The 72089-nt window shown below is 48.2% G+C and overlaps 1 protein-coding gene across 1 annotated transcript; it reads right to left on the minus strand.

Moving 5' to 3' along the window:
* Positions 1–20611: 20611 nt before the first annotated feature.
* LOC309562047 (riboflavin-binding protein-like) lies at positions 20612–56048 on the minus strand. Its single transcript, XM_082266148.1, has 5 exons — positions 55879–56048; positions 54916–55015; positions 42560–42688; positions 42189–42297; positions 20612–21253 (listed from the first exon to the last, which is right to left on the minus strand). Exons 1-5 carry the CDS (start codon positions 56015–56017, stop codon positions 21026–21028), a joined length of 705 nt encoding a protein of 234 aa, XP_082122274.1. The 5' UTR covers positions 56018–56048; the 3' UTR covers positions 20612–21025.
* Between the last annotated feature and the right edge of the window lie 16041 nt (positions 56049–72089).

Raw genomic sequence — 72089 nt, forward strand, 5'->3', positions numbered from 1 at the left:
AACAATGGATTGAAATAAAACAAAATAAAAACTAAATTAAATACTATACTTCCATAAACATACCATCCTATTAAAACACTGCATTGAATAAATAACACCCAATAAACAAATAAAAAAAGATTTTTATTACAAATATTGTATTACTTTCCCTCAATATTAGACCAAAGATTGCTAGACATAAATTAACCTAAAACTAACATAATAAAAATACATTCTACACCTAAAAATCCGGATCATAAGGTTCTGCATCATGAGGCTCACATACAGCTCACCAGTAATACAGATATTGATGTGTGCCCGTTATATAACCACTTCGCAACCGACCGCCCGCCCACCCACCTGCATTGTACTGCCCGTCCACCCGCCGCCTGCCTGCATTGTACTGCCCGTCCTCCCGCCGCCTGCATTGTACTGCCCGTCCACCCGCCGCCTGCCTGCATTGTACTGCCCGTCCACTCGCCACCTGCCTGCATTGTACTGCCCTTCCACCCGCCGCCTACCTGCATTGTACTGCCCGTCCACCCGCTCGCCTGCCTGCATTGTACTGCCCGTCCACCCGCCTGTTTGCATTGTACTGCCCGTCCACCCACCTGCCTGCCTGTATTGTACTGCCCATCCACCCGACCGCCCGCCCACCCACCTGCCTGCATTGTACTGCCCGTCCACCCGCCCGCCTGCCCACCCGCCCGTCTGCCTGCCCACCCTCCCGCCCACTCGCCTGCCTGCATTGTACTGCCCGTCCACCCGCCTGCCTGCCTGCATTGTACTGTGGGCGAACAAGGACACTGTCGGCAAATCGACATCCCTGTATGTCACTGACTACGTCCAGGCTTAAGGCGGGCCCTGGCACCCCCTGTTATTGCACAAAGCTGGAGCCTGTCAGCAAGTCCGGCCGATCATTCACGACCAGGACCTGGTTATATAACCACTTCGCAACCGACCGCCCGCCCACCCACCTGCATTGTACTGCCCGTCCACCCGCCGCCTGCCTGCATTGTACTGCCCGTCCACCCGCCGCCTGCCTGCATTGTACTGCCCGTCCACTCGCCACCTGCCTGCATTGTACTGCCCTTCCTCCCGCCGCCTGCCTGCATTGTACTGCCCGTCCACCCGCCGCCTACCTGCATTGTACTGCCCGTCCACCCGCTCGCCTGCCTGCATTGTACTGCCCGTCCACCCGCCTGTTTGCATTGTACTGCCCGTCCACCCACCTGCCTGCCTGTATTGTACTGCCCCTCCACCCGACCGCCCGCCCACCTGCCTGCCTGCATTGTACTGCCCGTCCACCCGCCCGCCCACCCACCTGCCTGCCTGCATTGTACTGCCCGTCCACCCGCCCGCCTGCCCACCCTCCCGTCTGCCTGCCCACCCTCCCGCCCACTCGCCTGCCTGCATTGTACTGCCCGTCCACCCGCCTGCCTGCCTGCCTGCATTGTACTGTGGGCGAACAAGGACACTGTCGGCAAATCGACATCCCTGTATGTCACTGACTACGTCCAGGCTTAAGGCGGGCCCTGGCACCCCCTGTTATTGCACAAAGCGGGAGCCTGTCAGCAAGTCCCGGCCGATCATTCACGACCAGGACCTGCTGATCAGATGTGTCCAATCACAGCCCAGAGCTCTGTGTTGACATTCAACACAGATCTCTAGGGTGATTTTTGGGGATGGCTGCAATATAAGCCCTACCCCAAAAATAAGCCCTAAAGTCCTTGTAAAAAAATTTTGTAAAACGATTATATAAAGTGTGCAGTGTGTCTCCTTTTGTACCTTTATTATTGAAAATACCTTAATTACAGCGCTGCGGGGCACTCACGTGACCCGCTGGAGATCTTCTCCTCTCCTCCCGGCTCATGTCAGGGGGCCCTCCTTCTGCAGGACTCAGAGCAGGGCTGACGTCAGTGGGGATCTCGGCCCCTTCCTCTGCAGTGCTCAGAGCGGGGGTGATGTCAGTGGCCCCTCCCTCTGCAGTGTTCGGAGCAGGGCTGAAGTCAGCAGGGATCTCGGCCCCTCCCTCTGCAGTGCTCGAAATGGGGCTGACGTCAGTGGCCCCTCCCTCTGCAGTGCTCAGAGCAGGCCTGAGGTCAGCGGGGATCTTGGCCCTTCCCTCTGCAGTGCTTGGAGCGGGGCTGAAGTCAGCGGGGACCTCGGCCCCTCCCTCTACAGTGCTCAGACCAGGGCTGACATCCGCAGCCCCTCCCTCTGCAGTGCTTGAAGCAGGGCTGACGTTAGAAGGGATCTTGGCCCCCCTCTGCAGCGCTCGTAGCGGGGCTGACGTTAGTGGCCCCTCCCTCGGGGCAGAGCTGACATCAGCAAGGATCTCGGCTCCTTCCCTCTGCAGTGCTCGGAGCAGAGCTGACGTCAGCTAGGATCTTGGCCCCTCCCTCTGCAGTGCTCGGAGTGGGACAGATGTCAGCGGAGATCTCGGCCCCTCCTCTGCAGTGCTTGGAGTGGTGCTGACATCAGCGGGGATCTCAGCCTCTCCCTCTGCAGTGTTTGAGGTGGAGCTGACGTCAGGGGCCCCGTCCTCTGCCATGCTTGGAGAAGGGCTGACATCAGCGGGTATCTGGGCTCCTCCCTCTGCAGTGCTCAGAGCAGGGCTGACATCAATGGGATCTCGGCCCCTCCCTCTGCAGTGCTCAGAGCAGGGCTGATGTCAGTGGGATCTCGGCCCTCCCTCTGCAGTGCTCGGAGTAGGGCTGATGTCAGTGGGATCTCGGCCCTCCCTCTGCAGTGCTCGGAGCAAGGTTGACGACAGCGGGATCTCGGTCCCTCCCTCTGCAGTGCTCAGAGCAGGGCTGATGTCAGTGGGATCTCGGCCCTCCCTCTGCAGTGCTCGGAGTAGGGCTGATGTCAGTGGGATCTCGGCCCTCCCTCTGCAGTGCTCGGAGCAAGGTTGACGACAGCGGGATCTCGGTCCCTCCCTCTGCAGTGCTCGGAGCAGGGCTGATGTCAGTGGGATCTCGGCCCTCCCTCTGCAGTGCTCGGAGTAGGGCTGATGTCAGTGGGATCTCGGCCCTCCCTCTGCAGTGCTCGGAGTAGGGCTGATGTCAGTGGGATCTCGGCCCTCCCTCTGCAGTGCTCGGAGCAGGGCTGATGTCAGTGGGATCTCGGCCCTCCCTCTGCAGTGCTCGGAGCAGGGCTGATGTCAGTGGGATCTCGGCCCTCCCTCTGCAGTGCTCGGAGCAGGGCTGATGTCAGCGGGGAGGACATCAGAAATGTATTCACTGCACCTAAGCAGTGCATTGTGGGGTGGCTTGTGACGTCAGGTCCCTATAAAAGAGCTGTCAAAATCAAAACAGCTCAGAGCGCGGGAGGCGTCCATAGAAGCAGGAGCTTCTTTTTGTTTTGTTTTTTCTATTTTTCAGGCGGGCGACTGATCATCGGGGGACACTATCTTTTTATTTTGTAATAAAGGACTTTTCCAAAACTGGCTGTTGTCTTTATTTTTTTTTTTGTACACTTTTTTGGTGAATGGGTAGGGGTACGATATACCCGATATCCATTCACATAAGAGGGGTGCCAGGATCTGGGGGCCCCCTTGTTAGACCTCCCCCCGGCTGACCCCCACAACCACAGCCCACGGTTGTCGGGATGAGACCCCTGTCCCCATCAACATGGGGGCAAGGTGCTTTGGGGTAGAGGGGGCGGAGCCCCCCCTGCCCCAAAGCACCCACCCCCCCTAATGGCGAGGGCATGTGGCTCAGGGGGGGGGGGGCGCTCGCTCGCCCCCACCCCCATCCTGGTCAGCCAGGCTGTGTGCTCGGATAAGGGTCTGGTATGGATTTTTGGCATTCATTTTGGCACTTTGTTTTCAGTAATACTGACATAAACTGATATAAACTGATATAAACGGAAGTTCCTATATATATATAAAACTTTGTGATTTCAACAAACTGTAAAAAGCAAAAACCTCTCTCCCTGCCAGCAATATATTATTAACTATAGAATTCCACTTATAAATCACTTGCTGGCCAGCGGGATTATTCTATAAGGGGGCATTAGGGCTGAAGCAGGGCTTTAGCGTGGAATGGGGCTCAGGAGAAGGATAGGAAGAGGGAGAGTGGGAGGGGGGGCCGAGTTGCTGCACCATGGGCCTCTGGTTTGCACTTGCCCCCTGGGCCGAAAGTTGCCAGTCTGCCCCTGGCTGGAGATTCTCCTCCCCCGGCCAGCCTCAACCAAGCTGTCCCAGCTCCCCCTAACCGCCCCCTTCTGGTCAAGTTGGGAACCCAGATTCAGCTGGTAAGTAGAGAGTATGTGGAGCAGGGCTTTAGCTTGGAATGGGGGTCAGGAGGAGGACGGGAAAAGGGAGAGTGGGAAAGGGGCTGAATCGCTACATATTAGGCCTCTGGTTTGTACTTGCCCCCTGGGCTGAAAGTTGCCAGTCTGCCCCTGGCTGGAGATTCTCCTCCCCCGGCCAGCCCCAACCAAGCTGTCCCAGCTCCTCCAACTGCCCCCTTCTGGTCAGGTGGGGAACCCAGGTTCAGCCTGTAAGTAGAGAGTACCTGGAGCAGAGCTTTAGCTTGGAATGGGGGTCAGGAGGAGGACAGGAAGAGGTAAAGTGGGAGGGGGGCAGAGTCGCTACACCATGGGCCTCTGGTTTTTACTTGCCCCCTGTGCCGAAAGTTGCCGGTCTGCCCCTGGTTGGAGATACTCCTCCCCCGGCCAGCCCCAACCAAGCTGTCCGAGCTCCCCCCAACCGCCCCCTGCTGGCCAGGCCAGGAACCCAGATTCAGCCGGTAAGTAGAGAGTATGTGGAGCAGGACTTTAGCTTGGAAAGGGGGGTCAGGGGGAGGATGGGAAGAGGTAGAGTGGGAGGGGGGCAGAGTTGCTACACCATGGGCCTCTGGTTTGTATTTGCCCCCCTGGGCCGAAAGTTGCCAGTCTGCCCCTGGCTGGAGACTCTCCTCCCCTGGCCAGCCCCAACCAAGCTGTCTCAGCTCCCCTCTGTGTGTAACACATTTATATAAAATATAGGAATTTACCTTTATGACTTAATTAAATAAATTAAATTTTTGATAATATTCTAATTTTATGAGATGCACCCGTGTAATCCTTTACCCCCCCATCCTCAGGGGTCATGAGTGGTTGGAAGGAACAGACACTTAGAATGAGGCGTCATCCATTAGCAGTTAATGGCCCCCGATGGTCTCCAGCTGGTTGGGTCACTGAACTCAGGATATCCCGCGAATCACACCCAGTAAATGGCAGATTAAGCTCCTGGTTAGCAGCTGCGATTCTCCGGAATGTGGCAGCATAGTGACAAACCTGCTGCAAGGGCCAAACCGGCTTCATGCGGCTTGTTTATCCCTCTCATGTCATGTAAGATGATCCCCACGCATGCTCAGCGCTGGGGTCACACGGGGACTCGAATTATCTCAATCCGAGGATAAAATCATCAGGATATTCCATTTTATTACATTAGGATTTATGGAGAGCCAGACTACATGGAGTGTAATGGGGCAGCTTCCGTCAGGGCCTCACATCACTGACCTTATTGTAGAACCCTTAGTAAATAAATACAGATCTCATTCGTCGCTTCCCTCCCTCCATTCCAATCTTTGCTCTATAACTTACATAGGAAAAGAGAAATAGAGGAAAAGATTGCATTTCCTGGCTTTTATTCTATATAGAATAAGGTTGTCATCTGTCCCCATTCTGGGGGGGGTTTTGTCCCCAACCAACAAACGTCCCCAGAAGGTGTCCCGGGTCCAAACTCTGCAGCCGCCCCAAACTATTCTTCTACATCTGAATGATGCATGTGCTGGCTGCTTTCCCCCCACCTGTCAGACATGTAACACAGAGCCAAGGAAGAGTTTACACACACATTCCGTGGCTCTGTGCTGCTCGTCTGATAGGTGGCGGTAGGCTGCGACAGCAACTGCATCATTCACATAGAGAAGAGGAAATACACAGGAGGTCACTGCTTCTTGACCCCGCCCACCGACCAGCAGAATCGCAGATGGAATGCAATGCCAACGTTCCATGAGTACAATTCCGGAAGGGGGGAGGGAATTTCTGGTGGAGGTAGATTTGATATTGGGGGTGTTAAAGGGATGTATTAGAAAGAGGGGATCATTTTCTATGGGAGGCACTCTGTGCAGTACTTACTTGTTACCCCTAAACTCTGTGCATTATTTACCTCTGACCCCTGCGCTCTGTGCAATATTTACTTCAGACCCCTACACTCTATGCAATATTTACTTCAGACCCCCTACACTCTGTGCATTATTTACCTCTGACCCCTGCGCTCTGTGCAATATTTACTTCAGACGCCTACACTCTGTGCAATATTTACTTCAGACCCCTACACTCTGTGCAATATTTACTTCAGACCCCTACACTCTGTGCAATATTTACTTCAGACCCCTACACTCTGTGCAATATTTACTTCAGACCCCTACACCCTGTGCAATATTTACTTCAGACCCCTACACTTTGTGCAATATTTACTTCAGAACCCTGCGCTCTGTGCAATATTTACTTCAGAACCCTGCGCTCTGTGCAATATTTACTTCAGACCCCCACACTCTGTGCAATATTTACTCCTGACCCCTGCACTCTGTGCAATAATTACTTCAGACCCCTGCGCTCTGTGCAATATTTACCTCTGACCCCTGCATGCTGTGCAGTATTTACTCCAGACCCTTGCGCTCTGTGCAATATTTACTCCTGACCCCTGTGCTCTATGCAATATTTACCTTTGACCCCCTGCACTCTGTACATTACACAATCCTGACCCCTGTGCTCTGTACATTACACAGACTTGACCCTTGCACGCTCTATATTACACACTCCTGACCCCTGCACTCTGTACATTACACACTCCTGACACCCGCACTCTGTACGTTACACTCTCCTGACCCCTGCACTCTGTACATTACACACTCCTGACCCCTGCATACTGTACATTACACACTCCTGACCCCTGCACTCTGTACATTACACACTTCTGACCCCCCACACTCTGTTCATTACACACGCCTGACCCCTGCACTCTGTACATTACACACTCCTGACCCCTGCATACTGTACATTACACACTCCTGACCCCTGTACTCTGTTCATTACACACGCCTGACCCCTGCACTCCGTAAATTACACACTTCTGACCCCCCACACTCTGTACATTACACACTCCTGACCCCTGCACTCTGTAAATTACACACTTCTGACCCCTGCACTCTGTACATTACACACTCCTGACCCCTGCACTCTGTACATTACGCACTCCTGACCCCTGCACTCTGTAAATTACACACTTCTGACCCCTGCACTCTGTACATTACACACTCCTGACCCCTGCACTCTGTACATTACACACTTCTGACCCCTTCACTCTGTACATTACACACTCCTGACCCCTGCACTCTGTACATTGCACACTCCTGACCCCTGCACTCTGTAAATTACACACTTCTGACCCCTGCACTCTGTACATTACGCACTCCTGACCCCTGCACTCTGTACATTACTCACTCCTGACCCCTGCACTCTGTACATTACACACTCCTGACCCCTGCACTCTGTACATTACACACTACTGACCCCTGCACTCTGTACATTACACACTTCTGACCCCTGCACTCTGTACATTACTCACTCCTGACCCCTGCACTCTGTACATTACACACTCCTGACCCCTGCACTCTGTACATTACACACTCCTAAACCCTGCACTCTGTACATTACACACTCCTGTCCCCTTCACTCTGTACATTATTTACCTCTGACCCCTGCGCTCTGTGCAATATTTACTTCAGACCCCTACACTCTGTGCAATATTTACTTCAGACCCCCTACACTCTGTGCATTATTTACCTCTGACCCCTGCGCTCTTTGCAATATTTACTTCAGACCCCTACACTCTGTGCAATATTTACTTCAGACCCCTACACTCTGTGCAATATTTACTTCAGACCCCTACACCCTGTGCAATATTTACTTCAGACCCCTACACTCTGTGCAATATTTACTTCAGAACCCTACACTCTGTGCAATATTTACTTCAGACCCCTACACTTTGTGCAATATTTACTTCAGACCCCCACACTCTGTGCAATATTTACTCCTGACCCCTGCGCTCTGTGCAATAATTACTTCAGAACCCTGCGCTCTGTGCAATATTTACCTCTGACCCCTGCATGCTGTGCAGTATTTACTCCAGACCCTTGCGCTCTGTGCAATATTTACTCCTGACCCCTGTGCTCTATGCAATATCTACCTTTGACCCCCTGCACTCTGTACATTACACAATCCTGACCCCTGTGCTCTGTACATTACACACTCTTGACCCTTGCACGCTCTATATTACACACTCCTGACCCCTGCACTCTGTACATTACACACTCCTGACACCCGCACTCTGTACGTTACACTCTCCTGACCCCTGCACTCTGTACATTACACACTCCTGACCCCTGCATACTGTACATTACACACTCCTGCCCCCTGCACTCTGTACATTACACACTTCTGACCCCCCACACTCTGTTCATTACACACGCCTGACCCCTGCACTCTGTAAATTACACACTTCTGACCCCCCACACTCTGTACATTACACACTCCTGACCCCTGCACTCTGTAAATTACACACTTCTGACCCCTGCACTCTGTACATTACACACTCCTGACCCCTGCACTCTGTACATTACGCACTCCTGACCCCTGCACTCTGTAAATTACACACTTCTGACCCCTGCACTCTGTACATTACACACTCCTGACCCCTGCACTCTGTACATTACACACTTCTGACCCCTGCACTCTGTACATTACACACTCCTGACCCCTGCACTCTGTACATTGCACACTCCTGACCCCTGCACACTGTAAATTACACACTTCTGACCCCTGCACTCTGTACATTACACACTCCTGACCCCTGCAGTCTGTACATTGCACACTCCTGACCCCTGCACTCTGTAAATTACACACTTCTGACCCCTGCACTCTGTATATTACACACTCCTAAACCCGGCACTCAGTACATGTTGGCATTCATGGTTCCCTCAATGAACTGTAGCTCCCCAGTGCCGGCAGCACTCATACAGCCCCAGACCATGACACTCCCACCACCATGCTTGACTGTAAGAAGACACACTTGTCTTTGTACTCCTCACCTGGTTGCCCCCACACACGCCTGACACCATCTGACACCAAATAAGTTTATCTTGGTCTCATCAGAGCACAGGAGATGGTTCCAGTAATCCATGTCCTTAGTCTGCTTGTCTTCAGCAAACTGTTTGCGGGCTTTCTTGTCCATCATCTCTAGAAGAGGCTTCCTTCTGGGACGACAGCCATGCAGACCAATTTGATGCAGTGTGTGGCGTATGGTCTGAGCACTGACAGGCTGACCCCTCCCCCATCCCTTCAACCTCTGCAGCAATGCTGGCAGCACTCATACGTCTATTTCCCAAAGACAACCTCTGGATATGACGCTGAGCACGGCACTCAACTTCTTTGGTCGACCATGGTGAGGCCTGTTCTGAGTGGAACCTGTCCTGTTAAACCACTGTATGGTCTTGGCCACCGTGCTGCAGCTCAGTTTCAGCGTCTTGGCAATCTTCTTATAGCCTAGGCCATCTTTATGTAGAGCAACAATTCTTTTTTTCAGATCCTCAGAGAGTTCTTTGCCATGAGGTGCCATGTTGAACTTCCAGTGACCAGTATGAGAGAGTGAGAGCGATAACACCAAATTTAACACACCTCCCCCCATTCACACCTGAGACCTTGTAACACTAACGAGTCACATGACACCGGGGAGGGAAAATGGCTAATTGGGCCCAATTTGGACATTGTCACTTAGGGGTGTACTGACTTTTTTTGCCAGCGGTTTAGACATTAATGGCTGTGTGTTGAGTTATTTTGAGGGGACAGTAAATTTACACTGTTATACAAGCTGTACACTCACTACTTTACATTGTAGCAAAGTCTCATTTCTTCAGTGTTGTCACATGAAAAGATAGAATAAAATATTTACACAAATGTGAGGGGTGTACTTACTTTTGTGAGATACTGTATGTATGTTCTCATCCTTTGCACAGTTAAATTTATGTCTTTCCATGATATACTGTATAGAACCATATAACATGAGACTGCAATTCTGCCTTGCAGCTGTAACCCTGGCTGGTGGTCCCTTTGGGCCTGGACAACTCTTCCGCACACCACTGGATCTCTCACTCTCAACCCCCACCTCAGCCATTGATGGGCAGAGGACAGGAAGCAGGAGGGGGATGAGCTGAAAAGCTGTGGGGAGCCCAGAGGAAAGATGGGGAGATGGCTCAGCTGGGAGAGCAAAACAGGCTGGGCAGTGAGGAGCTGCTTCATGCTGTGGTTCCGAAGGGAGCTGCTGCATGCTGTGGTGCTAAGGGGAGCTGCTGCATGCTGTGGTGCTAAGGGAAGCTGCTGCATGCTGTGGTGTCGAGGGGAGCTGCTGCATGCTGTGGTGCCGAGAGGAGCTGCTGCATGCTGTGGTGCCATGGGGAGCTGCTGCATGCTGTGGTGCCGAGAGGAGCTGCTGCATGCTGTGGTGCCAAGGGGAGCTGCTGCGTGTTGTGGTGCCAAGGGGAGCTGCTGCGTGGTGTGGTGTTGAGGGGAGCTGCTGCATGCTGTGGTGCCATTGGGGAGCTGCTGCATTCTGTGGTGCCAAGGGGAGCTGTTGCATGCTGTGGTGCCGAGGGGAGCTGTTGCATGCTGTGGTGCTAAAGGGAGCTGCTGTATGCTGTGGTGCTAAGGGGAGCTGCTGCATGCTGTGGTGCGAAGAGGATCTGCTGCATGCTGATGTGCTGAGGGGAGCTGCTGCATGCTGTGGTGCCAAGGGGAGCTGCTGCATACTGTGGTGCTAAGAGGATCTGCTGCATGCTGTGGTGCCGAGGGGAGCTGCTGCATGCTGTGGTGCAGAGAAGAGCTACTGCATGCTGTGGTCCCGAGGGGAGCTGCTGCATGCTGTGGTTCCGAGGGGAGCTGCTGCATACTGTTGTGCCGAGGGGAGCTGCTGCATGCTGTGGTGCCGAGGAGAGCTACTGCATGCTGTGGTGCAGAGGAGAGCTGCTGCATGCTATGGTGCAGAGGAGAGCTGCTGCATGCTATGGTGCCGAGGAGAGCTGCTGCATGCTGTGGTGCCAAAGGGAGCTGCTGCATACTGTTGTGCCGAGAGGAGCTGCTGCATGCTGTGGTGCCGAGGAGAGCTACTGCATGCTGTGGTGCAGAGGAGAGCTGCTGCATGCTGTGGTGCAGAGGACAGCTGCTGCATGCTATGGTGCCGAGGGGAGCTGCTGCATGCTGTGGTGCAGAGGAGAGCTACTGCATGCTGTGGTGCCAAGGGGAGCCACAGAACATGAGCCAGAAAGTGCAGACTATAGGACAGGGGCCTCCAAACATTCTAAGCAAAGGGACAGTTTACTGTCCTTCAGACTTTAGGGGGGCCGAATTGTAGCCAGTAGGAAAACAAAATGTCCTGGCATCAGAAACAATGCCCCATTATTGGTGTCAGTAGGAGGAATAGTGCCCCATCATTGGTGTCAGTGGGAGGAATAGTGCCCCATTATTGGTGTCAGTGGGAGGAATAGTGCCCCATCATTGGTGTCAGTGGGAGGAATAGTGCCCCATTATTGGTGTCAGTGGGAAGAATAGTGCCCCATCATTGGTGTCAGTGGGAGGAATAGTGCCCCATCATTGGTGTCAGTGGGAGGAATAGTGCCCCATCATTGGTGTCAGTGGGAGGAATAGTGCCCCATTATTGGTGTCAGTAGGAGGAATAGTGCCCCATCATTGGTGTCAGTGGGAGGAATAGTGCCCCATCATTGGTGTCAGTGGGAGGAATAGTGCCCCATTATTGGTGTCAGTGGGAGGAATAGTGCCCCATTATTGGTGTCAGTGGGAAGAATAGTGCCCCATCATTGGTGTCAGTGGGAGGAATAGTGCCCCATCATTGGTGTCAGTGGGAGGAATAGTGCCCCATCATTGGTGTCAGTGGGAGGAATAGTGCCCCATCATTGGTGTCAGTGGGAGGAATAGTGCCCCATCATTGGTGTCAGTGGGAGGAATAGTCCCCCATCATTGGTGTCAGTGGGAAGAATAGTGCCCCATCATTGGTGTCAGTGGGAGGAATAGTGCCCCATCATTGGTGTCAGTGGGAGGAATAGTGCCCCATCATTGGTGTCAGTGGGAGGAATAGTCCCCCATCATTGGTGTCAGTGGGAAGAATAGTGCCCCATCATTGGTGTCAGTGGGAGGAATAGTGCCCCATCATTGGTGCCCCATAATGAGAATCAGTTGGGGGAATATTGCCTCAAGGGCTGGATAAAAGCAAGCAAAGGGCCCCATCTGGCCCCCGGGCCACAGTTTGGATCTCACTGCTATAGGGACATTGTACTAAACCACACCCTCTTTTAACTACACCCACAAAGTCATGCCCCCATTTATAGCCACACTCCAAAAACATGCCCCCGTTTTTTACGTGGGTGCACTACTGCACCGGGGACACTGCCAGGGACACGCCCACCCCTCCCATCCACCTGCAGGAACAGCCATTGGAGGTCACACTCGATCTAGGAGGACCTTGCAGGGGTGAGCGGCTTTCTGCCCTTTCTTTCCTGTGGTGACCTCTTTCTGTATTTGCTACCACAGTGCTGCTACTGGTGGCGCTTTATTTAAAGGTGAACACACCATCCTTTCTCTGTCTGTTGTTGGGACACTGTGTGATGGTGTCAGTTACAAATACCTTACCTACGAGGATGAGCGCTCCACCATAGGGTGTAGGTTCACATCTATGAAAGATGCAGTAGATGCGTTTTTTCTGGGGGTTCTGCAGCGTGTTTTCTGTTTTTGAACACTCGTTTTTGAAGTTTTGTGTTTTTTTTGGGGGTTTTTTTTGCCAATAGGAAAATATGACAGTTCTGTTCATGTAGTGCGACTTTGATGTGAATTTACACTCTTTGGTATTCAAGTAGCATCAAAGTCATCTGAAAACCTTTGTGTCCAAAGTCACATGTTAGGGTTAAGGGTTAAAGTGTAGTGTTAAGGGCTAGGGTTAAAAGCTAGGTTTAGGGTTAAGAGTAAGTGTTAAGGGCTAGTGTTAGAGTTAAGGACTAGGCATAAAGGTTAAGGTTAAAGGCTGGGGCTAAGGGTTAGGGATAAGGGCTAGGGTTAAGGGCTAATGTTAGGGTTAAAGGCTAGGGTTAGGGTTAAAGGATAGGGTTAGGATTAAAGGCTAATGTTAGGGTTAAGGGCTAGGGTTAGGGTTAAAGGATAGGGTTAGGATTAAAGGCTAATGTTAGGGTTAAGGGCAAGGGTTAAGGGTTAGGAATAAGGGATAGGGTTAATGGCTTGGGTTAAGGGTTAGGGATAAGGGCTAGGGTTAAGGGCTAATGTTAGGGTTAAGGATTTGGAATAAGGGTTAGGGTTAAAGGCTGGGGTTAGGGTAAAAGGATATGGTTAGAGTTAAAGGCTAATGTTAGGGTTAAGGGTTAGGTTAAAGGCTAGGGTTAGGGTTAAGGGCTAGGGATAAGGATTAGGGTTAAGCGCTAGGGTTAGGGCTAAAGGATAGGGTTAGGGTTGAAGGCTAGTTTTAGGGTTGAAGGCTAGGGTTATGGTTAAAGAATAGGGTTAAAGTGTAGGGTTAAGGGCTAGGATTGGGGTTGAAGGCTAGTTTTAGGGTTAAGGGCTAGGGTTAAGGTTTAGGGTTAAGGGCTTGGGTTAGGGTTTAGGGTTAAGGGCTAGTATTAGGGTTAAGGGTTAGGAATAAGGGTTATGGTTAAAGGCTAGGTTTAGGGTTAAGGGTTAGGGTTAAGGGCTAATGTTGGGGATAAGGATTAGGGTAAAGGGCTAGGGTTAGGGCTAAAGGATAGGGTTAGGGTTAAAGGCTAGTTTTAGGGTTAAGGGCTAGGGTTAGGGTTAAAGGATAGGGTTAAAGTGTAGGGTTAAGGGCTAGGATTGGGGTTGAAGGCTAGTTTTAGTGTTAAGGGCTGGGTTAAGGTTTAGGGTTAAGGTTTAGGGTTAAGGGCTAGGGTTAGGGTTAAAGGCTAATGTTAGGGTTAAGAGTTAGGTTAGGGTTAAGGGCTAGTATTAGGGTTAAGGGTTAGGAATAAGGGTTAGGGTTAAGGGTTAGGGTTAAGGGCTAATGTTAGGGATAAGGATTAGGGTAAAGGGCTAGGTTTAGAGCTAAAGGATAGGGTTAGGGTTAAAGGCTAGTTTTAGGGTTAAGGGCTAGGGTTAGGGTTAAAGGATAGGGTAAAGTGTAGGGTTAAGGGCTAGGATTGGGGCTGAAGGCTAGTTTTAGGGTTAAGGTTTATGGTTAAGGGCTTGGGTTAGGGTTAAGGGCTTGGGTTAGGGTTAAAGGCTGATGTTAGGGTTAAGGGCTAGTATTAGGGTTAAGGGTTAGAAATAAGGGTTGGGGTTAAACGCTAGGGTTAAGGGTTAGGGATAAGGGTTAGGGTTAAGGGCTAATGTTAGGGTTAAAGGCTAGTTTTAGGGTTAAGGGCTAGGGTTAGGGTTAAAGGCTAATGTTAGGGTTAAGAGTTAGGTTAGGGTTAAGGGCTAGTGGTAGGGTTAAGGGTTAGGAATAAGGGTTAGGGTTAAAGGCTAGGGTTAGGGTTAAGGGCTAGGGTTAAGTTTAAAGGACTAGGGTTAGGGCTAAAGGAAAGGGTTAGAGTTAAGGACTAGTGTTAAGTCTAGGGTTAGGGCTAAAGGAAAGGGTTAGGGTTAAAGGCTAGTGTTAGGGTTAAGGGTCAGGGTAAGGGGTCAGGGTAAGGGTTAAGGTCTAAGGTTAGGGTTAAGGGCTAGGATTAGGGTTAAGGGCTAGGGTTAAAGGTTACGGTTTAGGGCTAGGGTTAGGCTTAAAGGTCAGGGTTAAGGGCTAGGGTTAAATATTAGGGTCAGAATAAGGGTTAGCAGTAGTCATTAGTCAGTAACCCTAACCCTAATTTTTAACCCTGACCTTTAACCCTAAGGCCTCTTTCACACTGACAGAGTCCGCCAGCGGATCTGCCTGCTCAGCGCACGATTTCTCCATTGATCCCCACTGAGCAGTCTGATAACAGGTCTGTGCCCGCTTCGCTAATGCAGAGCAGACATGGACGCAGCCTGCTGCCCTCTATGGGCGGTTGCATATAAACAGTCCACTTGTCTGTTTCCATCCATTGGTTATCTGATCCGCCATTCATCTGTTTTTAGCGGATAGGCTTGGATCGGATGTCAGCCGGTGTCAGCAGACACGTCTCCGTTGGCATCTGCCGCTCCATAGAGGGCAATGGATGGTCTGATCGGGTCCGCCTAAAAATCTGACAGACGGACCAGATCGGTACGCCGCGTGAAGGGGGCCGAACTTTGATGCTAAAAAACGCAAAACCATTGAAGTCTATTACACGCAAAATGCAATCTTGCTGTGGGAGTCCCTGACCCTTTCCAAAAAAACGCACGGGCTCAAAACGCTCAGGTGTGAACTAGATCCATGGGAAAGCAATGTAAATGGCCTGTAATGCATTTCTGCAAAACGCACTAAAAAACGCATAGGAATGCACCAAGCATTAGTAAATCAACCCTATTGTATAGATTTACCCACTGGCCAGTGGTTAGTTAGGGTCTAAAAGTGGCTGTCAGACCCCTAGTCAGCGGCACCCCCTTTTATTTTAGTATGAGATTATAGAATGCACTGATTGTTTTTTACTGCTCGCCGCATCCTTCTCCTCCCACCCAGTGCGTCCTGACCAGTGGCGGCCGGTGCATTGGGGTGCAGCGGGGCTGCCCCCCCTATCCATGCGTCCGGCCCCCCAAAGCCGGACGCATGGAGTTCAATGGGTCTTTTTTTTAGCATGTGATTAGAGCCAGAGGCTGTAATAGGCTAAAAAGAAAGGTTGGCTCGTCGGGGAGCAGAGTATGATGCGGTACGTCTGCCGCCCCCCCCCCCCCGGCCCATGGAGCACCAGGTCCTGACCATATAGGAGACTGAACGCAACACTATTCACCTTGCAATGCTACTGTATTTATCAATGACTGAGTTACAGAGGAGAAGGAGGCACTCTTTATGTCTGAAGGAAAAGGTTTAACCTCCACATACAGAAAGGCTTCTTCACAGTAAGAGCGGTGAAAATCTGGAATAGTTTCCCTCATAAATAGTTCTATCCAACTCAGTAGATTGTTTTAAAAAAGAGCTGAATGTATTTCTAAATGTACCAAATATAACTGGATAGCAATATTTATAGGTAATAACACAGGGGTAGTTAATCCAGGGAATGTCTGATTGCCTCCTGGGGGATCAGGAAGGAGAAGATGTATTTCCCTGCTGGACTGAATTTGATCATCAACTTCCATATCTCTTTCCTCAACCTGACTAACTATGTAATTGCATTTATTTCCAGAATGTATAATTTCTCATTCCCCAGCAGGTGGAGCCGGAGAGCCATCGATGTGTCCGCACAGCCGGAGTCTGCCGCAGGGACGCGTGTCGTCTTCAAATCATTTCCGCTTTTTTCTCAATTTTCTTTTTTTGTAAATTACATTTTTTTTTTTTTACGATTTTAGAAAAAGAAAATAAATATTTATATAATTAGTAACAATTTAGAAGGGGAGGAAGGAACCTTGATCGGGCAGGGATGTTACGTTTTTTGGATTCTACACCAGGTCTGGAAAATAATGTTCCTTTGATGAATTTGACAGATGAAATCACTGCAGATGAGGTGATCCAGGCTATTGATAAACTAGCCATCAGGAAAATGCCAGGGCCAGATGGTTTGACAGCTGAATTTTATAAATGTTTTAAGACGATCCTGGCTTCACACCTTGCAGAGGTTTTTAATGGCTGTTTGCATGAGGGTTCTCCTCCCTCCTTCCATGAGGCAATCTGCACTGATTCTTCTGTCAAAGAGTAAAGATCCTTCGATGATTGGGAATTTGCACCCCATTAGCCAGTGGTGGCTGGTTCATTGGGAGCGCAGGCGTGCCGCCCCCCCATCCAATGCGTCCGGCCCCCTAATCTACTTGCAGGGCGCCGGACGCATGGAGTTTAATGGGGCTTTTTTTTTTTAACCATGTGATTAGAGCCAGAGGCTCTAATAGGCTCAAAAAAAGGGTGTTTGGGGGGCGCAAAGCACTGCGCCCAGAGCCCACCCAGTTGTGTGACAATAGCAAATGAATATTCCCTATTGTCACACGGATCCTCCTCCTGGCCAATTAGGAAGCGGGTCCTGAGACCTGTTTCCCAATTGGCTGAAAGGAGAAGCCATGCCATTGGGCATGGAGGAGGAGGGAGGAGATGCAGAAGACAGAGGGCGAAGAAGCCGAAGCCACCGCTGCCGTTTGCTGCTGCTGCTGCACATATCCAGATGTCCAGGCAGGGTGAGTGAGCCGAGAGGGGGGGGGGTCCTGGTGTGGTCCTGGGGGGGGGGTATGGTGTGCGGCCTGGTGTGGTCCGGGGGGTGTATGGTGCGGTCCGTCTTCCCCCCCCCCCCCCGGCCCATGGAGCACCAGCCGCCACTGCCATTAGCCTTCTTAATGTCGATAGAAAGATACTGGCAAAGATTTTTTTCTGGCGATTATCATCAGTGGCAGGCGGTTTGTTATCCCATCACCAGCACTGCTCTGTCCAGGGTAGAAGCACTTTCTCAGCTGTGTTGGCTGTCCGGGAGGCCTTGGAGCATTGTAGGGCTGCTGGTTGGGGTAAATATCTGCTGACATTGGATCAGGCTAAGGCCTTTGATAGGGTCATGAGTACCTATGGCTCCTTCTTGGCAAGTGTGGCCTGGATGGGGGTTTCATTGATTGGCTCAAGATTTTGTACAAATGGGCTGAAAGCTTTCCTCTGGTTAATGGTTGGGTTGGGTAGCCCTTTATGGTTGGCTCAGGTGTGCATCAGGGGTGTCTTTTGAGTTCTCTGCTATATGTGTTTGCAATCCACCCCTTCATTAGAAGGCCAGAAAGTGGAACATTGTGTGGGGTACCTTTGGGCATCGCTGGTGAGCCACCTTTGAAGGTTGTGGCCTATGATGATGACGTTTCTGTTTTTATCTCTGGGACTGGGGAAGCACAGGAGGTGATCTCAGTGATAAAGCAGTATACAGAAGCATCAGTTTCAAAGGTCAACCAGGACAAGTGTGAATCTTTCTGGATGGGTGTGGAAGGTGAGAGCTTTGTTCTCTCGGATGACTTCCCAGAGCCCCAACAAAAAAATTCTAGAGTTCTAGGCATTGAATTTGGCCCAGGTGACTATGGTCATGCAAATCGAGTGAACAGGCTGCAGAAAGCCGATACCAAGGTGGCAAGCTGGAAAGGTTGGCAGGTTTCGTTGAGGGAAAAGGTTGATCTGATTAAAGGTTACCTGATTCCAATTTTTCTGTATGTCAGTTTTGTCTGCATTTTGCCAGTGTCTCTCTATACCAGGATCTATAGTTGTTTCTTCCAGAGAATGGAGTGTGGAGGAGTGGTGGAGTCCATGGATCATTTTCTGCTTCACTCCCCTAGATTTTCAGATCAAATATATTTTTGATAAAAGGCTCCATGCATGGTGACGGTGATGTTCCTTAGTCTGGCTCTCTCGTAGGGTTTATGCTGTGCACAATTTGGTTTATTTATTATGTTCTTGTTTGTTTTTTTGGGTTTTGTATAGTTATATTCAATTATTTTGTAAATATGTTATTTATTTATAATGGTTTTATTGTATATAAGTTGTTGTTTGTAAGATTTTTCAATAAACAAAATTAACCCCTCATAATGGGCACAGCAGGTGTACAGACCCGGGAACTCAGCACAGGGATGGAGGGAACCCCTCATAATGGGCACAGCGGGTGTACAGACCCAGGAACTCAGCGCAGGGATGGTGGGAACTCCTCATAATGGGCACAGCGGGTGTACAGACCCAGGAACTCAGCACAGGGATGGTGGGAACCCCTCATAATGGGCACAGCGGGTGTACAGACCCAGGAACTCAGCGCAGGGATGGTGGGAACTCCTCATAATGGGCACAGCGGGTGTACAGACCCAGGAACTCAGCACAGGGATGGTGGGAACCCCTCATAATGGGCACAGCGGGTGTACAGACCTGGGAACTCAGCACAGGGATGGTGGGAACTCCTCATAATGGGCACAGCAGGTGTACAGACCCGGGAACTCAGCACAGGGATGGAGAGAACCCCTCATAATGGGCACAGCGGGTGTACAGACCTGGGAACTCAGCACAGGGATGGTGGGAACTCCTCATAATGGGCACAGCAGGTGTACAGACCCGGGAACTCAGCACAGGGATGGAGGGAACCCCTAATAATTGGTAAAGCAGGTGTACAGACCTGGGAGTAGGTTAGAGTTTTGTATATTTAGGATATTGCGATTTTGTCCTGCTTCTAACTCCATGGATACACTTTGCACAAAGGAGTAAAAATCACTCGCCATTAGATACAATATCATTATTTCCATTCAGTTGTTGCTGATTCCTGCAGTGGAATGCATTTCCCAGATCATAGATGTGCTTCATCCGGATATATTGGTGGGGTGTCTGCAACATTACATCAAAAATGACCGTCAGTAACAAATATGAATGTAGCACTACTCCCTTGGGAGCTGCTGGTTACGGATTCCCCTGGGTTACCCTTAGCAACAACTTGAAAATAATGTTCAAAGTACCTGGCTCAGTCAGAAAACAGTCCAGAGGTTTTGTTTTTTTGTAGTTTCATTTGAGAACTTGGATAGGAGAAGGAATGAGTGGGAAACTCCAACTTGAATACCTATGCCCAATTTGCTGGGACTGCTGAATAACTGAATGCGGCAAGGCCGCTGCTTCACCTTGATTATTCAGTGAAGAAGAATTTAGATAAGCTGCACTGTACTGTAGAACACTCTTCAGGGCCCTTCCCGGTACCCCCCTTGTCCCTTCTTTAGGGTTCTCTACAGGGCACCCCCTTTACGTTAACTCTCTGTGTAAGCTGGCTCCCTGATCCCTGACTTCGCTGGAGTAGTCCCCCTTCCTGGGCAGACCCTTTGGCAAGTCCCTTAGTACTCACGGACACTGTTTTTCCTGAGAGACTGCCAGCAGCTCCACTTGTCAGCTTCAGTGGATCCTCTGCAGCTCAGCTCCACACCTGGCTCACTAGGCTGACTGCCTAAGACCACCTTCCTCATACACAGCAGGAGGAGAGACAGCCGTCTGCCTCCTCCTAGGACTCTGCTTCCCGCCGAAGACACCCTGTCACATGTCCCCCTGGCTTTTATGAGCAATCTCAGGATGCATTGCAAGAATGCCCTACCACTGGGATTCCCACAAAAGCCAATGTGCCACTGGCTGGGTTTCCTCCACTGTCCAACAAGCTCCCTCATTGGATACAGTGGGGGCGCTCCCTGAGACCCAGTGAATCACACCTGGAAACACGTGACAGGCAACCTAATATATCAGCTCCCCTGATAAGCAGCAGGAACAATAGATGCTTTTACCTAGCACCTACCTACCTAGGAGGGTGCTACATGAATTATTTACAGGTTTTCAGATATAATAATAATTAATAATTGTTACATTATTACCATTCATCCACTGAAACTCAGAGTCTATGGTGGTCTATTAGGGATGTAGATATTACTCCTCCCCCAGTACAGCCCTGAGTATTATAATGATTTATGGAACATACAAGTCTTGTTATACTGAATTATATATATTTTTTTATTAATTTTTTTATTGACAGGTGTCCTATGTGATAGCAGTGACAGGTACTCTTTATGCAGACATGTGACTGATGATCCCTCCTCAGCTTCCAGTGGAGATTGGGGACACAGAGTCCTCAGTCTGCTCTTCTGTGCTCAGAGCTCCTCCAGGTTCATTCAGCCATAGAGGAGGTCGCTGGTGAAGTGCCGTCAGAGGAGCACAGTGAGCCCAAGGACCACCAGGGGGAGCAAGATGTGCAGTGTCAACAACAGCATGTTCATCAATCAGGAGTGTCCAATCATTTCCCCACCACCTGTCACAGTTTGGGTGCACATTGCCAAGCTGGGCGTATCCACATTGACTATCACTAGAAATGGAAATACACCAAAATGGCCTATGATGCACTCAATCATCTTCATCATCCTGGTCGGGCCCGTTTTTGCCAGGAGGGCCCTTTAGGCGGGGCTTACAGGCCTGTTCCTCTCCACTCTCCTCTGAGTGCTCGCCCTCCAGTATGTATGTGATGACCTTGGCATCCGTCTCTGTCATGTCCAGACATCGACATGGAGAAGTACTGACCACGAAGGAGGGCCCCCAGGAGCTTTCACACAAATCCGTCCCGTTCCCGAACATCTGGAGGGAAGAAGAGAGGAAATCACACGGCTGACAACCAGGACCATTACCGTCTCTATATAATATTATTATTTTATCTCCCAGAAAAGTCGTCATCGATATCCCTGTCAAATATCTGTATGTTTGCCCTAACTTAAGGTGGACCTCTACTGTTTATAATAAGTCTAATGTCACATGAATCCTGTGCTCAGTCAGGTGATCTGTGTCGAGGACCGCTGCTGGAAAATCTCGTTGGACCAGCCAGTCAGCATCACTGCTTCTTCTGATGCCCCTCCCCCAAGTTCTTGCTCTGTTCCAGATCACCTGCCGAACCGGGACAAGAGGTGGACCAGAGGCGCGGCTGCCCTGGGCGCAGCAGTTTACTGTATGGATGGGGGCGCCAGTGAGCTCATTCTGAATCTGATACAAGTCATTTTAACAAGTGGATGACTGCTGGGAGTAGCACCCCCTAACCTTGCACGCACATAGTGAAGCAGGGTGTATGACCCTGTCCCAGGTACTGATCACATGACCTATGCCTTGGCAAAGATAAATAATAGACAGGTCATATATTATACTTTTTGTTTTCATTCAACCAGTAGGTTGACTGGGTATACTCTCTACATCAGGGGTCTCCAGACTTTCAAAACATAGGGCCAGTGTACTGCCCCTCAAACTTAGGGGGAGCAGACTGTGGCCTGTGGGACTAGAAAATGCCCCGGCGTCGGTGGGAGGAAACAATGCTATTTGGTGGTCAGTGGGGGTAAAAATTTACATAATTGGTATCAGTGGGAGAATTAGTTCCCCATCTCTGGTTTCAGTGTAAGGAATAGCGTCCCATCATTGGTGTCAGTGGAAGGAATAGCGTCCCATCATTGGTGTCAGTGAGAAGAATAGTGCCCCATCATTGGTGTCAGTGAGAAGAATAGTGCCCCATCATTGGTGTCATTGGGGGAATAGTGTCCCATTATTGGTTTCAGTGGGAGGAATAGTGTCCCATCATTGGTGTCAGTGAGAAGAATAGTGCCCCATCATTGGTGCCAGTGAGAAGAATAGTTCCCCGTCATAGGTGTCATTGGGGGAATAATGTCCCGTTATTGGTGTCAGTGGGAGGAATAGTACCCCATCATTGGTGTCAGTGAGAAGAATAGTGCCCCATCATTGGTGTCAGTGAGAAGAATAGTGTCCCATCATTGGTGTCAGTGGGAGGAATAGTACACCGTCATTGGTGTCAGTGAGAAGAATAGTGCCCCGTCATAGGTGTCATTGGGGGAATAATGTCCCATTATTGGTTTCAGTGGGAGGAATATTGCCCCATCATTGGAATCAGTGGGAGGAATAGTGTCCCATCATTGGTATCAGTGGGAGGAATAGTGCCCCATAATTGGTGTCAGTGGGAGGAATAGTGCCCCATCATTGGTATCAGTGGGAGGAATAGTGCCCCATCATTGGTATCAGTGGGAGGAATAGTGTCCCATCATTGGTATCAGTGGGATGAATAGTGCTCCACCATTCTGTGGTGTCAGTGGGAGGAATAGTGTCCCATCAATGGTGTCGGTGGGAGGAATAGTGTCCCATCATTGGGGTCAGTGGGAGGAATAGTGCCCCATCATTGGTGTCATTGGAGGAATAGTGCCCCATCATTGGTGTCAGTGGGAGGAATAGTGCCCCATCATTGGTGTCATTGGAGGACTATTGTCCCATCATTGGTGTAAGTGGGAGGAATAGTGCCCCATGATTGGTGTCATTGGAGGACTATTGTCCCATCATTGGTATCAGTGGAAGGAATAGTCTTTGCTCAAAATGAATGATATATTTAATGGAATATATCAGCACAGGAGGAGCAACATTATCCGATTGTCCTCTAGACCAGATCCCTTTGGTGAAGTTCTGCAGTCAGTTCCAGATCACTTCCATGTCCCAGTTCTGCCACCACTGAGACCTCATAGAGCAGCCACACAGTCCACAGGCTGCCTCAGGGGCAAACTTTCCTTATTAGGGAAAAACAATCTCCCCAGGGCATTTGACTATTTATCAGCCTCCCAGCCACCATCTGGGCACTCCTCCTTGGGGATTGGCTAGGCCCCGATCAATCCTCAGGCTGGTTATTTGAATTATCCCTCCATAAGAATATACTCCTAGAAGGAGGGGGAAGCAACCAAACTCCCAGCCTGTGAAACCCTGAACAGGCCAGACCAAGCAATCACTACTCCCTTTATTACAGAAGGAGCCATAAACTAAATTTACCAAGCAGCCTACACTAGGGGGCGCTACAAGAGGAACCTAAACAAGTACATTGTTGTTTTATTGCAAGTCAGAGCAAGAAGTCAGGCAGTGGACAGGATGGAAACTATTAGAGTTAAAATGTTTGTTGAGGAATTACACAATTTTTGCACCCCAATATTTCCCTCCACCCTTCTAGAGCAGCATTCTTTCCCCTTATCTCATTCGCAGCACCCTTTGAAAGTATGCAAGTGATGCAATGACTAAAGCTGGCCATACATTATACAATGTCCTTGTACAATTTTCCTTTAGATTTACCAAAACCATATAATATGAGGCCAGTCCCAAATACTTTCAAGTTGTATGCAATCACTACATGGTTGAAGGTAAATCTAAAGAGCCATACACACTATAAGATTTTCTGAAGACTTTTTCCTTCAGACTTACCAAAACCAGATAATATGAGGTCAAACCTAAACACTTTCAATTTGTATGCAATCTGGCCGGCCCTTGCACTACATAGAAAAGGTAAATCTGAAGGAAATCTAACCACAAAAGTTGGATAGTGTGTATCCAGCTTAAAGCTCCCTCGCTGACGCCAACATCTTCGCCCAATCTTCTACCGTGTTTGGCTTCTTCAGCTGTCTTCATTGGCCAGGGTGTCGGCACTCCCGCCCTTCGCAGTGGCTCAGTGTAGAAGAGGAGCTTTCATTGCAGAAGAGTCGTGCCACATAATATGGAGTCTTCCTACCGGCCAGCAGTTTTGGGCAGTAATGCGATTTTTCCACTTTACCAATAAGAAGCCGAGATGGAGTTCCAGTCCTTCCCTGCTCTACAACTATAAAAAAATACTTCTGGCTAGAGACACACTTTAAGCCTCGGGCAGCGCCGTGGCCACCTACAGCAAAGACACGTGGCTGAGGAAGTGACCCCGAACCACAGAGGATAAGAATAAACACAAGAGTGCAAATTAAACTCTAAACCCGGAGCGTGCGTCCTTTATTCCCTGCATCTCCTCACCGCACACCGCCGAGCTGGCCTCCGCACACCGCAGAGCTGGCCTCCGCACACCGCCGAGCTGGCCTCCGCACATCTTATTCTGGGCTCTGAGATCTGCCAAATATCACAAACCGTTTCCTCTCTGTGATATCCACACCCTGCTCCTCGCCTCTCCGTCCTCTTCTATAATATATATCTCCTCTCCATCCTCTCCTATAATATATATCTCCTCTCCATCCTCTCCTATAATATATATCTCCTCTCCGTCCTCTCCTATAATATATATCTCCTCTCCATCCTCTCCTATAATATATATCTCCTCTCCATCCTCTCCTATAATATATATCTCCTCTCCGTCCTCTCCTATAATATATATCTCCTCTCCATCCTCTCCTATAATATATATCTCCTCTCCATCCTCTCCTATAATATATATCTCCTCTCCATCCTCTCCTATAATATATATCTCCTCTCCATCCTCTTCTATAATATATATCTCCTCTCCGTCCTCTCCTATAATATATATCTCCTCTCCATCCTCTCCTATAATATATATCTCCTCTCCGTCCTCTCCTATAATATATATCTCCTCTCCGTCCTCTCCTATAATATATATCTCCTCTCCGTCCTCTCCTATAATATATATCTCCTCTCCATCCTCTCCTATAATATATATCTCCTCTCCATCCTCTCCTATAATATATATCTCCTCTCCATCCTCTCCTATAATATATATCTCCTCTCCATCCTCTCCTATAATATATATCTCCTCTCCATCCTCTTCTATAATATATATCTCCTCTCCATCCTCTTCTATAATATATATCTCCTCTCCGTCCTCTTCTATAATATATATCTCCTCTCCGTCCTCTCCTGTAATATATATCTCCTCTCCATCCTCTCCTATAATATATATCTCCTCTCCATCCTCTCCTATAATATATATCTCCTCTCCATCCTCTCCTATAATATATATCTCCTCTCCATCCTCTTCTATAATATATATCTCCTCTCCATCCTCTCCTATAATATATATCTCCTCTCCGTCCTCTCCTATAATATATATCTCCTCTCCGTCCTCTCCTATAATATATATCTCCTCTCCGTCCTCTCCTATAATATATATCTCCTCTCCGTCCTCTCCTATAATATATATCTCCTCTCCATCCTCTCCTATAATATATATCTCCTCTCCATCCTCTCCTATAATATATATCTCCTCTCCATCCTCTTCTATAATATATATCTCCTCTCCATCCTCTCCTATAATATATATCTCCTCTCCATCCTCTCCTATAATATATATCTCCTCTCCATCCTCTTCTATAATACATATCTCCTCTCCGTCCTCTCCTATAATATATATCTCCTCTCCATCCTCTTCTATAATATATATCTCCTCTCCATCCTCTCCTATAATATATATCTCCTCTCCATCCTCTCCTATAATATATAATCTCCTCTCCATACTCTTCTATAATATATATCTCCTCTCCATCCTCTCCTATAATATATATCTCCTCTCCATCCTCTCCTATAATATATATCTCCTCTCCGTCCTCTCCTATAATATATATCTCCTCTCCATCCTCTTCTATAATATATATCTCCTCTCCATCCTCTCCTATAATATATATCTCCTCTCCATCCTCTCCTATAATATATATCTCCTCTCCGTCCTCTCCCATCATATATCCTCGCCTCTCCGTCCTCTTCTATAATATATATCTCCTCTCCGTCCTCTCCTATAATATATATCTCCTCTCCATCCTCTCCTATAATATATATCTCCTCTCCATCCTCTCCTATAATATATATCTCCTCTCCGTCCTCTCCTATAATATATATCTCCTCTCCGTCCTCTCCTATAATATATATCTCCTCTCCATCCTCTCCTATAATATATATCTCCTCTCCATCCTCTCCTATAATATATATCTCCTCTCCATCCTCTCCTATAATATATATCTCCTCTCCATCCTCTCCTATAATATATATCTCCTCTCCATCCTCTCCTATAATATATATCTCCTCTCCATCCTCTTCTATAATATATATCTCCTCTCCATCCTCTTCTATAATATATATCTCCTCTCCGTCCTCTTCTATAATATATATCTCCTCTCCGTCCTCTCCTGTAATATATATCTCCTCTCCGTCCTCTTCTATAATATATATCTCCTCTCCGTCCTCTCCTATAATATATATCTCCTCTCCGTCCTCTTCTATAATATATATCTCCTCTCCATCCTCTCCTATAATATATATCTCCTCTCCATCCTCTCCTATAATATATATCTCCTCTCCGTCCTCTCCTGTAATATATATCTCCTCTCCGTCCTCTTCTATAATATATATCTCCTCTCTGTCCTCTCCTATAATATATATCTCCTCTCCGTCCTCTTCTATAATATATATCTCCTCTCCATCCTCTCCTATAATATATATCTCCTCTCCGTCCTCTCCTATAATATATATCTCCTCTCCATCCTCTTCTATAATATATATCTCCTCTCCGTCCTCTCCTATAATATATATCTCCTCTCCATCCTCTTCTATAATATATATCTCCTCTCCGTCCTCTTCTATAATATATATCTCCTCTCCATCCTCTCTAATGACATATCCTCGCCTCTCCATCCTCTTCTATAATATATATATCTCCTCTCCATCCTCTTCTATAATATATATCTCCTCTCCATCCTCTCCTATAATATATATCTCCTCTCCATCCTCTCCTATAATATATATCTCCTCTCCATCCTCTTCTATAATACATATCTCCTCTCCGTCCTCTCCTATAATATATATCTCCTCTCCGTCCTCTTCTATAATATATATCTCCTCTCCGTCCTCTTCTATAATATATATCTCCTCTCCATCCTCTCCTATAATATATATCTCCTCTCCATCCTCTTCTATAATATATATCTCCTCTCCGTCCTCTCCTATAATATATATCTCCTCTCCATCCTCTTCTATAATACATATCTCCTCTCCGTCCTCTTCTATAATATATATCTCCTCTCCATCCTCTCCTATAATATATCCTCTCCTCTCCGTCCTCTTCTATAATATATATCTCCTCTCCATCCTCTTCTATAATATATATCTCCTCTCCATCCTCTCCTATAATATATATCTCCTCTCCATCCTCTCCTATAATATATATCTCCTCTCCATCCTCTTCTATAATATATATCTCCTCTCCGTCCTCTCCTATAATATATATCTCCTCTCCATCCTCTCCTCGCCTCTCCATCCTCTCCTATAATATATATCTCCTCTCCGTCCTCTTCTATAATATATATCTCCTCTCCATCCTCTCTAATGACATATCCTCGCCTCTCCATCCTCTTCTATAATATATATCTCCTCTCCATCCTCTTCTATAATATATATCTCCTCTCCATCCTCTCTAATGACATATCCTCGCCTCTCCATCCTCTTCTATAATATATATCTCCTCTCCGTCCTCTCCTATAATATATATCTCCTCTCCATCCTCTCCTATAATATATATCTCCTCTCCGTCCTCTCCTATAATATATATCTCCTCTCCATCCTCTCCTATAATATATATCTCCTCTCCATCCTCTCCTATAATATATATCTCCTCTCCATCCTCTTCTATAATATATATCTCCTCTCCATCCTCTTCTATAATATATATCTCCTCTCCGTCCTCTTCTATAATATATATCTCCTCTCCATCCTCTTCTATAATATATATCTCCTCTCCGTCCTCTCCTATAATATATATCTCCTCTCCATCCTCTCCTATAATATATATCTCCTCTCCGTCCTCTTCTATAATATATATCTCCTCTCCATCCTCTCTAATGACATATCCTCGCCTCTCCATCCTCTTCTATAATATATATCTCCTCTCCATCCTCTTCTATAATACATATCTCCTCTCCATCCTCTTCTATAATATATATCTCCTCTCCGTCCTCTATAATGACATATCCTCGCCTCTCCATCCTCTTCTATAATATATATCTCCTCTCCATCCTCTTCTATAATACATATCTCCTCTCCGTCCTCTCCTATAATATATATCTCCTCTCCATCCTCTTCTATAATATATATCTCCTCTCCGTCCTCTCCTATAATATATATCTCCTCTCCATCCTCTCCTCGCCTCTCCATCCTCTCCTATAATATATATCTCCTCTCCGTCCTCTTCTATAATATATATCTCCTCTCCATCCTCTCTAATGACATATCCTCTCCTCTCCATCCTCTTCTATAATATATATCTCCTCTCCGTCCTCTCCTATAATATATATCTCCTCTCCATCCTCTTCTATAATATATATCTCCTCTCCATCCTCTTCTATAATATATATCTCCTCTCCATCCTCTCCTATAATATATATCTCCTCTCCGTCCTCTCCTATAATATATATCTCCTCTCCATCCTCTCCTATAATATATATCTCCTCTCCATCCTCTCCTATAATATATATCTCCTCTCCATCCTCTCCCATCATTTATCCTCTCCTCTCCGTCCTCTCCCATCATATATCCTCTCCTCTCCATCCTCTCCCATCATATATCCTCTCCTCTCCATCCTCTCCCATCATATATCCTCTCCTCTCCATCCTCTCCCATCATATATCCTCTCCTCTCCGTCCTCTCCTATAATATATATCTCCTCTCCATCCTCTCCTATAATATATATCTCCTCTCCATCCTCTCCTATAATATATATCTCCTCTCCTATAATATATACTCTCCTCTCCATCCTCTCCCATCATATATCCTCTCCTCTCCATCCTCTCCCATCATATATCCTCTCCTCTCCGTCCTCTCCCATCATATATCCTCTCCTCTCCGTCCTCTCCTATAATATATATCTCCTCTCCTATAATATATATCTCCTCTCCATCCTCTCCCATCATTTATCCTCTCCTCTCTGTCCTCTCCCATCATATATCCTCTCCTCTCCATCCTCTCCTATAATATATATCTCCTCTCCATCCTCTCCCATCATTTATCCTCTCCTCTCTGTCCTCTCCCATCATATATCCTCTCCTCTCCATCCTCTCCCATCATATATCCTCTCCTCTCCATCCTCTCCCATCATATATCCTCTCCTCTCCGTCCTCTCCCATCATATATCCTCTCCTCTCCATCCTCTCCTATAATATATATCTCCTCTCCATCCTCTCCCATCATTTATCCTCTCCTCTCCGTCCTCTCCCATCATATATCCTCTCCTCTCCATCCTCTCCCATCATATATCCTCTCCTCTCCATCCTGTGCTGTGGAATGCTCCATTCTCGGGTTGTTTCTGGCTTTCCTGCAGTGCAGATCAGTAAAATGCAGCATACAGAAGAAGTCACAGATTACAATGATTATTATACACCTCATCACTTCTCCCAGGACTCCCTACTTACTAATGATGCTCTATATATTTCTCTGCCAGATGAAAGGTGAAAGTCATGGCGGACACATGCCTATAGTGCAGCCAGATTTCCAGTTGGTTGGATTCCGGTAGTTCTGTTTCCAGCGTCTCTTCTTGCACAGATCTCCGGATCGCTTCCAAAGTAACGAGCGTCGGTGACACGGAATCATTAAATCTCTTAATTAGCAGCTAACACCTGCTTGGCTGCAACTCAGATTTTCACTAAGACTCTAATCATCTCTACAAGTTAATTGAATGAATTTAACACACAGTGCGGATCCGGCAATCCCAGTAATATGTTCTACTGGGTCCCGGAATGTTCCAGCGTTTTCAGCTGTCATCTGGAGAACACGCTGCCAACACCGACCCAGCACAGTCCTAACAGTATCCAGCACCTACCCAGCAAATACCCAATGACTGCCCAGCACCTACCCAGCAAATACCCAATGACTGCCCAGTACCTACCCAGCAATTACCCAATGACTGCCCAGCACCTACCCAGCAAATACCCAATGACTGCCCAGTACCTACCCAGCAATTACTCAATGACTGCCCAGCATCTATCCAACAACTGCCCCGCATCTGCCCAACAACTGCCCAATGACTGCCCAGCATCTACCCAACAACTGCCCAATGACTGCCCAGCACCTACCCAACAACTGCCCAATGACTGCCCAGCACCTACCCAGCAATTACCCAATGACTGCCCAGCATCTATCCAACAACTGCCCAGCCTCTACCCAACAACTGCCCAATGACTGCCCAGCACCTACCCAGCAATTACCCAATGACTGCCCAGCATCTATCCAACAACTGCCCAGCATCTACCCAACAACTGCCCAATGACTGCCCAGCACCTACCCAGCAATTACCCAATGACTGCCCAGCACGTACTCAGCAATTACCCAATGACTGCCCAGCATCTACCCAACAACTGCCCAATGACTGCCCAGCATCTACCTAACAACTGCCCAACACCTACCCAATAACTGCCCAGCACCTACCCAACAACTACCCAATGACTGCCCAGCACCTACCCAGCAATTACCCAATGACTGCCCAGCATCTACCCAACAAATGCCCAACACCTACCCAACAACTGCCCAATAAATGCCCAGCATCTACCCAAAAAGTGCCCAATGACTGTCCAGCACCTACCCAACAAGTGCCCAGCACCTACTCAACAACTGTCCAATAACTACCCAGCATCAACCCAACAACTGCCCAACACCTCCCAACAACTGTCCAATACCTGCCCAACATCAACCCAACAACTGCCCAACACCTACCCAACAACTGCCCAATGACTTCTTAGCATCCCCCCAACACCTACCCAACAACTGCCCAACACCTACCTAACAACTGCCCATCACTTACCTAATGATTGCCCAACACCTATCCAATGACTGCCCAGCATCTACCCAACAACTGCCCAACAACTACCCAATGACTGCCCAGCACCTACCCAACAACTTCCCAGCATCTACCCAATAACGGCAAAATGACTGCCCAGCACCTACCCAACAACTGCAAAGCATCTTCCCAACAAATGCCAAATGACTACCCAGCACCTACCCAACAACTACCCAGCATCTACACAACAACCGCTAATGACTGCCCAGCACCTACTCAACAACTACCCAGCATTTACCCAACAACTGCCCAATGACTGCCCAGCACCTACCCAACAACTGCCCAACACCTACCCAACTATTACACAATGACTGCCAGCACCTACCCAACAACTGCAAAGCATCTTCCCAACAAATGCCAAATGACTACCCAGCACCTACCCAACAACTACCCAGCATCTACACAACAACTGCTAATGACTGCCCAGCACCTACCCAACACCTACCCAACTACTGCCCAATGACTTCTATCCTACCCAACAACTGCAAAGCATCTACTTGACAACTGCCCAGTACCTACCCAACAAATGCCCAACAACTTCCCAACACCTACCCAACAACTGCCCATCATCTACATGACAACTGCCTAGCACCTTCCCAACAACTGCCCAGTGAATACCCAGCACTTACCCAACAACTTTCCAGCACCTACAGAAGAACCGCCCCCAACATCTAATTAACAACTGCCAAATGACTGCCCAGTACCTACCCAACAACTGCCCATTATCAACATAACAATTGCCCAGCACCTACCAACTGTCCAATGAATGCCAAGTACCTACCCAAGAACTGCCCAGCACCCACACATGAACTGCCTAATAACTGGCCGTCACCTACCCAACAACTGCCCACTGAATGCCCAGCACCTATCCAACTGCTGTCCAGCACTTACCAAACAACATCTAAACAAATACCCAGCACCTACCCAACCACTGCCAAGCACTTATCCAACAACTGCCCAATACTATCCAATGCCTACCCTGTCCCTACTAAATATCATACAGATGATGTACAATGATTATTGAGAAATACTCGTTCTCCTGGAGATGAAGAAGGGAGATGGCACAGATAAATGTTCTGCAGATCTTCAGAGAAGTCATTAATAAAATAATATGCAGAATTCACTATATTGCCAAAAATATGTGACCCCCCCCCCCCTCCAAATAACAGAGTTGAGGTGTTTCCAGTAAAGAGTACGGGTAATATTACATCATACAAAGAGATAGTAGACAATTGTGGACAGACCCTGCTGACTTCCTGTAACAGTGACCACATAAAAATTTGTGTATGAATCTCCCCAGTGGGGACACAGAGAGCAATATAAGCCTGACAGAGGTTCTAACCCCTTATCACTCCATTGAAAACTAAAACAAAAGGCATGTGTAAACTATCAGCAGCCACCAACAAGTGATCTCTCCATCCCTTTCTCAGCTCGGACATTTGGCTGAGCCGAACCATTCTGTTTATGGATCAGCCAGCAGCATCCTCACAGGAGAGTAGCAGTGGTGCATAAACCTTCCATTATAGTCCCGGATCCCAGGACACTGACAACCCTGCCCCAATTGCTTGTATTTTCTCTGCCCAATTTGTTGGGTGGTTGCACCCAAATCAGGCCCACTTCATGGGTTTGTTATGCCCAGACTCCGCTCCCACATATCCGGGGACCGCTTACTCATGACCTTGATCCCTGCAATTGACTACATTTTGAGTTACGGTACATGTGTAGTAACATAAGTAACGGGAATGCTGTGATCCCAGGATATGGCCCAGGACACAGCATTGGTGGGACAGAGGACTGTCCTGGCAAATCCGGGACAGTTGGCATGTATAGTGATGTCTCATGAGTCCAAAGCAGCTGCGACTCCTAAGACCAAAGCAGAGGTGCCTCCTGAGGATGAGCAGTGGTGCCTCTTAAGATTGGAGCAGTGGTGCCTCAAGGGCAGAGAAGTGATGCCTCCTGAGGATGGAGCAGTGGTGCCTCTCAAGGAAGAAGCAGTGGTGCCTCTCAAGGAAGAAGCAGTGGTGCCTCTTGAGAGAGAAGCAGTGGTGCCTCTCAAGGGTGGAACAGCGGTGACTCCTGAAGGTGAAACAGTGGTGCCTCCTAAAGGGGAAGCAGTGGTGCCTCCTGAATACGAAGCAGTGGTTCTTCCTGAAGGCGAAGTAGTGGTGCCTCCTGAAGGTAAAGCAGAGGAGCCTTCTGAGGGCAAAGCAGCGGTGCCGCCTGAGGGAAGAACAGTGGTGCCTCCTGAAGGCAAAGCAGTGATGCTTCCTGAGGGCAGAACAGAGGTGCCTCCTGAAGGCGAAGCAGTGGTGCCTCCTGAGGGCGGAACAGCGGTGCCTCCTGATGGCGAAGCAGTGGTGCCTCCTGAGGGCGAAGCAGTGGTGCCTCCTAAGGGGTATGCAGCAGTGCTTCCTGAGGGCGAAGCAGTGGTGCCTCCTAAGGGCAGAGCAGTGGTGCCTCCTGAGGGTGAAGCAGCGGTGCCTCCTGAGGGTGAAGCAGCGGTGCCTCCTGATGGCGAAGCAGTGGTGCCTCCTGAGGGTGGAGCAGTGGTGCCTCCTGAGGGCGGAGCAGCGATGCCTCCTGAGGGCGGAGCAGTGGTGCCTCCTGAGGGTGAAGCATCAGTGCCTCCTGAGGGCGGAGCAGTGGTGCCTCCTAAGGGCTGAGCAGCGGTGCCTCATGAGGGTGAAGCAGCGGTGCCTCCTGATGGCGAAGCAGTGGTGCCTCCTAAGGGGGGAGCAGCGGTGCCTCCTGAGGGTGGAGCATCGTTGCCTCCTGAGGGCGGAGTAGTCATGCCTCCCAAGGGCTGAGCAGCGGTGCCTCCTAAGGGCGGAGCGGTGGTGCCTCCTAAGGGGCGGAGCAGCGGTGCCTCCTGTGGCCGGAGCAGTGGTGCCTCCTAAGGACGGAGCAGTGGTACCTTCAGAAGAAAGAGCAGTGGTGCCTCCTGTAGCAGTACTGAGCCCCTCCTCCCCCACACATAGCAGTGTGTCAGTATGTATGCAGTGATTACACAGCCAGGGACGTGCTCCGCCATGTATAGCAGTACTGAGTCCCCCTCCCCCCACACATAGCAGAGTGTGTCAGTATGTATGCAGTGATCACACAGCCAGGGACGCGCTCCGCCATGTATAGCAGTACTGAGCCCCTGACTCAGGATGACACTCCCATACGCCGTGGCTGAGTCAGGGTTCGGCTATTCCCGGCGTGGACAGAAGATTCCCCATAAGGACGATGTTTATTCCGGAGCCGTCCTCTGTATATGATGAGAAATGCTGAGAACATCTGATGATCTGCGGGCCAAATCTCACAGCTGAGACCAGCCCACCCACCGACCAATCTTCTCCTATGATGTCATCTGATAAATACACTGCTCATAAAAAATGAAATTAACCACAGAGGCACTGGGTGACCAAGAATGAGACGACCTTCAAAATGGTTTTACAGGTGGAGGCCAGTAAAATTATTTTCCCTACTCATTTTGTCTGACTGGTAGTATGAGGCCATTCCTTGACCCTATAGAGAAGATACCTGGACCCTATAGAGGGGGTCAGTGTCCCTACTGGTAGTATGAGGCCATACCTGGACCCTATAGAGGGGGTCAGTGTCACTAATGGTAGCATGAGGCCATACCTGGACCCTATAGAGGGGGTCAGTGTCACTACTTGTAGTATGAGGAGATACCTGTCCTGGACCCTATAGAGGGGGTCAGTGTCACTACTGGTAGTATGAGGGGATACCTGAACCTATAGAGGGGGTCAGTGTCACTACTGGTAGCATGAGGAGATACCTGGACCATATAGAGGGGGTCAGTGTCACTACTGGTAGCATGAGGCCATACCTGGACCCTATAGAGGTTGCACAGGCAGTCCAACCCCTCCAGGATGGCACATCAATACGTCCCACTGGCAGAAGGTTTGCTGTGTCTCCCAGCACAGTCTAAGGAGCATGGAGGAGATTCCAGGAGACAGGCAGTTACTCTAGGAGAGCTGGACAGGGCCGTAGAAGGTCCTTAACCCATCAGCAGGACCGGTATCGGCTCCTTTGTGTAAGGAGGAACAGGATGAGCGCTGCCAGAGCCCTACAAAATGACCTCCAGCAGCCACTGGTGTGAATGTCTCTGACCAAACAATCAGAACAATCACCATCACCGGAGATGAGGAGCAGATACTTAATGGTTTGAATTGCTTCAGGTGGGACAGTAATATTTGTCAGCAATATCTTCATATAGAAATATGAAGATTTAATCCCACTTTACACCGGGAGACTTAGACTGTTATAGACAATTGCCATGAAGTCTGATTCCTAGATAATCGGATTTTTGTAAGAACTTACCGTAAAATCCTTTTCTCTTAGCTCATTGACAGACGTAGTCTTCTTGATTCACAAGAAATGGGTTATGTTGTCTCCGCAGGAGTAGGACTAGGCAGAAAGAAAAAACGTTCTGGCTCCACCCTAGGGGCAGTCCCAGAGGGTATATCCTCCCTCTCTCTGCTACAAGGCATCAGTTCTGTCACAAAGAAGCAACAGAGAATTTAACCCAACCCAACTCAATGATAGAGGGGCGGGTACTACGTCTGTCAATGAGCTAAGAGAAAAGGATTTTACGGTAAGATCTTACAAAAATCAGATTTTCTCTGTCGCTCATTGACAGACGTAGTCTTCTTGATTCACAAGAAATGGGACATCCAGAAGCAGTGCCACAAATGAGGGGTGGGATTGACAGAAATCAAAATCCAATCTAGAAGGCCCAACCGGAGCCAACCAGAAGTATCAAAGGACTCATCTAGTAAACAGATGAGACCTATCCCACAAATCCTCGAGGTAGACCAACAGTCTCCTCAAACAGTGGCCTGCAGGAACCTTGCGGCCAGAAGAGGCATCTGACGATGCCATCACATAAACCTTATACAATCTTGTAAAGGTATGAACCGACGACCAGTCGTCTTGAAAACCTGAACCACTGACGCCTGATGGCGGAAGGTCCAGGAAACTCTAAGCGCCCGAGTAGAATGCGCCTTAACAGGGAACGGGGGATCCCGACCCTTAGATAAAATAAGCCTATACCACCGTCTGTCTGATCCATCTAAAGATGGTCGCGGCAGAAACAGGCAACCCCTTCTTAGGGCCATCCGTGATCACAAACAGTGAATCCGTCTTACAAATTGAATCCGTAGTATTCAAATATATCCTGATCGCCCGAACTACATCCAAGGAATGCCATGCAAATTCTCGAGGATGATTGGGCTAAGGACATAGGAAGGACAATACACTGTCCTCATTCAATGAAACTTTGAAACCACCTTAGGAAGGAAGGATGGGTTCCGATGAAGAACAACCTTATCCCTATGAACCACCAGATCTGGGGAACAACAGGATAATGCAGCCAGTTCTGACACCCTGCGTGCAGAAGTGATAGCCACCAAGAAGGCCACCTTCTGGGATAAAGTAAGCAAGGGAATCTCCCTGATATTTTCAAAGGGAGGTGTCTGAAGAACCGACAGCACCAAATTAAGATCCCAGGATGGTAACGGCGCGTGCACTGGCGGAGCCAGATGTCGCACCCCCTGGATGAAATTCCGCACCAAGGAATGAGTAGACAAAAGCTTCTGAAAGAAGATAGCTAATGCTGAAACCAGACCCTTGATAACACTCAAGGCCAGCTTCTGCTCAACTCCCTGTTGCAGAAAGCCAATATTCGGACTACCGAATAAAGATGTAGATGGAACCCAAGGGATTCACCTCACACAATATAAGACTTCCATGTACGATGATAAATCTTTCTGGAAGTCGCTTTCCTTGTTTTAACTAGAGTAGAAATAACTGAAGCTGACAATCCCTTGTCCTTCAGCACCTGGGTCTCAATAACCAGGCCGTTTAAAACCAGCGATCGTAAAGCAGGATGGAAGATCGGTCCCTGAGACAGTAGATCCTCCCTGAGAGGAAGTCTCCACGGGACGTCCGCCACCAGTCTGACCAAGTCGGCGTACCACGCTCGGCGAGGCCAGTTCGGAGCTACCAGGATTACTGGAATTCCTTCCTCCTCTATCCTGCGAAGAAGTCTTGGCAGTAACCCGAGAGGAGGGAAGGCATACATTAGCTGGTATTGCCCCCATGGGGCGATCAGTGCGTCTGCGGTCTCTGCTAGAGGATCGCGGGAGCGAGCCACGAATCTCTGTACTTTCCTGTTGAATCGTGATGCCAACAGATCCACATCCGGGGTGCCCCCCAGAGATCCCAGCAAGGAACTTAGGTCCTTACTCCTGACTAGACAGAAAAAAACTGATGCCTTGTAGCAGAGAGAAGGAGGATATACCCTCTGGGACTGCCCCTAGGGTGGAGCCAGAACGTTTTTTCTTTCTGCCTAGTCCTACTCCTGCGGAGACAACATAACCCATTTCTTGTGAATCAAGAAGACTACGTCTGTCAATGAGCGACAGAGAAAATGTGTTTATTCCATTTCCCTGCATGCCAGACAGGCTTCCCTATTGTTTGTTTATTGAAATGGAATGTGTATTCTGTTAAAGTTTACCTGTCCCATTGTTAAAATGTTAATGACCTCACATTGTTCTGTCCAGATGGCTAGATAATTAATTTAGTTCCTGTATACACTTTCATCTGCATATGCTTCTGTAATCAGGCAGAGGGGAGGGATTGTGTACACTGTATGGGAGTGTAAAAATCTGTTTTCATTGGATTGTGAATCTCAGGGCCTGTCCTCAACAAGGTCCACCTGGGCGGTAACCTTGTGGGGGAAAACTGTATATAAGTCTGTTTCTTGTTCAATAAAGTTAGAGTTATACTCCACCCTCAATCTAGAGTCCTATCTAAAGATTGGGGGAATTGGCTACAAGGGATTGCTATGTCCACCGTACTTCCTTGGATAATCACTGAGCTCTTGTAAGAGCTTGTTCTGCTGCACTCTCTGGGGAAAGAGGTTCACCCACAGGAACCTGGAACCTTGTCGTAGGTCCAGGGTGGCCAACCAAGCTGCGGCGGTTTGTGGGGTCTGAGGTGGTTATGGTGTCTGGTGGAGTGCTTGGAGCCCTCGGGGAGAACTAGGAGCATCCATCAACGGAGGTGCCCGGTCGGGGTGCCGGTTGATCCGTTACAGCACCATTTTATTACCACAACGCTAGTGCAAGTGTTTTGTTTGTTGCCGTGTGTTGGATGGACAGACAGTACAATTTTCATTTATACCGTACATAACCGAGGTGAACATAGGAGATTTGACTGAAGTTGGCCATACACTATACAATCTGATTGTACAATCTCCTATAGATGAGTGTAATAGGAGGACACACCTAGACAACCTATTTAATATGAATCCAATCAGGAAAGCCCCCACACTACATACTGTAGTTAATGGTAGATCTAAGGATCAGATTGTATAGTGAATGGTCACCTGTAGATTGCTGAAGAACAAAGATCAGATCATTCTCATCACCTAGAAACATCCCAATGAGGAAACTCCCAGCAGAGCTGTACGGGGGGTGGGGTGGGGGGGGGGGGGGGCGATACACCGGCCAGATATATTTACTAAGATGTCTTCATTCACACGTGGGGAGGGGGGTCACTTTGTATTTTAGTCATTCTGGAGTCTCGGGAATGATTCACTACAGCAGAGTGACAACTCCAGATGTGCCGGTCTGAGAGCTGAAGATATGAGGTCACCGATATCTACAGAACAACCCCGAGAATCCCAGAGGATGGCAGAGATCCGACCACCGCTGGGGGAATCCACAACCCAATCCGAGAGGGACACCAATTTATGGGGTCTATCGCATTACCTCCTATGTATAGTGCCAACATATACCACCGCGCTGTACAGAGATCACTGAGCCAATCACATCAGTCTCTGTACCAGAGGAGCTTACACTCTACTGTCCCCTCCCCCACAGTCACATCAGTCTCTGTACAAGAGGAGCTTACACTCTAATGTCCCCCCCCCCACAGTCACATCAGTCTCTGTACCAGAGGAGCTTACACTCTAATGTCCCCTCCCCCACAGTCACATCAGTCTCTGTACCAGAGGAGCTTACACTCTAATGTCCCTTCCCCCACAGTCACATCAGTCTCTGTACCAGAGAAGCTTACACTCTAATGTCCCCTCCCCCCACAGTCACATCCGTCTCTGTACCAGAGGAGCTTACACTCCAATGTCCCCTCCCCCACAGTCACATCAGTCTCTGTACCAAAGGAGCTTACGCTCTAATGTCCCTTCCCCCACAGTCACATCAGTCTCTGTACCAGAGGAGCTTACACTCTAACATCCCCTCCCTTCACATTCACATCAGTCTCTGTACCAGAGGAGCTTACACTCTAATGTCCCCTCCCCCCACAGTCACATCAGTCTCTGTACCAGAGGAGCTTACACTCTAATGTCCCCTCCCCCCACAGTCACATCAGTCTCTGTACCAGAGGAGCTTACACTCTAATATCCCCTCCCTTCACAGTCACATCAGTCTCTGTACCAGAGGAGCTTACACTCTAATGTCCCCTCCCCCACAGTCACATCAGTCTCTGTACCAGAGGAGCTTACACTCTAATGTCCCCTCCCCCACAGTCACATCAGTCTCTGTACCAGAGGAGCTTACACTCTAATGTCCCCTCCCCCCACAGTCACATCAGTCTCTGTACCAGAAGAGCTTACTTTCTAATGTCCCCTCCCCCACAGTCACATCAGTCTCTGTACCAGAGGAGCTTACACTCTAATGTCCCCTCCCCCCACAGTCACATTCGTCTCTGTACCAGAGGAGCTTACACTCTAATGTCCCCCCCACAGTCACATCAGTCTCTGTACCAGAGGAGCTTACACTCTAATGTCCCCTCCCCCCACAGTCACATCCGTCTCTGTACCAGAGGAGCTTACACTCCAATGTCCCCTCCCCCACAGTCACATCAGTCTCTGTACCAGAGGAGCTTACACTCTAATATCCCCTCCCTTCACAGTCACATCAGTCTCTGTACCAGAGGAGCTTACACTCTAATGTCCCCTCCCCCCACAGTCACATCAGTCTCTGTACCATAGGAGCTTACACTCTAATGTCCCCTCCCCCACAGTCACATCAGTCTCTGTACCAGAGGAGCTTACACTCTAATGTCCCCTCCCCCACAGTCACATCAATCTCTGTACCAGAGGAGCTTACACTCTAATGTCCCCTCCCCCCACAGTCACATCAGTCTCTGTACCAGAGGAGCTTACACTCTAATGTTCCCTCCCTCTACAGTCACATCAGTCTATGTACCAGAGGAACTTACACTCTAATATCCCCTCCCTTCACAGTCACATCAGTCTCTGTACCAGAGGAGCTTACACTCTAATGTCCCCTCCGCCCACAGTCACATCAGTCTCTGTACCAGAGGAGCTTACACTCTAATATCCCCTCCCTTCACAGTCACATCAGTCTCTGTACCAGAGGATCTTACACTCTAATATCCCCTCCCCCACAGTCACATCAGTCTCTGTACCAGAGGAGCTTACACTCTAATGTCCCCTCCCCCACAGTCACATCAGTCTCTGTACCAGAGGAGCTTACACTCTAATGTCTCCTCCCCCCACAGTCACATCAGTCTCTGTACCAGAGGAGCTTACACTCTAATGTCCCCTCCCCCACAGTCACATCAGTCTCTGTACCAGAGGAGCTTACACTCTAATGTCCCCTCCCCCACAGTCACATCAGTCTCTGTACCAGAGGAGCTTACACTCTAATGTCTCCTCCCCCCACAGTCACATCAGTCTCTGTACCAGAGGAGCTTACACTCTAATGTCCCCTCCCCCCACAGTCACATCAGTCTCTGTACCAGAGGAGCTTACACTCTAATGTCCCCTCCCCCACAGTCACATCAGTCTCTGTACCAGAGGAGCTTACACTCTAATGTCCCCTCCCCCCACAGTCACATCAGTCTCTGTACCAGAGGAGCTTACATTCTAATGTCCCCTCCCCCACAGTCACATCAGTCTCTGTACCAGAGGATCTTACACTCTAATATCCCCTCCCCCACAGTCACATCAGTCTCTGTACCAGAGGAGCTTACACTCTAATGTCCCCTCCCCCACAGTCACATCAGTCTCTGTACAAGAGGAGCTTACACTCTAATGTCCCCTCCCCCACAGTCACATCAGTCTCTGTACCAGAGGAGCTTACACTCTAATATCCCCTCCCTTCACAGTCACATCAGTCTCTGTACCAGAGGAGCTTACACTCTAATGTCCCCTCCCCCACAGTCACATCAGTCTCTGTACCAGAGGAGCTTACACTCTAATGTCTCCTCCCCCCACAGTCACATCAGTCTCTGTACCAGAGGAGCTTACACTCTAATGTCCCCTCCCCCACAGTCACATCAGTCTCTGTACCAGAGGAGCTTACACTCTAATGTCTCCTCCCCCCACAGTCACATCAGTCTCTGTACAAGAGGAGCTTACACTCTAATGTCCCCTCCCCCACAGTCACATCAGTCTCTGTACCAGAGGAGCTTACACTCTAATATCCCCTCCCCCACAGTCACATCAGTCTCTGTACCAGAGGAGCTTACACTCTAATGTCCCCTCCCCCACAGTCACATCAGTCTCTGTACCAGAGGAGCTTACACTCTAATGTCCCCTCCCCCACAGTCACATCAGTCTCTGTACCAGAGGAGCTTACACTCTAATGTCTCCTCCCCCCACAGTCACATCAGTCTCTGTACAAGAGGAGCTTACACTCTAATGTCCCCTCCCCCACAGTCACATCAGTCTCTGTACCAGAGGAGCTTACACTCTAATATCCCCTCCCCCACAGTCACATCAGTCTCTGTACCAGAGGAGCTTACACTCTAATATCCCCTCCCCCACAGTCACATCAGTCTCTGTACAAGAGGAGCTTACACTCTAATGTCCCCTCCCCCACAGTCACACATTATACATGGTACCTTGCTGTAGGGGACGCAGTCATTCTTGCAATGGTTTCCGCTCTCGTCATACGTCCAATCGGTGAGGAAGTTGCGCACACAGACCAGATCTGACCGGCAAGCTTCAAACCTGAGTGTGAGAAAAGGGAACGCCTCTGTCAGGTTATTTCTCTCTGTGACCCCGGTGAAAAGATTTCCCATTACTTCCTGTCCCTGTGACACCCATCACAAAGTTGGGGGAAGGTTGTCACCAGGATAGGACGTTTTCACCCTTCCCCCCTCACACACTAAACATGTATGGTCCCCATTGGATAGAATTTCTTGAATTTGGTCACCCCCCCCCCCCAGGTTTTGCCCCCTTTGCATTACTCAGGCCCCCGGTTTGCACTCACCATCCGTCACAGAAGGTCTGGCACAGCGGCACGCTCTGGATGGCGAGGGAGATGTTGGGGTGACCCCAGTGTGCGGTCAGTGGGGAGCACTGATAGAAGCATTCGATCTTCTTCATATAATCCTCACAGCTGTAACATGAAAACAAGATGGCGTCACTCATCCCATAGGGGACCCCCAAAATCTGAGATCATTCCATTCTCTATACACAAGCATCTGAATGTAACTTCCACTGCTCGTACAGCAGAGCTCAGACTGGGAGAGTGAGAAGCAGCACAAGTCAGGTGTGCTGCAGAGCTCATGTGCTAACAAGGAGCACGCTGACAGGAGGAGAGAGCAGAGTGAGCTCATCCCTGTGCTGCTTCGCTTTTCACTGTCCAATCACAGACAAGACCTGTAAATGTTTTTAAACGGAAGTCGATTTCAATCAGGTCTTCTCTCCTGCCAGATACGGCTGTGCTGTGTGGCAGAGCAGTGTAAATCTCAGGTGTGGATGGACAGAAATACAAATCCTTTGGCAGAGATTATATATGTATTACTCGAGTCCTCTCGGGCACAGTGGTAGCAATCAGTATTTAATCTGTACTGGTTGTTGCCTATTTTCAGGGTCAGGCATTGCCTGTACAGTCATGGTGGGGCGGTGGGGGGGGGGGGGGGAGGGGGGGTAGTAGGGGGGGGTGCCGTACACATGATCACAATGTCAGCAAAGCTATTATGAATCAATATGAGTCCATACCTGCTTTGCTTCCTTTACTAGTGAGCTGTGATTGGCCTACAGCTATCACATGGTACCTGTGCCAACCACAGATTACCCTGTACCATGTGATAGCTGTAGCCAATCACAGATCACTACTATTCACCGCTGTCATCAACTTAATCCATTCATGACAATTGAAAGCATTGATCTTCATTGTACCAGCAAAGTGAAAAATTCCTGATCACCCACAAAATGAGTACAATGTTACTATGGTAACATTCAAATAATCTGATAAAAGTGATTAAAAAAAAGTAAAAAAAAAAACAAATAATAATAATAAAATAATAAAAAATAAAAAAAATACACAACAGTCATATCATGGCGCTGTACTGCGCTGGTGACAGCATGTAAAAAAAAAAAAAATAAAAATAAATAAAAAATAAATAAAATGTAAAAAAACAAAACAAATTTAATTTATTTTTACTAATTAATTAATTTACTACACAGCATTTTTGTGTCTAAATTTAATTTAACTTCGATCCCGGGCACTTTCACCCCCTTCCTGCCCAGGCCAATTTTTTTAGCTTTCTGCGCTGTCACACTTTGAATGACAATTATGCGGTTATGCAACACTGTACCCATTTAAAATGTTATCATTTCTTTTCACATAAATAAAGTTTTCTTTTGGTGAAAAGTATCCAACTCTGGATTTTTTTTTTTTTTTTTGCTAAATAAACAGGAAAAAACAAAAAAAAAAATCTATTATAAAATATGCATAAATAAAGGTCAAAATGTATTCTGCTACATTTCTTTGGTGAAAATACCCCAAATCAGTGTATATTATTTAGTCTGTAGGAAAGTTACAGAGTTCACAAACTATGGGATATACAGTATCTCACAAAAGTAAGTACACCCCTCCTATTCTATCTTTTCATGTGACAACACTGAAGAAATGAGACTTTGCTACAATGTAAAGTAGTGAGTGTACAGCTTGTATAACAGTGTAAATTTACTGTCCCCTCAAAATAACTCAACACACAGCCATTAATGTCTAAACCGCTGGCAACAAAAGTCAGTACACCCCTAAGTGACAACACACAGCCATTAATGTCTAAACCGCTGGCAACAAAAGTCAGTACACCCCTAAGTGACAACACACAGCCATAAATGTCTAAACCGCTGGCAACAAAAGTCAGTACACCCCTAAGTGACAATGTCCAAATTGGGCCCAATTAGCCATTTTCCCTCCCCTGTGTCATGTGACTTGTTAGTGTTACAAGGTCTCAGGTGTGAATGGGGGGCAGGTTTGTTAAATTTGGTGTTATCGCTCTCACTCTCTCATACTGGTCACTGGAAGTTCAACATGGCTCCTCATGGCAAAGAACTCTCTGAGGATCTGAAAAAAAGAATTGTTGCTCTACATAAAGATGGCCTGGGCCAGCGATGGGGAACCTTGGCACCCCAGATGTTTTGAAACTACGTTTCCCATGATGCTCTACTAAACTGCAGAGTTCATGAGCATCATGGGAAATGTAGTTCCAAAACATCTGGGGTGCCAAGGTTCACCATCACTGGCCTAGGCTATAAGAAGATTGCCAAGACCTTGAAACTGAGCTGCAGCACAGTGACCAAGACCATTTACACTATACAAGCTGTACACTCACTACTTTACATTGTAGCAAAGTGTCATTTCTTCAGTGTTGTCACATGAAAAGATAGAATAAAATATTTACAAAAATGTGAGGGGTGTACTTACTTTTGTGAGATACTGTATATATCTGAAAATTGATCAATCCTGATGCACTGACGGCCGATCTCAGTCCTTGAGGCCCGAAAATGCCCGGACAGTACAAATACCCCCCAAATCACCCCTTTTTGGAAAGTAGACAGTAAAAGGTATCTAGTAGGAGGCATGGTGAGTATTTGTTAATGTGTCCAGGGGATGGCACCTTATGTGGTGTCCACTCCAAAGGAGAAAAGTCCCGTACAGCCAGCAATCTGGAATAGGCCGGGTGGGAAGGTGTCAATTTCTTAATTTTACAAAAAAATTGTGACAAAAGAAATGGCAAAAAAATTGGATTTTTGGCTTACAGTAAAATCCATTTCTCGTATGTTCATTGACGGACGCAGCGCCTGATCTTCATAACCATTGGGTTATACTGCCCTCTACAGGAGTAGGACACTAGGCAGAAAAAGAATCTGGCTAAGCCTATGGGCGGTCCCAGGGGGTAAACTCCCTCTCCCTACTATAGGTACGCAGTTTAGTCACAAGCAGTGTCAGGATAATTACAACTCCACAGAGGGGCGAGTGCTGTGTCCACAGAGGGAGGAGTGCTGTGTCCACAGAGGGGCGAGTGCTGTGTCCACAGAGGGGCGGGTGCTGTGTCCACAGAGGGGTGGGTGCTGTGTCCACAGAGGGGCGAGTGCTGTGTCCACAGAGGGGAGGGTGCTGTGTCCACAGAGGGGCGGGTGCTGTGTCCACAGAGGGGCGGGTGCTGTGTCCACAGAGGGGCGGGTGCTGTGTCCACAGAGGGGCGAGTGCTGTGTCCACAGAGGGGAGGGTGCTGTGTCCACAGAGGGGCGGGTGCTGTGTCCACAGAGGGGCGAGTGCTGTGTCCACAGAGGGGAGGGTGCTGTGTCCACAGAGGGGCAGGTGCTGTGTCCACAGAGGGGCGAGTGCTGTGTCCACAGAGGGGAGGGTGCTGTGTCCACAGAGGGGCGGGTGCTGTGTCCACAGAGGGGTGGGTGCTGTGTCCACAGAGGGGCGGGTGCTGTGTCCACAGAGGGGCGAGTGCTGTGTCCACAGAGGGGAGGGTGCTGTTTCCACAGAGGGGCGGGTGCTGTGTCCACAGAGGGGCGAGTGCTGTGTCCACAGAGGGGAGGGTGCTGTGTCCACAGAGGGGCGGGTGCTGTGTCCACAAAGGGGCAGGTGCTGTGTCCACAGAGGGGTGGGTGCTGTGTCCACAAAGGGGCAGGTGCTGTGTCCACAGAGGGGTGGGTGCTGTGTCCACAGAGGGGCGGGTGCTGTGTCCACAGAGGGGCGAGTGCTGTGTCCACAGAGGGGAGGGTGCTGTGTCCACAGAGGGGCGAGTGCTGTGTCCACAGAGGGGAGGGTGCTGTGTCCACAGAGGGGCGGGTGCTGTGTCCACAAAGGGGCAGGTGCTGTGTCCACAGAGGGGTGGGTGCTGTGTCCACAAAGGGGCAGGTGCTGTGTCCACAGAGGGGAGGGTGCTGTGTCCACAGAGGGGCGGGCGCTGTGTCCACAGAGGGGTGGGTGCTGTGTCCACAGAGGGGCGGGTGCTGTGTCCACAGAGGGGCGAGTGCTGTGTCCACAGAGGGGAGGGTGCTGTGTCCACAGAGGGGTGGGTGCTGTGTCCACAAAGGGGCAGGTGCTGTGTCCACAGAGGGGAGGGTGCTGTGTCCACAGAGGGGCGGGTGCTGTGTCCACAAAGGGGCAGGTGCTGTGTACACAGAGGGGTGGGTGCTGTGTCCACAAAGGGGCAGGTGCTGTGTCCACAGAGGGGAGGGTGCTGTGTCCACAGAGGGGCGGGTGCTGTGTCCACAAAGGGGCAGGTGCTGTGTCCACAGAGGGGTGGGTGCTGTGTCCACAAAGGGGCAGGTGCTGTGTCCACAGAGGGGTGGGTGCTGTGTCCACAAAGGGGCAGGTGCTGTGTCCACAGAGGGGAGGGTGCTGTGTCCACAGAGGGGCAGGTGCTGTGTCCACAGAGGGGCGGGTGCTGTGTCCACAAAGGGGCAGGTGCTGTGTACACAGAGGGGTGGGTGCTGTGTCCACAAAGGGGCAGGTGCTGTGTCCACAGAGGGGAGGGTGCTGTGTCCACAGAGGGGCGGGTGCTGTGTCCACAAAGGGGCAGGTGCTGTGTCCACAGAGGGGTGGGTGCTGTGTCCACAAAGGGGCAGGTGCTGTGTCCACAGAGGGGTGGGTGCTGTGTCCACAAAGGGGCAGGTGCTGTGTCCACAGAGGGGAGGGTGCTGTGTCCACAGAGGGGAGGGTGCTGTGTCCACAGAGGGGTGGGAGCTGTGTCCACAGAGGGGAGGGTGCTGTGTCCACAGAGGGGTGGGAGCTGTGTCCACAGAGGGGAGGGTGCTGTGTCCACAGAGGGGAGGGTGCTGTGTCCACAGAGGGGTGGGAGCTGTGTCCACAGAGGGGCAGGTGCTGTGTCCACAGAGGGGAGGGTGCTGTGTCCACAGAGGGGTGGGTGCTGTGTCCACAGAGGGGCGGGTGCTGTGTCCACAGAGGGGCGAGTGCTGTGTCCACAGAGGGGAGGGTGCTGTGTCCACAGAGGGGTGGGTGCTGTGTCCACCAATGACCATCAGAGAAATGGATTTTACGGTGAGTCAAAAATCCCATTCTCTCTTCCGTTCATTGATGGACACAGCTCCTGATATTCATACCCCATTGGGACGTCCCAAAGCAGTGTTAAACATGAGGGGTCGGAACAACAAAAAAATTCCCAAGGCTAAACTAAAGCCAACCAGGCAACAGGAGCTCAACTAAAACTGGAGCCCACCTGAAAAAAACAATACACCCTCGAAGAGGATCAGGTCCTTTAAACAGCAGCCTGCAAAAACCTTCCGGCCAAAGGAAGCATCCGCAGATGCCAATATGTTCACTTTATAAAACTTTGTGAAAGTGTGCACCGACGACCAGGTGACCACCCTGCAATCTTGCGTCACTGACGCCTGATGACGGAACGCCCAGGGGGCACTAAGCGCCTGAGTAGAGTGCTCCTTGACAGGGAAAGGAGGAACCTGACACCCTAGATTTGTGCTAGGAGGGGGGGGGGGGGGAGATGGAGGCAAGGGTTTGTGCTGGGAGCCGGATTTTTTTGGGGGGGCAGAATTTGTGTAAGAAGGAGGAGTTTGGGGGGATTTATACTGAAAGGAGTGATGGGGGGGGGGGGGGGTTGTTGCCGTGAGAGGTGATTTGTGCTAGGAGGGGGGAGATGGAGGCAAGGGTTTGTGCTTGGAGTGGGGATTTGTGCAAGAAGGAGGAGTTTGGGGGGATTTATACTGAAAGGAGTGATTTGGGGGGGGATTGTTGCTGTGAGGGGTGATTTGTGCTAGGAGGGGGGAGATAGAGGCAAGGGTTTGTGCTGGGAGGGGGGATTTGTACTAAAGGAGGGGGGGGTGAGGATTGGTGCTCAGAGGGGTGATTTATGCTGGAATGGGGTATTTGTGCTGCGAGGGGTGATTTGTGCTAGGAGGGGGGAGATAGAGGCAAGGGTTTGTGCTGGGAGGGGGGATTTGTATTGAAGCAGGGGGGTGAGGATTGGTGCTCAGAGGGGTGATTTGTGCTGGAATGGGGTATTTGTGCTGTGAGGGGAAATTTGTGCTAGGAGTTGGGAGATGGAGGCAAGGGTTTGTGCTGGGAGGGGGATTTGTACTGAAGTATGGGGGGGGTAGAGGATTGGTGCTCAGAGGGGTGATTTGTGCTGGAATGGGGTATTTGGGGGAAGGGGCTGATGGTCTTGTATTGTACATGTCATTCTCTCCCTGTCAATGTGAAACGTTCGGTGTAGAAGGAATAGAATATGGAGCAATGGTTTGTTATCGCTGTGGAAAGACAAACAAGCCGGTAATCTGGGATCAGAGGGGCGAAAGGTTAGAGGAGGACAAAGCTTCAATCAGAGCTTGCAGCACAGTCCAGAGTCCGGTCCCCGGGGGTCACCAGGACCACACAGCAAACAAAATCCAGAGGGGGGAGCAAAGGTCAAAAACCCTCCACCAAATACAAAACAACAGGCCGGGGAGTTTGATCATCCCTGTCCAAGTCATTGAAGAGGACCTGTCTCCAGACATTGGGGTATAAAGGAGGTGGCAGTCAGCTTGGGGCCCCTAGAACTGGAGCCTTGGGGCCCCTAGACCCGGAACCTGGGGCCCCTGGACCCGGAGCCTTGGGGCCCCTAGACCCGGAGCCTTGGGGCCCCTAGAACCGGAGCCTGGGGCCCCTAGACCCGGAGCCTTGGGGCCCCTAGACCCGGAGCTCCCCATCTTTACCGGTGTTAGCATGCTGTTTTTACAGACACAGGTGCAACAACCATTGTCATACATTATACTGTAATTACACATTCTGCCACTAGGTGGTAGTATTACATTCAATGCTTACATAATGTACCGATCCTTCTAGTTGGTTATGATGTCATTTCCTGTCTCTGTGTTCTAATTACCATGAAGGGCTCTGCCATGTGTCCAGCACAACTTTCCAGCGGCTGACCCCATGGACCGGCTTCTCTGTTATTCCCGGCCCGGTGAGAACTCTGCTGGGGCCAAGTTACACCAAACCTGAGAGGAAGATGGCGGCCATTAATGACTTCCTGGTCTAAAAATACTAATTGACTGGCTGTCATACTGATCCTGTGGCTCCAATGCCTTCCCAGTTCAAAGACCTTGAACATATATGCAGGTCAGGGCTTCACTGGCCGCATGCTTCTTCTGTGTTAGATATTCAGACAGTATTATAATAGGTGTTGCAGTAGCACGGGACCCAAAGGTAAGTATAATCTGGTGGGTACCTAGACATAAGGGGTGACTTTCCATCATATGGGGTACCCCAGAGCAATAAAAGAATGTGGGAAGGATGAGAGCGTGGAATGAGTTTATAATACGACCAATATAGATTTATTCACAGTGATAAAAGATCAGTCAGTGGAAGCCAACGTGTTTCGGGGACTCGCACCCCCTTTTCATCAAACAACCTCAATGGAGAGATCCCATAGGACTTGTTACCCCGCCCCTGAGGAAGGGGGGGCTGAGTCCCTGAAATGTGTTTATTGATTTTTTATCAATATTAATAAATCTACACTGGGCTTATTATAAACTCCTCCGGCACTCCCATCCATCTTCTTCAGACAGTAATAAAGCCAGAGGAAAATACAGCCAGATATGCAGCATTTTCAGGTGGAGATCGCCCTTCGTACTGCCAGGCCTCTTTCTTGGGGTCTGAATGGACTTTCCTCTCAAACAAGCAGAACCAATCTAAGCATGCTAGACAGGAGCCTAGGGGCCCGATGAATGCCTAGGGGCCAGATGAATGCCCAGGGGCCCGATGAGTGCCTAGGGGCCTGATGAATGCCCAGGGGCCCGATGAGTGCCTAGGGGCCTGATGAATGCCCAGGGGCCCAATGAATGCCCAGGGGCCCCAGCTACAAGCCCCATGCTGATGGCGGGTGTGTTGTAGGCAGTGGGTGTCTTATGGGTCCAGTAAAGACAGGAAGGGGGGCGATGGCAATCCTTATCAATGCCAAGGGGGGGGCCACAGCTACTTTCCTGCGTAGAGCCCCACTCCGCACCTGGCTGTCCATTCACAATGGCAGCCAGGTGAAATCTATCCTTGGAATCGGGATGTTTGGACTGGCAGCTCTTCGGGGCCCCTGCACTCGTCCATCCAGATCTCTCATTGTTCATCCGGCCCTCCTGCTCCGCACAATATTTATGTCTTCCAGGCTGGGGGATGCTGGGAGAACGATTGTTTCTGCCGCCCGGATAAACTTCATTAATATCTGATGGGAGAGATTATCCTGCCTGCAGAAACCCCATTAACCCAACCGCTGCCAGATACTGCAAAGCCGTGTGACTGGGGGATCCCCAGGAGCTAGCAATCAGATCCATCCTGGCCATACACACAGCAACCCAACCACGGCTCCATGTCTGTTATAGATTTTTCCATAGACTTGGAGGACCAAGTCTGCATGACGTGACCATTCCAAGGATCAGGAAACCCACAACGTCCGAGAGATGAGACCTTTCCTGGGGCCCCATTCCGTCTCTGCGTACAACTTCAGACGGATCCCATACAGATCCCAGACAAATCTCAGAAAGATCTCTGACAGATCCCAGAGAGATCTGACAGATCTCATACGGATCCCACACAAATCTCAGACAAATCCCAGAGAGATTGCAGACAGATCCCAGAGAGATCACAGACAGATCTCAGACAGATTCCAGAGAGATCTCAGACAGATTCCAGAGAGATCTCAGAAAAGTCTGAGACAGATCCCAGAGAGATCTCATGCGGATACTGGACAGATCTTACAGATCCTAGACAGATCCCAGACAGATCTCAGAAGATCCCAGACAGAATCCTGAGAAGATCTCAGACAGAACCCAGAGATATCTCAGACAGATCCCAGAGAGATCTCAGACAGAACCCAGAGAGATCTCAGACAGAACCCAGAGAGATCTCAGACAGATCCCAGAGAGATCTCAGACAGAACCCAGAGAGATCTCAGACAGATCCTAGAGAGATCTCAGACAGATCCTAGAGAGATCTCAGAAAAGTCTGAGACAGATCCCAGAGAGATCTCATGCAGATACTGGACATATCTTACAGATCCTAGACAGATCCCAGACAGATCTCAGAAGATCCCAGAGAGATCTCAGAAGATCCCAGACAGAACCCAGAGATATCTCAGACAGATCCCAGAGAGATCTCAGACAGATCTCAGAAAAATCTCAGACAGATCCTAGAGAGATTTCAGACAAATCCCAGAGAGATTGCAGACAGATCCCAGAGAGATCTCAGACAGATCCCAGAGAGATCTCAGACAGATCCCAGAGAGATCTCAGACAGATCACAGACAGATCTCAGACAGATCCCAGATAGATCTCAGGAAGATCTCAGTCAGATCCTAGAGAGATCTCAGAAAAGTCTGAGACAGATCCCAGAGAGATCTCATGCAGATACTGGACAGATCTTACAGATCCTAGACAGATCCCAGACAGATCTCAGAAGATCCCAGAGAGATCCAGAAGATCCCAGACAGAAGTCAGAGGTATCTCAGACAGATCCCAGAGAGATCTCAGACAGAACCCAGAGAGATCCAGAAGATCCCAGACAGAAGTCAGAGATATCTCAGACAGATCCCAGAGAGATCTCAGACAGATCCCAGAGAGATCTCAGACAGAACCCAGAGAGATCTCAGACAGAACCCAGAAGAATCGCAAATGGTTCCGGTACAGATTTCAGACGGATCCCATACAGATCTCAGACGGATCCTTTACAGATCCTAGACAGATCTCAGATGGATCTTGGACAGATCTCAGACAAAAGTAATTTCCAGTTGGCTTCCTCCTCAATCTGACCCTCATGTATGGTGAACCTCATCCAATTCAGATTTAGATCCTTCAAAGACACAGATCAGGAAATCTTCCCGTTTTCACCGTCCAATTAATCCCGGAAGATCTGGATACGTTATAACACCAAACCGATATCACCTATCCCGTATCTCTTCTATATTATTATTATTATACAGGATTGAAAGAGTGCCAACAGTTTGCACAGCGCTTTACAATATAGAGGGAGACGGTACAGTTACATCGCAATAAAAAACAAGAGGGTTAGGAGGAACCTGCTCATAAGAGCTTACAATCTAACAGGGTGGGGTGAGTGGTAGAAAAGGTTAAACCTGTGGGTGGGGGGGGGGCTTAGCTGATGGAAGTGATAAACGTTCAGTTAGATGGAGGAGTGATTGGCTTCCCTGCAGAGATGGGTTTTTAGGGATCGCCTAAAGGCAGCCAGAGTAGTTGATAGCAGGACTGACTGAGGTAAAGAGTTCCAGAGGATGGGAGAGGCTTTGCAGAAGTCCTGGAGATGAGCATGGGAGGAGGGGACAAGGGAGCTTGAGAGCCGGAGGTCTTGAGAGGACCAGAGAGAATGGTTTGGGTGATATTCGGAGACAAGATTGGCAATGTAGCTCGGGACAGAGTTGTGAATGGATTTGTATGATGTTGTTAGTATTTTTAATCAAATTTGCTGGGCAATTGGAAGTCAGTGAAGAGAATGGCAGAGAGGGGTGGAGGACACTGAATGGAGAGGAAAGTGAAGGGATTGGCAGAGAGGGGTGGAGGACACTGAATGGAGAGGAAAGTGAAGGGATTGGCAGGGAGGGGTGGAGGACACTGAATGGAGGTCAGTGGAGGGATTGGCAGAGAGGGGTGGAGGACACTGAAGAGAGACCAGTGGAGGAATTGGCAGAGAGGGGTGGAGGACACTGAATGGAAGCCAGTGGAGGGATTGGCAGAGAGGGGTGGAGGACACTGAATGGAGACCAGTGGAGGGATTGGCAGAGAGGGGTGGAGGACACTGAATGGAGGCCAGTGGAGGGATTGGCAGAGAGGGGTGGAGGACACTGAATGGAGACCAGTGGAGGGATTGGCAGAGAGGGGTGGAGGACACTGAATGGAGACCAGTGGAGGGATTGGCAGAGAGGGGTGGAGGACACTGAATGGAGGCCAGTGGAGGGATTGGCAGAGAGGGGTGGAGGACACTGAATGGAGACCAGTGGAGGGATTGGCAGAGAGGGGTGGAGGACACTGAATGGAGGCCAGTGGAGGGATTGGCAGAGAGGGGTGGAGGACACTGAATGGAGGCCAGTGGAGGGATTGGCAGAGAGGGGTGGAGGACACTGAATGGAGACCAGTGGAGGGATTGGCAGAGAGGGGTGGAGGACACTGAATGGAGGCCAGTAGAGGGATTGGCAGAGAGTGGTGGAGGGCACTGAATGGAGGTCAGTGGAGGGATTGGCAGAGAGGGGTGGAGGACACTGAAGAGAGACCAGTGGAGGAATTGGCAGAGAGGGGTGGAGGACACTGAATGGAAGCCAGTGGAGGGATTGGCAGAGAGGGGTGGAGGACACTGAATGGAGACCAGTGGAGGGATTGGCAGAGAGGGGTGGAAGACACTGAATGGAAGCCAGTGGAGGGATTGGCAGAGAGGGGTGGAGGACACTGAATGGAGACCAGTGTAGGGATTGGCAGAGAGGGGTGGAGGACACTGAATGGAGACCAGTGGAGGGATTGGCAGAGAGGGGTGGAGGACACTGAATGGAGACCAGTGGAGGGATTGGCAGAGAGGGGTGGAGGACACTGAATGGAGACCAGTGGAGGAATTGGTAGAGAGGGGTGGAGGGCACTGAATGGAGACCAGTGGAGGGATTGGCAGAGAGGGGTGGAGGACACTGAATGGAGACCAGTGGAGGGATTTTCAGAGAGGGGTGGAGGACACTGAATGGAGACCAGTGGAGGAATTGGTAGAGAGGGGTGGAGGGCACTGAATGGAGACCAGTGGAGGGATTGGCAGAGAGGGGTGGAGGACACTGAATGGAGACCAGTGGAGGGATTGGCAGAGAGGGGTGGAGGACACTGAGCTTATCTGTTCTATACTATTGATCCAACGGATTCCATATCTGTTCTATACTATTGATCCAACGGATTCCATATCTGTTCTATACTATTGATCCAACGGATCCAGTATCTGTTCTATACTATTGATCCAATGGATCCCGTATCTGTTCTATACTATTGATCCAACGGATCTCGTATCTGTTCTATACTATTGATCCAACAGATCCTGTATCTCTTCTATACTATTGATAAAACGGATCTCGTATCTGTTCTATACTATTGATCCAACAGATCCCGTATCTGTTCTATACTATTGATCCAACGGATCCAGTATCTGTTCTATACTATTGATCCAATGGATCCCGTATCTGTTCTATACTATTGATCCAACGGATCTCGTATCTGTTCTATACTATTGATCCAACAGATCCTGTATCTCTTCTATACTATTGATAAAACGGATCCCATATCTGTTCTATACTATTGATCCAACGGATCCGGTATCTGTTCTATACTCACGGTTTGCTGAGGTTCCCACATCTGTTCCAGTAGAAATTATCCACTTGTCTCAGTGGAGATGGCGATATCTTCTCGGTGAAGTTGGCATGACAGCAGGAGGCTGCAGGAGGAGAGAAGAGATGTCACCATACACAGTCCAGGAGCCGATGACGGCAGATATCAGGAATGGATTCTATAGGACAATATTTCATGTGCAGCTCGATCGATATAAATCGGTGAGCTGATGATCGGTGATGGGGAAATTCCCGGGACTGGTTTTAGTTTAGGGATCTCCGGCACTCAACAAATATCCAACAAAAGGAAAAATGGCACCTGGCCTCTGTTCTTCTATATGTCTTCATTTCTTTCCTGGCTTACATACATAGCATGGAAGAGATGTACCAGGAAAGCACAGAGACCGGGGGGAGGGGGGGACATTATTCCTTTTGTTGGGATGATTGAAAGGCTGAACAAGCAGCGTATCCCCCGCAGAGGACACCGGATCTATAGGTGGAGGAGGCGGAGCATTGTAACGTTGTTGTGTGACTTTACAAAGTGTAACTAAAGTCAGAATGTTTTTTTTTTTATTCTGGATTCTGTAATTTCCTGTCCAATAAATGGGAGGAGCTGCCTGCACAGTGACAGTGCAGATCATCGTATTGGCCCAGCCATGCACACTTCATGCAAAGGTTCCGCCTAGTGAAAAGCTCCTCAGGGGAGGGGCTAGGGCAGAGCTGCATCATCTTCTCTTCACTTTTCTTTATCACGGAGCTCCAGCCCACATTTTCCAGATTCTGTTCAGCCAATTTTGTGAGTCACAAAATGTCACACTGCATGCCAGGAGGGTGACACCACAATTCAGAGCCCGCAGCTTCCCGTGTCACCTCCCTGCCTTCTTATTGACCAATAGCACCCCCCCCCCCACCTCTGTACTCAGGTGGAACATCCCGGACAGATCATTATCTCTTCCCCAATACTACTTACAGTTGGAGTAGAGGTGACACTCCTGCATGCCAGTCTCGGGGCCCGGGGCCACCTTGTGATGGGCCCCCTGAAGGCAGCCATGCTTGCAGTATACGGCAGACAGGAGAGCCAGAGACAGCGCGATCACCAGAGACCTCATCTTCCTCTTCTACCTGCTGGGGGGACAAAGAAGTCACACAATTGAGGGGGGTTCTCTTTATTACATTGTATCTCTGCTCCCCCCTGATTGGAGCTCAGATAATGTCTGCGCAGGGGGCGGAGACAAATGCTGAACTCTATATAGGCACTGAGGGGCCTAAAAAGACAAATGAAGGCTACACAATCATCACAATCCGGGATATTCAGAGAGTCGTCCCCCCCCCCCAACATCTCCAACAACACAATATATATGTGTAAAACAATAAATTAATACCCGCGCTGTGATGAATAAATATTAGTGAATTATAAAATTATATATGTATCTATCTAACCTGAAGCTGCTGCTCACCAAGTAAAAAACCGGGGAAGACTAAAAGACAAATAGGCAGCGCTAGCAGGTAAAATCTATAAATAAGTGCTGAATGGTAAAAAATAAGGTATGATGTGATGAAAATTGTACTAAAAATTAAGTGCATATAATTCAATTATAAAATCATGAATGCATAAATTACTACAACGAATATGGTTAAATGTATGCACAAATCAGAAAATTCATAAAGTGCAACAAAAAAATATATAATCCAGTGTCCACAAAATTTAAATAAAGTGCAAAATGTGTTTAAGGTGCAGTCCAAATTTATATTCTTCCAAAGAAGTTTATGGTGCAAAAAAGTGCTCAAAGTCCAAATAAAGTGCCCAAGTGCTCTTCAAAGAAAGTCCCCCTATGGGGATGCACTCACCAAATTTGGGATGTAAATGAGCCTTAAATATATATAATCTTCCGCTTAGAAAGTCGGGGCAGCCATACGGAGATTAAAGGTTTCCCTTGTCCGGATGGATGGATGGCTGCAATCCTTTACTATGGTCTCCTTATTAGCTCCTCTCCACTCTCTCCCAAATGATGTGATCAGAAAGAAGGAAAGAAGCCAAACATCGTGAAGCCCGTAATATATTTATTATAAGTTTAAAAAAGTAATGGTACTCACAAAAGTAAGGTATAGTTAGGCATTAATCGGTAAAAACAGCGATGTCCTTCTCTTCACACAATATATATATATAATCCAATGTAAAGGAGAACGAGGTAAAATGGCACTGCCTATTAGGCTCCGTTCACATGTAAGCGTTTTGGGGCGTTTTTGGGGAGGTTTTCTGCTCTAGGATCAGCTCTCAAAATGCCCAACAAGACAAATCCTATTAATTTCAATGACCCCTGTTCACGTCTGAGCGTTTTGATGCTGTATACAAAACGCCCAACGCTCAAAAAAGTACATGAGCTTCTTTTTGGGCAGATTACAGGCGTTTTCCATTGGTCTGTATTCAATCTAAAAACGCCTGCACAAAAATCGCGGTAAAAATTGCGGTAAATTGCGATAAATCGCTGTGACACAGACAGACACACAGCGCCTCCATCCCAGCAATCTTCTCCGAGAGGAACATAAGGTTTGGACTTTTTTGAGTTGATATTGATATACAGTATACCGCAACAGATTTTGGTGTTTCCACTGGTTATTGTCACTTTAGCACTTTGATATTGTATTTATTGCACATATCACTTTATACCCATGATTTAAGTGTATATTTTATGCTTGATTTTATATTCATGTTTGGGTATTAATCTCTTATATCACGATTTTATTTATTTATATATAACCTTTATTTACCACGTTGTACAATTACACATTTTTGACATACAATCCCTTTCACTATATATATCTTTATTTTACATCACATAGTAGTATTTTTACCAGTTATTTAACCCCTTCCACACCAATATATATTAACTTTAATAGGCAGCGCCATTTTACCTCGTTCTCCTTTACATTGTATGATATAGTCCATTTGGACTATATTTTGGGGTAGGCTGCAGCCTTATTTGTATCCATAAGCGCGGAATTTTATCTCCCTTATATGTGTAATCCAACCAATTCCGATTTCTCTTCCTATACAGTGCACTACCCCCCCCCAAATCCCCCCCCAATATGCTACCCCCAAATGTGATACCCCTCAATGTGATATCCCCCATTGTGTCATCCCCCAATGTGATACCACTCCAATGTGATACCCCCCCCCCCAAAGTGATATCCCCCAATGTGATACCCCAATGTGATATCCCCCACTGTGACATCCCCCCAATGTGACATCCCCCAATGTGATACCCCCCCAATGTGATATCCCCCAATGTGATACCCCAATGTGATATCCCACACTGTGTCATCCCCCCAATGTGACATCCCCCAATGTGATACCCCCCAATGTGATACCCCCCAATGTGATACCCCCCCAATGTGATATCCCCCAATGTGATACCCCAATGTGATATCCCCCACTGTGTCATCTCCCCAATGTGACATCCCCCAAAGTGATACCCCCCAATGTGATACCCCCCCCCAATGTGATACCCCAATGTGATATCCCCCACTGTGTCATCCCCCCAATGTGACATCCCCCAATGTGATACCCCCCCAATGTGATATCCCCCAATGTGATACCCCAATGTGATTTCCCTCAATGTGATACCCCCCCAATTTGTCATCCCCCCAATGTGACATCCCCCAATGTGATACCCCCCAATGTGATACCCCCCAATGTGATATCCCCCCAATGTGATTCCCCAATGTGATATCCCCCAATGTGACATCCCCCAATGTGATACCCCCCCTCCCCATATGCTACCCCTCAAAGTGATGATATCCCACAATGTGATACCTCCTAATGTGATATCCCCCAAAGTGACATGCCCCAATGTGCTACCCCCACCATAGTTGACAATGTCATACCCCCCAATGTGATACCCAGTCCAATGTGAAATCCCCCCCGACATGCCGAACATCGCAATGTATGAAATTCAATCAATTCTGATTTCTCTTCTTATACAGTGCACTATGTGCTACCCCCCCCCCCCCCCAATGTGACATCCCTCAATGTGTTATTCCCCAATAGGATATGCCCCAATGTGCTACCTCCCAATGCGATACCCACACCATGGTGGACAATGTGATACCTTTTAATGTGATACCCCCCAATGTGATATCCCCATCATGGTGGACAATGTGATACCTTTTAATGTGATACCCCCCCTCCAATGTGATACCCCATCATGGTGTACAATGTGATACCCCCCAATGTGATACCCCCTCCAATGTGATATTCCCAAATGTGCTACTCCCCAATGTGATACCACCATGGTGGACAATGTGATACCTTTCAATGTGATACCCCCACCATGATGGACAATGTGATACCCCCACCATGGTGCACAATGTGCTAACCCCCCCCCCCCCAATGTTCTACCCCCACCATGGTGGACAATGTGATAACCCCCCCCCCAAATGTGCTACCCCCACCATGGTGGACAATGTGATACCTCCCAATGTGATACCCCCAATGTGATACCCCCACCATGGTGGACAATGTAATACCTCCCAATGTAATACCCCCCAATGTGCTACCCCACCATGGTGCACAATGTGCTACCCCCCCCCCCCAATGTTCTACCCCCACCATGGTGGACAATGTGATACCTCCCAATGTGATACCCCCCAATGTGCTACCCCCCAATGTGATACCCCCACCATGGTGGACAGTGTAATACCTCCCAATGTAATACCCCCCAATGTGCTACCCCCCAATGTGATACCCCCACCATGGGGCACAATGTGATGCTCCCACCATATCAGAACTATGTACAGATAACATATCAGATATTCAATTATATACAGATAATAGTGTGATTTGGGGGGTTGTCTGGTTCACACACACATGGATTTCCTACGCAGGGGTTCTTCTCCAGCAAACACAAATAACAAAAATGCCAAGCCACCTGACTCCCCTGTCAGCAGTACTGCTGCTCTCTCTGGTCTCCCATGGTTGCAGCACAATGCTGTACCCCCACTCCTGGCCCACAGATAGGGTTCCCCCAGCACCCCGGGTTTTTCCACCTCTCAGGAACACAGCGCCCCTCTGTGGACTCGCTAGTCACCTCAGCTTTCTTGGTCTCTCTGAACCCGCAGAGCTGTCCTGACTCCCCCAGACCTATGAGCAAGAAGTCCCCCCAACATAGGGCCTTGTCTACCGAGAACATCACCCCTCCTGGCTGGAGCTTACTGCTATCTCCACAAAAAGGCTTTATGTCCGAATCGCAGCAACTGCAACTCCCCCCCACCCAGAGCCCCCCTCAGACCTGACTTATACCAACCCTGCACACCTCTGTACCCACCCAGGCTGCAGGCGTCTAGCAAAGTCCAGGACACTGGATCCAAGGTTCTGTCCCACCCAAGGCACTCCGGGACCTTCAAACTCCCGCCCCCGATCAGGGATCAAACATTTCTCCGCTCACTATAGACACACTGGAGCCTCTGAAACGGTAACTTTGGAAATCCTTTCTACCTTAATGTATGTATCGGCAGGCATAGGTGTGCGCAGCCTATTGCATTAGGGTGTGCACCCCAAAGCACAAACACATATCCATGTGTATATACTGATGGTGCCAGTAGGGTAGAGATTGGTGTCTCTAGTTTTATTGTTATTTTTTATTCTTTTTTGCAACTTTTTTTTTGTTGTTAGCCTAGTTAGGGAGCTTTGGTGAAATATCAGGGGTCTAAACAGGGGGAATCTGTACCACAAGGGGTGATTAGGGCGTGCCCATGCACACCTGGCACAGGGTGCGCACGCCTATGTCGGCAGGGCCTTCCATCGTCACAAAAATGGACTAAGGCTCCATGCACACTGGCATTTTTTTAAGCTCCTAGAAGCTGTTATTAGCATTTCTTTCTGCTCCTAGAAGCTAAATAGTGTTACTTTATGTGTCCATGCACACTATTTTAGGCTATAGCATTTTTTGAGCTTCTGTGTCTAGAAGCAGAAAAAAAAGTTTTTGTAGAGTTTCTTGGAGCGTTTTTCCAGCAGAAACGCTGCTACACACTACTAATAGCGTTGGTTTTTTTTTTTTTTTTTTTAACGGAACTGAAAAAATGATAATAAAACGCTAACATTCCCAAATGTCCTAAAACTCTCCTACAAAAATCTATTATCAGCGTTTAAAAAAAATGCTAGTGTGGGTGGAGCCTAAAACTGAAAATGTATAAAAATATAAACCAAAAACACAATGAAAAAATGCCCAAAATAATAAATCCTAAACAGAGACACCATTCCCCTATTTGTATTTCTGACTGGTGATTTGTATCTGGCAGTTTGCTGTGTGACAACACAGACAGTTCCTATTTCAGACTGCTAATCCCCCAAAAGAGGAAGAACGGGATTGGCTGCTGGGGAAAGTAATGAGCCCCTTTCTATGCAGAGAGTTCTCCATGTATTGAGTCTCTTACCTTTGCGGCTCAGGTGTAGAGTGTCAGCTCTCCGGCTCCTCTCTCTATTTATATCTCTCGGTGTGCTCAGTGTGTTTGCTCTCCTTATCATCGTACCTCATCCAAGGCTGTCTGAGGTCTCACTTCTCCTGTCTCCAGTCCAGGAAATCGCCCCCTGGACCTCAGGACAATCTGATTGGAACTGGCCCAGATTTTCATTGTGTCTGTAACCCCTTCTGTAGGTCCACAAACAACTCATGGGGCCCCCGGGCAATCAGAGATCATGGGGCCCCCTGTGTCCACACTCAAGCCACACAAAGCCCCACCTACAAATTGCAGCTCAGCCACATAGAGGGGGCATTTAAATATCTACCACAGCATAGCCTGCATGGAAGTTCCTGGCTTCTTTCTGTAGTGTGTAGCCTCTCATGGGGCCCCCTACTGACCCTGGGCCCTTGGGCAGTGCCCTAATCCCCAAATGGTCAGTCCACCCCTGTCCACAAATCTCCATTATCTGGGGGTCTGCTGTATTATATGATGTCCTCCTTATCATTACTCTCCTATGGGTGGACCATTGGTTTGGATTTGGGCTCTGTGGGGGCCATGAAGAAAGTACCTGGGAAATAATTCATTGAACTAAACAGTACGACATCCAAAATGCTGGGCATAACATGGCTTAGCTCCCGACTGTCCCCCTTTTTGGAGGAGTGTTCCTTTTTTGGGGGAGTGTCCCTATTTTGGAGGACCGTCCCCATTTTGTTACAGTGGTCCTCTTTTGGGGGGGGGGGGGCTGTACCTTTTTTGGGAGACTGTTCCTCTTTGAAGGACTATCCCTATTTTGCAGAACTGTCCTTATTTTGGAGGAGTGGTCCTCTTTTGGGGGACTGTCTCTGTTTTGGAAAACTGTCCCCATTTTGGAGGAGTGGTCCTCTTTTGGAGGACCATTCCTTCTTTGGAGGAGTGTCCATCTTTTACAATGACTGTCCCTTTTTTGGAGGAGTGTTCCTCTTTTGGAGGACTGTTCCTCTTTTGGAAAACTGTCCCTATTTTGGAGGAGTGGTCCTCTTTTGGTGGACTGTTCCTTTTTTGGGGGACTGTCCCTTTTTTTGAGGACTGTCCCCATTTTGAAGGAATGGTCCTCTTTTGGGGGACTGTCTCTTTTATGGAGGGGTTGTCCCCATTTTGGAGGACTGTCCCTCTTTTGGAGGACTGTTCCTCTTTTGGAAAACTGTCCCTATTTTTATGTCCCTTTTATTTAGGACTGTCCCCATTTTGGAGGACTGTCCCTCTTTTGGACAAGTGTTCCTCTTTTGGGGGACTGTTCCTTTTTTGGAGGACTTACCCTATTCTGGGGGACTGTCCCTCTTTTTTGGACAGTGTTCCTCTTTTGGGGGACTGTCCCTTTTATGGAGGACTGCCTTATTTTGGAGAACTGTCCCCATTTTGAAGGACTGTCTCTCTTTTGGATGACTATCCCTGTTTTGGAAAAGTGTTCCTCTTTTTGGGGACTGTTCCTTTTTTGGAGAAGTGTTCCTCTTATGGCGGACTGTTACTTTTTTGGAGGACTTACCCTATTTTGGGCCACTGTCCCTTTTTTTGGAAAGACTGTCTCTCTCTTGGAGGACTGTCCCCATTTTGGAGGAGTGTACCTCTTTTGGAGGACTGTTCCATTTTTTGAAGACTGTCCTTCTTTTGGGGACCTATTTCATGACCTGTTTGGTACGTATAATTCCTATCACCGGGTGTTTGTTTTCTATGTGTTTGCGTACTTACAGACCTTCCCAGGTCCAAAATTAATAAACCCTCCATATCCCCAGTCAAGTGACTGGCCTTAGGGGATACACAGAGATAAAACAAATCCTCCTACATAGGTTGTACCTGTTTATCTGCAGCCCTCTCTTCTCTACATCCGTTCAAAATGCTGAAGTTTGTCTGAGAGTTCAGAAAAAAAAAGAGAGCTGAAATCACACTCTGCAGAGCTCAGTGAGGAGAACGGACAGACCCCCCCCCCCCCCCCCTTTACATAGCACACAGAGCTGTGTGATTGACACTGAGGCTGTCAATCACGGACTGTGTGCTGAAGCTCCCTCCCGTCACCTTTTATCTCTTGGTGTCAGGAAAACTTGTCAGAATTGACAAATGCAGATAGCAGAGGAAAGAGGCAGCAGACAGAAATGAGACTTATGCCCCATACACACGTGCAGATTATCTGCAGACTTTTGTCTGCAGAATTACCTTTTCTATGTAGTGCAAGGGCCTGCCGGATTGCATACAAATTGAAAGTGTTTAGGTTTGACCTCATATTATATGGTTTTGGTAAGTCTGCAGACAAAAGTCTGCAGATAATCTGCACGTGTGTATGGGGCATTAATGCTTTGTTCAGATTTCATGTCAGAGGTTTACAACCACTTTAACCTGTTCCTGACTGTGCTATAACCCAAAGATGGCTACAGTGCAGCACTCCAGTTCTGGGAGGACGTTCATGGACATCCCCCACGCGCAAGCCTCCCAACACGCACCCTGGGGTGCACATCGGGAGCGTTCTTTGACCACTGTGTCCTTTAGACACAGCTGATCACAGATCGGGGTAAAGGCCTAATGACAGCTACCCTTTACCATGTGATCAGCTGTGTCCAATCACAGCTAGTCACATGTTAACAGACTTGCCAGTTACGGCATTCCTTTCCTCACTCTGTCTCTGCGTGAGGAAAGGAGAGCCGATAACCGGCAAGTCTGACAAGGCATCAGTGCAGCCTCACCAGTGCCCATTAGTGCAGCCTCACCAGTGCCCATCAGTGCAACCTCACCAGCACCCATCAGTGCAGCCTCATCAGTGCCCATCAGTGCAGCCTCATCAATGCCCATCAGTGCAGCCTCATCAGTGCCCATCAGTGCAGCCCCATCAGTGCCCATCAGTGCCGCCCCATCAGTGCCCATCAGTGCAGCCTCATCAATGCCCATCAGTGCAGCCTCATCAGTGCCCATCAGTGTAGCCCCATCAGTGCCCATCAGTGCAACCTCATCAGTGCCCATCAGGGCAGCCTCATCAATGCCAATCAGTGCAGCCTCATCAGTGCCCATTAGTGCAGCCTAATCAGTGCCCATCAGTGCAGCCCCATCAGTGCCTATCAGTGCATCCTCATCAGTCCACATCAGTCACAGCTGGTCACATGTAGGGGAGTCGATAACCGGCTAGTCTAGCAAGGCATCAGTACAGCCACACCAGTGCCTATTAGTGCACACCAATCACAGCTGGTCACATTTAAACAGACTTGCCGGTTAACGGCATTCCTTTCCCTACACGCTGTCTCTATGTGAGGAAAGTAGAGCCTGATGTTGGACGAGGAAAGTAGAGCCTTATGTTGGACGGGAAGGCCTGGCTCGCAGTCTCCACTCTAATTCATCCCAAAGGTGTTCTATCGGGTTGAGGTCAGGACTCTGTGCAGGCCAGTCAAGTTCCTCCACCCCAGTGAAAGGAACTCTTAAGGCGTCAGCATACCAAGACATTTTGGACAATTTCATGCTCCCAACTTTGTGGGAGGAGTTTGGGGATGGCCCCTTCCTGTTCCAACATGACTGCACACCAGTGCACAAAGTAAGGTCCATAAAGACATGGATGAGCGAGTTTGGGGTGGAGGAACTTGACTGGCCTGCACAGAGTCCTGACCTCAACCCGATAGAACACCTTTGGGATGAATTTGAATGGAGACTGTGAGCCAGGCCTTCTCATCCAACTTTCCGTACCCACTGTATATATAGAGGTGTCCCAATACTTTTGGTAATATAGTGTACATAGAAAGGGGTACCAAAACTTTTGGTAATATAGTGTATATAGGGAGGTGTCCCAATACTTTTGGTAATATAGTGTATATAGGGAGGCGTCCCAATACTTTTGGTAATATAGTGTATATAGAGAGGCGTCCCAATACTTTTGGTAATATAGTGTATATAGGGAGGCGTCCCAATACTTTTGGTAATATAGTGTATATAGAGAGGCGTCCCAATACTTTTTGTAATATAGTGTATATAGGGAGGTGTCCCAATACTTTTGGTAATATAGTGTATATAGAGAGGGGTCCCAATACTTTTGGTAATATAGTGAATATACTAGAGAGGCGTCCCAATACTTTTAGTTATATAGTGTATATAGAGAGGCGTCCCAATACTTTTAGTAATATAGTGTATATAGAGAGGGGTCCCAATACTTTTGGTAATATAGTGTATATAGAGAGGTGTCCCAATACTTTTGGTAATATAGTGTATATAGAGAGGGGTCCCAATACTTTTGGTAATATAGTGTATATAGAGAGGTGTCCCAATACTTTTGGTAATATAGTGTATATATAGAGAGGTGTCCCAATACTTTTGGTAATATAGTGTATATACTAAAGAGGCGTCCCAATGCTTTTGGTAATATAGTGTATATAGAGAGGGGTCCCAATACTTTTGGTAATATAGTGTATATAGAGAGGGGTCCCAATACTTTTGGTAATATAGTGTATATAGAGAGGGGTCCCAATACTTTTGGTAATATAGTGTATATAGAGAGGCGTCCCAATACTTTTGGTAATATAGTGTATATAGAGAGGGGTCCCAATACTTTTGGTAATATAGTGTATATAGAGAGGTGTCCCAATACTTTTGGTAATATAGTGTATATAGAGAGGGGTCCCAATACTTTTGGTAATATAGTGTATATAGAGAGGTGTCCCAATACTTTTGGTAATATAGTGTATATAGAGAGGCGTCCCAATACTTTTGGTAATATAGTGTATATAGAGAGGGGTCCCAATACTTTTGGTAATATAGTGTATATAGAGAGGGGTCCCAATACTTTTGGTAATATAGTGTATATAGAGAGGGGTCCCAATACTTTTGGTAATATAGTGTATATAGAGAGGCGTCCCAATACTTTTGGTAATATAGTGTATATAGAGAGGGGTCCCAATACTTTTGGTAATATAGTGTATATAGAGAGGTGTCCCAATACTTTTGGTAATATAGTGTATATAGAGAGGGGTCCCAATACTTTTGGTAATATAGTGTATATAGAGAGGGGTCCCAATACGTTTGGTAATATAGTGTATATATAGAGAGGTGTCCCAATACTTTTGGTAATATAGTGTATATAGAGAGGTGTCCCAATACTTTTGGTAATATAGTGTATATACTAGAGAGGCGTCCCAATGCTTTTGGTAATATAGTGTATATAGAGAGGGGTCCCAATACTTTTGGTAATATAGTGTATATAGAGAGGGGTCCCAATACTTTTGGTAATATAGTGTATATAGAGAGGGGTCCCAATACTTTTGGTAATATAGTGTATATAGAGAGGCGTCCCAATACTTTTGGTAATATAGTGTATATAGAGAGGGGTCCCAATACTTTTGGTAATATAGTGTATATAGATAGGGGTCCCAATACTTTTAGTAATATATTGTTTACAGGATTTGCCTTATCAGAGGGAAAGGAGCTGATATTTCTCTGCAGATCTTATGTTGTCATCTCTCGTCTCATCCTTCGTTTCCTATTTCCACAATGAATCTTTCTGGTGTGATTGTCTCATTTATTCAGAGAATTTCCACCCCGGCCGGAGTCACAGCCATGAAATATTTCCCCCCACTTCCTGGAAAATAAAGTTGGGTTGGAAAAGCTGCGCCGGGGATCTGGAGGATTATAAATCTATTTCCAACAAAAATGTCTTTTCATTCCAGACGTTCGATGAGCAGACGCACATTTTCAGGACTGAAAACAATGAGAATAATTTGTGTTATTTAATTGTTTCCATGTGAGATATTATTAGAGAGATGACATCTGAAATGATTAATATTATTCTGATTAACCCCCTTCCTGCCCAGGCCCATTTTCAGCTTTCAGCGCTGTCACACTTTGAATGACAATTGCGCGGTCATGCAACGGTGTACCCGCATGACATTTTAATAATTTTTTTGAGGCGTACAGAGCTTTCTTTTGGTGGTATTTAATCACCACTGAGTTTTTATTTCTTGCTAAACAAACAAAAAAAAACGAAAATTGTGAAAAAAATAAAATGTTTGTTATACAATTTTGCAAATAAATATTAATTTATTTACATATTTTCTTCTATACTGATGTGCACTGATGAGGCTGCACTGATGGGAATTGAAGAGGAGGCATTGATGAGGCTGCACTGATGAGGAGGCACTAATGAGGTTGCACTGATGAGGCTGCAATAATGTGCACTGAAGAGGAGGCACTGATGAGGCTGCACTGATGAGGCGGGACTGATGAGGCTGCACTGATGACCACTGATGAGGCAGCAGTGACGAGCACTGAAATGGAGGCACTGATGAGCAGGCACTGATGGGCACTGAAGAGGAGGCACGGATGAGGCTACACTGATTAGCACTGATGAAGCGGCACTGATGAGCAGGCACTGATGGACACTGAAGAGGAGGCACGGATGAGGCTACACTGATGAGCACTGATGAAGCGGCACTGATGAGCAGGCACTGATGGACACTGAAGAGGAGGCATGGATGAGGCTACACTGATGAGCACTGATGAGGCGGCACTGATGAGGCTGCACTGATGAGCACTGATGAGGCGGCACTGATAAGCACTGAAGTGGAGGCACTGATGAGCAGGCACTGATGGGCTCTAAAGAGGAGGCACTAATGAGGCTACACTGATGAGGTGGCACTAATAAGCACTGATTAGGCTACACTGATGAGCACTGATGAAGCGGCACTGATGAGCAGGCACTGATGGGCTCTAAAGAGGAGGCACTAATGAGGCTACACTGATGAGCACTGATGAGGCGGCACTGATGAGGCTTCACTGATGAGCACTGAAGTGGAGTCACTGAAGAGGCTGCACTGATGAGCACTGATGAGGCTTCACTGATGAGCACTGAAGTGGAGGCACTGATGAGGCTGCACTGATGAGGCTTCAATGGTGAGCACTGAAGTGGAGGCACTGATGAGGCTGCACCGATGAGCCGGCACTGATGAGGCAGCACTGATGAGGCGGCACTGATGAGGCTGCACTGATGAGCACTGATGAGGCTTCACTGATGAGCACTGAAGTGGAGGCACTGATGAGGCTGCACTGATGAGCCGGCACTGATGAGGCGGCACCGATGAGGCTGCATTAATGTGCACTGATGAAGAGGCACTGATGGGGTTGGATGGAAGGGAAAATGAAGATACTACCTCAATGCAATTGATTATTGACACCGTTCAATTTCCCCGGTTGACAGAGGAACACAGAGTGACACTCGAGGCGCCGATGCGGCCGATGAGATTGCTGAAGCCACAGCCCAATTCTCTAGATCCAAGTCCCCAGGCCTAGATGGCCTACCAATAGAATTCTACTCTTTATTCTCCGAAATACTACTATCAAAACTTCTAACCCTGTTACCTTACCTCCACCGCTAAGAGAAGCAATAATAGTCCTCATTCCAAAGCCAGGCAAAGATCATGGCCTACCTGAGTCCTACCGACCCATTTCCTTACTCCAAGTGGATATTAAGATTCTGGCTAAGATTCTGTCTAATACACATAATCGAGTAATAATGTCTTTAATTCATGAGGATCAGTCTGGCTTTATTTATGCCTGGCAGGAATACCTCTTTTAATTTGAAAAAGCTCTTTATGAACCTTCAAGCGCAACATGACAATACTGGTACAAGAGTAGTTGTCACCTTAGACACAGCTAAGGCATTCGATTCGGTGGAGTGGCGCTTCTTGTCAGACTTGTATAAAGTACTCGAAATTTCTACTTGAGTAAAAGTACAAGTGCTCGATCAAAAAGTGACTTGAGTAGAAGTGGAAGTGCTCGCAGAAAAAGTTACTTAAGTGGAAGTACTAAAGTATTCAACATTTTTTTTACTTAAGTATTGCAAGTAGTTTTTTCAAAAAATTTGCTACTTAAGTACTAAAAGTAAAAAGTACCAGTAGTTTCGAAAAAAAATGTCTACTCAAGTACTGAAAGTAAAAGTACAAGTACTGTGTTATGTAGTTATTAAAGAAAGAAGTCAAAAGTTTGAACATCATATTGTTTTTTATTATTTCAAATTATTTATTCAAATGATTAACCTAAAGGACAATCACAATTCCTTAGGCTGTAACTTTTTGTAAACATGTTTTTTTTTCTCCACAGCTTATTGGTGCGCAAAATCATACATAAACCAATGTGATATACAACAATATATTCCAATAATGAAATAAAGGAAGAGTGTATGAAATCTAAGTCAATAAAAAGTTCAAAATATTGTGAATCTTCAAATATATATATGTGACAAAACAAGATGAATATAATTTCATATCTGCTGTTAATGGGAAAGAACCTCCCAACCAGGGACGGCCTTAGGTGTTAAAGCGCCCTGTGCGAGCTGATCCTGTGGCGCCCCCACGAGCGCCCTGCACATTTTTTCTTGCACTTTTTTTGCACTTCATTTGACTTTTCTTTTTTATGATCACTACAAACTTAGCCCCCCTTACATTAGAGACCCCCCTTACATCAGAGACCCCCCAACAGAGCCCCCCTTACAACAGAAACTCCCCAACGGAGCCCCCTTACAACAGAAACCCCCCACAGAGGCCCCCCTTAAATCAGAGCCCCCTTACATCAAAGACCCCCCACACAAAGGCCCCTTTACATCGGAGACCCCCCACACAGAGCCCCCCTTACATCAGAGACCCCCCACACAAAGCCCCCTTACTTTAGAGACCCCTCACACAAAGCCCCCCTTACATCCAGAGACCCCAACACAGAGCCCCCTTACATCAGAGACCATCCCCACAGAGCCCCCCTTACATCAGAGCCCCCCCATAGAGCCCCCCCAGAGCTCCCCCTACATCAGAGCCCCTCCACACAGAGCTCCCCTTACATCAGAGCCCTCCCACACAGAGCCCCCCTTACATCAGAGACCCCCCTTACATCAGAGACCCCCCACACAGAGCCCCCTTACATCAGAGACCGCCCACACAAAGCCCCCCCTTAAGTTACATCAGAGACCCCCCATGTTTCCCTCAACCAAGATGGCCGCCAGTGCCATCGATCGCACTGCGCATGCGCACGTGCCTCTACTGCGCGGCCGCCGGAATCCCCGCCTCCCAGCGCTGAGACGTCAGCGAATGGAGACAAGGAGGGGAGGAGCAGAGTGGCCGAAGGCCGCCACACATGTCAGAGCGCCGAGAGGCGCATGTGGGAGCACTCCACGCCGGCCCAGCGGAAGCCTGGAGCGGAACAACGCTACCCAAATGGCCAGAGACCAGGTACCCATGAAAAAGGGGGGTATCTTTACCTTTGCCTTCCTATAGAAAAGGGGAGGGGAGGGGGGAAGGCAGAATAGGGAGGATAATTGAAAGAGTAGGAGAGAGCAGTAAGGAGGGAAACCAAACAAAAAAAAAGAGGGAAAGGCAGAGAAAAGTAACGAGTAACGATGCAGCACAAAAAAAAAATATCGGAGTAGAAGTATCGAAATCATCGAAAAAATGTAGTGAAGTAAAAGTAGAAGTAGGAGAAAAAAATTCTACTTTAGGAAAGGACAGATACCGCATTTCGGTACTTAAGTACAGTACTTAAGTAGTTCTACTTCGTTACTATACATCTATGCTTCTTGTGAACATGCCTAGAACGATATGGTTTTGGACCCAAATATGTCAGATGGATTCAGCTGCTATATCAGTCCCCGGTAGCCAGGCTATTAGCAAATCTGATCAGTTCCTTATTACCAGGGGGACAAGACAAGGCTGCCCTTTGTCCCCCCTATTATATGCGCTGTCTGCTGTACCTCTGGCGATCATGGTGCGTACTCATCCAGGGGTGGTCAGGCTTCAAATGGGCTCGTTTATTGAAAAAATCAGTATATATGCGGATGACACACTGGCATACCTAGCGGATGCTGAAGACTCCCCGTCATCAGCCTTGAATATCATAGAACAGTTTGGGACTTTTTCTGGTCTTAAGATCCATTGGGACAAGTCGCAAATACTCCCGTTAGTTAGTTTTCCACCCACTTCTAAGCATTAAAGATTTACCACTAATGAGGGCTAATTATATCAAATACCTTGGGATCCAGATCACTAAATCCCCAGCGGATTATGTATTAAACAATGTTCAACCCCTTTACAATCTGATTAAATTTAAAGCGCAAACTTGGGCCAAATTGCCAGTTGGAGTGATGGGTCGTAATAATTTAATAAAAATGACACTTCTTCCCAAAATTCTATATATTTTATGGCATTCATCAGTCTACCTACCCCTTAAATATTTTTTTTTTGATTCAAAATACAACCAACCCCTTAAATATTTTAAATCTTTGGCAGCGTTAATTAAGCCGTTTGTACGGGGAACCAGCATGCACAAGTTACCATGGCGAAAACTTAAAAGCCCCACAGATCTTGGAGGCACTGGACTTCCCGATATAAACTTGTATTACCTAGCAACTCAATTGTCCCAATTATTCCATCTAACCAAAATTAGATAAACACAGATTTATCTTCCTTCTTTGTCCCAAATGGTCACACTCTATAACTGACCCTTTATATGCAATATTAGGTGGATTACGGGGAGCAGAGAATTTGGGAGACACTAAAGGTGCTTTTCCACTGCATGGTACCGCTTGGTACGTGTTAGAACGGTTTGGTACAAAGGCACTTTTCCACTACATGGTACGGCTCGCTTAAACAGTACCACCTCGGTTGGAGTTTCAAGCGGGCCGTACCGATACCATATCCCACAATCCTTGGCATTCAGCCTTGATTGTTTGTCACGACTAGCCAC

Source organism: Pelophylax lessonae, assembly GCF_965119305.1.
Source record: "Pelophylax lessonae genome assembly, chromosome: 8".
NCBI classification, from domain to species: Eukaryota; Metazoa; Chordata; class Amphibia; order Anura; family Ranidae; genus Pelophylax; species Pelophylax lessonae.

What these genes read in the sequence shown, in the direction of transcription:
- LOC309562047 (XM_082266148.1), bottom strand. Translation starts at nt 56,017, where the DNA reads ATGAGGTCTCTGGTGATCGCGCTGTCTCTGGCTCTCCTGTCTGCCGTA. An exon ending in GTGTCACCTCTACTCCAACT is followed by an intron (nt 55,016 to 55,878) that starts GTAAGTAGTATT and finishes CTCCTCCTGCAG; the next exon opens with CCTCCTGCTGTCATGCCAAC. An exon ending in CAGACCTTCTGTGACGGATG is followed by an intron (nt 42,298 to 42,559) that starts GTGAGTGCAAAC and finishes TCTCACACTCAG; the next exon opens with GTTTGAAGCTTGCCGGTCAG.